This window comes from Achroia grisella, unplaced genomic scaffold (genome assembly GCF_030625045.1).
Source record: "Achroia grisella isolate CSIRO2021 unplaced genomic scaffold, CSIRO_AGI_Agris_v1 utg1062, whole genome shotgun sequence".
Classification (NCBI taxonomy): Eukaryota; Metazoa; Arthropoda; class Insecta; order Lepidoptera; family Pyralidae; genus Achroia; species Achroia grisella.
The window spans coordinates 4,448,004-4,520,092 of NW_026712566.1; the positions used below are offsets into that span (position 1 = coordinate 4,448,004).

The window sequence follows — 72,089 nt, forward strand, 5'->3', positions numbered from 1 at the left end:
AATAAATAGATATATCATTACATAGTATAAAACAAAGTTGCTGTCGCTGTCTGTCCGTCCCTATGAATGCATAAATCTTTGAAACAACGCAACAGATTATAAAGCGGTTTTTTTTAATATATAGTGTTTTTTTTTTATAACACAGGGTCAAACGAGCATGCGGCTCACCTGATGGTAAGTGATTACCGCCGCCCATGAGCACCCGCAACACCAGGGGAATTGCAAGTACGTTTCGGCCTTTTAAAAAGGAATAAGCTCTTTTCTTGAAGGTTTCAATATCGTATCGGTTCGGAAATACCCTTGCTGGAAGGTGATTCCACAATGTGGTTGTGCGTGGCAAAAAGAATCTAGAGGAACGTTTATATGTACATATAATACGTACGTGTTATAGTATAGAACAAGTCGAGAAATTCAAAGATTTGTAATGCATCCATGCGAAACTTGGGCCTTGACCAAGGCTCATAGAGCAAAATTAGCCACCTGCGAAAGGGCTATGGAGAGAAGTATGATCAGCGTACGAAGGCTGGACCAGATAAGGAATAGTGATCTTAGGTTGAGGACGAAAGTAACAGATATATTGTCAAAAAATCGACCAGCAGAAGTGGCGATAGACTGGCCACATGTTGCGTGATACTAGGGTAAAATGGAGTAGAAAAATAACAGAGTGGTATCCTAGAGACGGAAAGGAAAGAGGGGAAGGTAGATGATGAAATGGGAAGATGAGTTGAAGTCAACTGTGGGCACAAAATGGAGAAGAGTTGCACAGTCTATGCCAAAAGGTACACTGAAATTAGAGATATATTATAAAAAAAAAATTGTAGATTATAGTTAAAAAAAAAAAAAAAAAAATTTCAGAATAAAAATGGCTTTATTATTATTATTATTATTATTAATGCATCTGTGCGAAGCCGGGACCGATCGCTAGTACGAGTATATAAAGTTAAATGTTTAAACGTATCTATAAATAATAACTGTAGGTTATCTAGAATCGAAATCTTATTTATGTCTAGTAATAATAATGATTATCAAGTAAATTGGTCTGATAAAGGAATATCCGTATTTTGATAGAAATAAACTGTTCCCGCGGATATGCCTATGGTACATATACCTAATATATCTCTCTGTCTAGCTTCTTCCCATTTCATCTAGGTTCGACCGTCCTGAGGTAGTTATACTATATCCCTCTCTATCCAGCCTCTCTTTTCATCTATAGTCGGCTGTCCTTTTTTATTTTCGTACTACTCTAATGCTGTTGGCCGCAGCTGACCTTTACAGCTTTACTGGACGTTACGGGGCGAGTGCAGATGGCACTCCAAACCCGCCTTCCACCCTAAGGGGATAAATTAACGGCAAAAGCTAGTCAAACATAAAGCTGACTCGTAATCAAACTCCTCTGACCAGCCCGCTTCGCATTGTGATCGTGAGCATTTTATTTTATTTTTTGTATACAATATTAATTATATTTTATCTTTATATATAAAAAATACGTGTCACGTTGTTTGTCCGCGATGGACTTCTAAACCGATTGCAAATTTGATTTCCACATTTTTTTTTATAACACATAGGTGGCAACAGCCCATCTGATGGTAAACGGTTACCGTAGCCTATGGACGCCGGAAACACCAGGGGTGTCACATACGCGTTGCCGACCCTTAAGATACCTTAATATACCCTTCTTGAAAAACCCCATGCTGTAGTCTCGTGAGAAAACCTCGGCAGGTAGTTCATTCCACAATCTAAGTGTACGCGGGAGGTAGCTCCTCTGAAACCGCACTGTCCGATATCACTTAAATTAAACCAACTTGAAATATAGGATATCTTACATCTAAATTTATAGTCGCAATATTATTTTATTTAAGAACCTTAGCCACAGCAACGCGTGGCCGGGTCCGCTAGTCTTATATATAAAATTCTCGTGTCACTGTTTTCGTTCCCATACTCCTCCGAAACGGCTTTACCGATTCTCATGAAATTTTGTAAGCGTATTGAGTAGGTCTGAGAATCGGCCAACATCTATTTTTCATCCCCCTAAATGTTAGGGGTAGTCCACCCCTAATTTTTTTTTTATTTTAAGGCAAAACAACGTTTGCTGGGACAGCTAGCCTTATTTATAAAATTCTCGTGTCACAGTTTTCGTTCCCATACTCCTCCGAAACGGCTCGACCGATTCTCATGAAATTTTGTGAGCGTATTGAGTAGGTCTGAGAATCGACCAACATCTATTTTGCATTCCCTTAATATTAGGGGTAATCCACCCCTAAATTTTTTTTTTTATTTTAAGACAAAACAACGTTTGCCGGGACAGCTAGTATCTGTATAATATTTAGTTAATTACACTGCAGGTATCGCCGTGTACCTACGATAAAATATTAGGTTTATGAATGCTGTTCTATAAAGATAAACTTAGCATAAACCGTATTGAGGACAAGGTTTTATTTTCAGGTCATTCTGTTACTTTATTATCCTCATCATCATCATCATCATAGTGGTATTGCACCCACCTGTCGGGGTACTAATGTAAGATGACCAATTGAATCTGTATACTGAACTAGACAGTAGGGAAGCATATTACTATAAAAAAAATTACGTTCATAATCTGCAAAATGTCATAAATTAATAAATAGAAATTTTTGATTTGATCTGACTCAGGCCAGGCCAACCTTGTGAATTCACAAGAAATAGAAATAGAAATAATCTTTATTCAAATAAACTTAATATAAGCACTCTTGAATAGTCACATTTTTTTATCCTACCACTCATTCGGAACGCAAACTCATACAAGAAGAATGAGCAAGAAACTTGTGTGTTGCTCTTAAAGAGGATATTATCTTAAACAAAGGGGACCGCGTGGAGGCTGATCTGATACGGTTACATTACTAGTAATAGGCCCCACTAGACCTAGACCTAAACTAAGTAAAAATCCTTGTGTCAATCTAGAATTTGATATATTTGTATACAAAATTTCATTCGAATCTGACACATCGTCGGAAATACTGGTTAATTAATTAATTAATTAATTTAAAAATTGCTAAAATATGTATACATTTCTAAACAATATGTTATATAAAACGGGATAAGGCTGTATCTATATATAACTTATTTATTTTGTTACTCAACTATTTATTTACTAATGTCACTTTGATATTTATGTAAGAAGCACTAATTATGATGGACGACTGAGGTTTTGAAGCCGGCAACCGCAAGGGAAACCCCAAGTAGCGCCCGTGACTTGTGACACGGGTGTAGGTTTAAAAGGCCCTTTTAGAATGCATTAACACTCACCTTCACTACTTTCAGCTTCACCCCAGGCCCAACTAAGACCGGGATAAACCCATTGCTAATACAATTCACTTTAATATCCAAAACACAACTGGCACGCTCTGCGCTCGTCGACTGAATGCCGCGGTTCACGCAACGAAAGAGGATTATTCAACTACCGACCTCCGTATTTATAGACCAAAGTCAGTGTAGTAGGTTGGTCTATAAATACTAGATGGCGCTATTTACAATATTCGTAATTATCCTTACATTGGGTACTTCATTAGTACTAAAAACCTACCTTCTTTTAATATATTTTTAAAATATCAGATTTTTTCTACAATAATATTGTGAATTCGAACATTTAGGAGTTCGTGTTCACGCAAAATTCTTAAACGTGTAATTTATTTAGGTCAACTTTGTTTTTTGGTAGTTTATCACACAAATCTTAATTTTAAACAAAGTTTTATTCTAATTCTTCTTGTTATTATATAAGCGTTCCAAATGAGTGGTGGAATAAAAATACAAATATGCCTATTCAAAAGTGCTTGTATTAAGTTTATTTGAATAAAGATTGTGGTCACTCTATTCTCCCAAATTTGAATTTAAATGAATCTGTATTATTGTAAACATGTGCAACATTTATTTGAAAAGAATACGAGCTGAGTTCCTTGTCAGTTCTCATCTCGAAATCATTCCGAACTGACGGTAGATTTGACATATCATAAGAGTCTGTAATAGACCTACATGAATAAAGATATTTTGAATTTGAATTATTTCTATTGCTGAAAGAAAGAAAGAAAATATTTAAATATTACTGCTTGTACTATGAATCATAAAACGCTTGACTTTTTAATGAGTGGGGGTATCTAACTATATCTAGATTTAGATTAGTTTAAAGACAATTGACGCAATGAAACTGCGGTATACAATATCTAAATTATTCACTAATTACCTACACCTTATCGTATGTCAACATACAATACTATGTACATACTATCTTACGCGGAAATCGTTGTTTTGTCATATGTATATATCTATATATATATATATAATATCCATATACACATCAATCCTGGATATAAACTTCCAGGTTATCTTATTCTCTACAGACTACAGCATGGGGGACCTTTCCAAGAAGGGTATATTAAGGTTTCTTAAGGGTTGGCAACGCGCATGTGTCACCCCTGGTGTTTCAGGCGTCCATAGGCTACGGTAACCGTTTACCATCAGATGGGCCGTATGCTTGTTTGCCACCTAAATGGTATAAAAAAATTCACGTTTTATTTTATACTAGCTACTCACCCCGACTTCGCCCGGATGTACATGATTTATATTATATATAAACCTTCCTCTAGAATCACTTTGTCTATTAAAGATAACCGCTTCAAAATCCGTTGCGTAGTTTTAAAGTAGTTAGTGTAGTAGTAGTTAGAGTAAGTGAGATTTTACAAAAAAAATATTTGAAATACTATTATTTCGACTCCCCGGAACTACATTTATTAATAATAATAATAATAAATAATATATATTTAAAGAGGGTTGACATATGCTATCTTCTATGTAACCAAAACCAGACGAAGTCGCGGATAACACCTAGTGTTTATATAAAACAGAGAGTGGGCGGGGCGCTTTGGACTGGAAGGGCCGGAACATGCTCGCTAAAAGTATAATAAAAAAAAAGGAAAAGAAGGAAAAAAAAAATTGCCGAATTATGACAAAAAGTGAACTATGAAATTAAATAATCAATAATTAAACAAAACCTGGACTATAACAAATAGTGAACTTTGAAAATAATGTTAAAATAAGATTTCATATAATTGTATATGTAATGTAAGAATTCATAATGTAACATTACGACACAATGTAATGAAAACTGTGAAATTAGTAATAGTGTAAGATTTATATAATTGTATATGCATATTGGTAAATCTAATCCTCCTAATAAAGATGGGTGACACTGCATGTTGTCAACTCACCCGGCCGGCCAGCGGTGGTTCTGGGCCAGGATAAGGTCTGCCTCGGTGCCACTGTTAAGCATATTGTAACATCTCGGCTGGAGTTGTACAAAAGTGGAAGTTAAATAAATATAATAATATTAAAGTAAATTAAAAAAGGCACGGACGAATATGTCTGTGGAAAATTGTATTTAAAAATAAAAATAAAAAAACACAGAGTGGGGTCTATACACCTGTGATAATTATATAGTATTTAACTTGTATGACACAATAATTCGACTTAGTAGATTAGGTAGCATCGTGAAATGATTTGCACAACCATCACGTGGCTTCAGTAATTAAAACCTTGCCTCTTATATCAGTAGATTATATTTATATCCGGAATTAGGTTGTATTGCGTAACATGGAAATCACTGTATTTAATTGTAATACCAGGGTATGGTGATACGAAGACGGACAGACCGGAAGATGCAGCGTGGGAACGCCTCCAGCAAGGTGGACCGACGGTCTGGTCAAGATCGCTGGAAGGCATTGGATGCGAGCAGCGCAGGACCGATCGTCGTGGAGATCTTTGGGGAAGGCTTATAACTAGCAGTGGACGTCTTCCGGTCTGCGATGATGATGATGATGATAATGGTGACACGAAAGTAAATGGTACAAATCAAATCTTCGACGAACTACAAAATTCAGTTAAAATTGCTTATTTTTGTATGGATGTTTGTTACTCTTTCACGGACCTATCCGATCGATCCCCCGTCCAATTCAAACGGGGATCGATATTACGACGGCCTGAGCCGAGGTTCGAACCCTAGTGGTGCCCTCAGACTAAAGTCGTATCCGTCAGGCAGGAGTTGGCCTTCAGCCGCTCCATAAGTCCTTCCGCGGGTTTGGAGTGCCATCTGCACTCGTCCCCTAACGTCCGGTGAAGCTGTAAAGGCCAGCTGCGGCCAACAGCATTAGAGTAGTCCGAAAAAAAATACATAATTATCTTACTTAATTAAATATAGTCATACTTTTTTGATACTCTCTTTCCAAAGCCAGTCTGGAGAAAATATCGTTAGCGATAAGACTGCCATTTGGACTTAATTTGTTAAAAGAAAGAAACTTCACTTTCAAGAATGAAACACACTTTCCTAATTATAATATTAGTACCAAGATTATATTATATCTATACATGTATACATATAAATAAAATTGGAGTGTCTGTTTGTAATATTGAAATAACAATTTTTTACTGCATGCATATGAATATAAATACGGTACAGACAACAAAATAACATTGTTTACTATATTTGCCTGTCTCTACGTTTGTTCCGGCTAATCTCTGAAATGGCTGGACCGATTTTGATGGGACTTTTATTGGCAGATAGCTGATGTAATAAGGAGTAACTTGGGCTACGTTTATTTTAGAAAAATATTGTTAAATTCCACGTGGACAAAGTCGCATGTACAGCTAGTATCAAATAAAGTAATACAAAATGAGGTTGACATAAATGAATCATTATTCATTGGAACTGCGGTTATTTCCCTTGGACTTCTATCATTTATTATAATAGATGATTAAGTATAGATAAACATACAATGAACTGTTTATTTTGACTAGACATTGTTTATATTACTGAAGGACACAATGGATAATGAAATATCTAGGAATGTTTATTTATATTTATATATAAATTAATAACGCTATAAAAAAATAGGGGTTGATGATAGAAGGGTGAAAATTTAGGATTGTATGTATTTTTGTATGTTGTATCATAAAGAAATAGAAACTAAAAATTTTGTCTAAACAATAAAAAAATATATTTAGGGGTGGACTACCCCTAACATTTAGGGGGATGAAAAATAGATGTTGGCCGATTCTCAGACCTACTCAATACGCTCACAAAATTTCATGAGAATCGGTCGAGCCGTTTCGGAGGAGTATGGGAACGAAATATGTGACACGAGAATTTTATATATAAGATATATATGTATATAAGATATATATATAAGATACAAGGTACTAGCAGACCCGGCCACGCGTTGCTGTGACTAAGGTACTTGAATAATATTGCGACTATAAATTGAGATGTAAGCTATCCTATCTTTCAACTTAGATCAAATTGCACATAATGTGCGAATGAAATTTGCAATCGGTTCAGTAGTTTAGGAGTCCATCACGGACAAACATCGTGACACGTAATTTTTATATATAAAGATTTTACAGTTTGTGTGACGCTGAATATTTTTTATTTAAATGATGAGGACAGACAAACCAGAGAGAGCACAGGTAGTCTAAGTAGTAGTTCACATTATTTTATTATCCGTCATACTCGTGAACGGGTGCTGATTTGCTTTTGCAATAGCATATGCTGGTGGTCACTCTATTCACCCAAGTTTGAATTTAAAAATTCATTCTCTATAATTATAAACATGTACAACATTTATTTGAAAAGAATACGAGCTCAGTTTCTTGTCAGTTCTTCTCATCTCGAAATTATTCCGAACTGACGGTAGATTTGACATATCATAAGACCGACGACCTCGGTGGTCTAGCGGTCTAGCACACCGCTTTACATCCGATGGTCGCGGGTTCGATTCCTCGCACGGTACAAACATTTGTATTCATGAGTATTATTGTTTGTATCGGTCTGGATATTTTCTATATATAATATGTATGTATTTACAAAAAAAAATATCTATGTATTTGTATCAGTTATCTAGTACCCATAACACAAGCTTTAGCTAACTTAACTTGGGTCTAGATGGCGCTGTGTCAAATGTTCTGTGATTATTATTATTATTATTTTATCTTTTCTTTCTCTTTCTTTACAAGTTTAAAAGAAGGTAATACTCACTACACGGGCCTTAGCCAAGCGTGGGTGAGGTTGTGCTGGGTGAAGATATTGTTGAGGAGGTCAAGAATTTTCGAGTTATGCGACAGGCATTTAGTATTGTGGCTTTTTGTAGGAGATATGTTTTGGAAGGGTGAATATTTAATGTTTGCAGATTATTTTCAAATGTTTTATGTACAATACCTGTAGAAGAAAGTACAATTTGCACAGTTTCGACTCGTCATTATTATTGTTATGTTTTATTTTATGTAGCTATTTTTATTTATTTATTTATTTAATTCAGGCTACATGGCCCATATTATAAATACCTTATAGACTAACATACATAAGAAATGATAATAAAATATGAAAAATAAAATTGTCTCTATGGTCACGGCACTGACGACGGCAATCTGCCACGGTAGCGCCGATAGACCACCCCCTTCGGCCAGTAGTCCTCCTTCATGAAGGTGGGCAGCATATTGGTGGGGACCAGGGCCACGAACGCTTTGAAGCTCGCGTTGTGGCTCGATTCCAACTGCGTCACCCTCGATGTCAGGATGCTTTTAGCTATGACGTGGTCGAGTGGAATGAGTCATGCTCACTAAAATGTCCAGATATGTGGCGGCGTGGCGAGCCGGGTTATTGGGCTCCCTAAAGTATGGTCGAGTGCAATGATGGCTGGCTCATCCGTCATACTCCTGAACGAGTGCTGCTTGTAGGGACTGGTCTGCTCTTATCACTACGACTGATTTAATCTTATAGTGTTTTTATATTTGAGCCTAAATAAATTAGTGCTGGTTGGTAGTTTGTATTCACACGTTTCGACTTGTAAATGTTAACTTACAAGGATTGTTTAAGAGAGCAACACACAAGTTTCTTGCGTATTCTTCTTGTGATGAGACAGCTTTCCGAATACGCGGTAGATTAAAAAAAAAAATGTTAACTATTGAAAAGTGCTTAAATTAAGTTTATTTGAATAAATTCTCTTCTATTCTATTCTATTCTAAGCTTGTGCTGGGTTTTACGCTTTGCGGCGTATACCACAATTACGGGCCGAAACCAAGTAAGTGTAGTGTTATGTAAACATTGTGAGCCTTTTAATTTACGAGATAGGTGTTTTATCACTTACGTATATTTTTTTTTGGTTCGGTTTTTCCCTTTTTAGAGAAAGGCAAAAGGACTCAGCCCATACAGCCATCATTTACGTATATATCCAGAAATTTTCTGACAGTTAGACAGGTATTTAAAGTGGCCATTTTAAAAAAATTATAAGTTCAAAACCCTTTTGAAGGGTGATGTAATGTTTTTTGTATATTTGTTTCATAAGGTTCACCACACTTATAGGCCGGAACCAAGTAAGTGCAGTGTGTGTGTGTGATTATTATTTTTTCTCAGCTTTTGCTGGTTTTCTCCACACTTACGGGCCGAAACCAAGTAAGTGCAGTGTGTGTGTGTGATTATTTTTTTTTCTCGGCTTTTGCTGGTTTTCTCCACACTTACGGGCCGAAACCAAGTAAGTGCAGTGTGTGTGTGTGATTATTTTTTTTTCTCGGCTTTTGCTGGTTTTCTCCACACTTACGGGCCGAAACCAAGTAAGTGCAGTGTGTGTGTGTGATTATTTTTTTTTCTCAGCTTTTGCTGGTTTTCTCCACACTTACGGGCCGAAACCAAGTAAGTGCAGTGTGTGTGTGTGATTATTTTTTTTTCTCAGCTTTTGCTGGTTTTCTCCACACTTACGGGCCGAAACCAAGTAAGTGCAGTGTGTGTGTGTGATTATTTTTTTTTCTCAGCATTTGCTGGTTTTCTCCACACTTACGGGCCGAAACCAAGTAAGTGCAGTGTGTGTGCGTGATTATTTTTTTTCTCAGCTTTTGCTGGTTTTCTCCACACTTACGGGCCGAAACCAAGTTAGTGCAGTGTGTGTGTGTATGTGTGTGAGCACGTGTGTGTATTTGTGAGTGTGTGTGTACTTATTGTGTGCTTGGTGTGACTAGTGTTATATCCTTTTCATCTATTTCGAGAAATTTATTAATATTATTATTATTTATTTATTTACGGTGAAGGCATTACAATAAATGGTGATAATTTATTGTACTCATTTGGGTACAAGCGTGTAATCATGGAAATATTTTATTTAGATTATAATTATATAGATTAATATACTTAAGATTAATAATGTAATTAATTATACAAGTTATCAGTAGTAATTCTTTATAATTTTATATTCTGATAAAATGTGCACGTGCGCAATATTTATACATAAAAGTTAAGTATTACCTTATTAATATTATAGTGTTGAGAGACTATTTTGATATTAATATATTTAAAGTTCTTTTTTTGTATTCTTTAATCAAAATTATAAAAACAAAATTATATAATATGTCACTTCACTCTCTACCATTTTACCATTAAATACATTTTTCCAGTCAGTAAAACTATTTGTTTTACTGCATATTTCTACAACATATAGTCTCTTAATTTTTTCTTAAAATCGTACATAAATGCACATATAGCAGATGGCAGATTGCCGTGGTCAGTTCCGTGACCACACAGACAAGATAAATATATTAGTTTTAAAATATTATTTCCTATGTATGTTAGTGTATAAGGTATTTATAATATGGGCCTAATAGCCTGAAATAAGTAATCCCATCAAAAACATAAATGTGAAATGATAGCCGAGTTCAATATTATGATATATGCCTTGATTGTTGTCTTCGACGACAAAAGAGATGAGATCTAAATGGGTGCCAAGTTCAATGGTCTGTCCTGAAATGTATTTATAACAATATAAAATGTAATTTCTTCTTATAACTTAGGATAATATACTGTAGCCTAAGGGCTAACTTGGCTAGTTCTCATATTCCAATTATTACTTTCGATGGCTAGTTACTACTCACATTCCTAGGAGGGGAGGGGAGTGTTAATAATGTGGACTGTTGACCCCATTGCTAGCAATGAACCATGTCAGGTTGACCTCCACGCGGTTCCTCCTGCAAACCATCGTGTTAAATCCCTGGTGAACTTATTACGACGGGCTACCTGACCTGACCTCATGTTCATTTTATCATCCTCCACTGGTGCCCCGCCAGTGTAAACCGTTAGCGCAGGCGGGTGCACCATTATCATGCCTAAAAAAACAATCCCATTGCCCCACAAGGATATTATTATTATTATCATCATTAAAACTATCCAGCTAGGTAGATCCAATTTCGAGAAAGAGGTCAATCGTCGAATCCAACGCTGATGGGCAGCGTTCGGGAAGCTCCGATATATCTTTTCGTCCAAATTTCCGCAGTGTCTCAAGACGAAGGTTTACGACCAATGTGTGTTGCCAGTGATGACTTACGGAACAGAGACGTGGTCGCTAACTATGGGCCTCATGAACAAGCTCAGAGTCACTCAGAGGGCAATGGAGAGGGCTATGCTCGGAGTTATTCTGCGTGATCGGATCAGAAATGAGAAGATCCGCAGAAGAACCAGAGTGACGGACATAGCCCGCAGAATTGCGACTCTGAAGTGGCAATGGGCAGGACACATAGCTCGCAGGACAGATGGCCGTTGGGGCAGTAAAGTCCTCGAGTGGCGACCACGGACCGGAAGACGCAGCGTGGGAAGGCCTCCAGCAAGGTGGACCGACGATCTGGTCAAGATCGCTGGAAGGCATTGGATGCGAGCAGCGCAGGACCGATCGTCATGGAGATCTTTGGGGGAGGCCTATGTCCAGCAGTGGACGTCTTCCGGGCTGCGATGATGATGATGATGATCATCATTAAAAACAACGTTATACAAAGTGTACCACTGGTATTACTTATATAACTAATTAAATAAAGTTTTAGATAACATTTTAGGTATAGATTTCAAAACGCATTCGCTACAAATAACATATACACTTACCTATTAAAACAAAAACAATGACAAACAAAAATAGACCTTATCATTTTCAACGTACAGACGGTAGGTTCGCAAATTCCTGCTGGCGTAATCCAAAGTCTAACACCATAGGTAGGTATTTTTTTTGTGGATAATAATGGAATTGTGCTCCCGCCAGCGCTAACGGTTTACGCTGGCGGGGTACCAGTGGAGGGTGATAAGATGAACATGAGGTCAGGTCAGTCAGCCCATCGTGATAAATTCACCGGGTATTTATCACGATGGTTTCCAGGGGGAACCGCGTCGAGGTCAACCTGGGATCATCAGTCCACATTACTAACAATCCCCCCCCCCTCCAGTCCCCCCCCCCCCCGTCCAGATCACTATATAGATGCAATTGAGAGGAGCTGGCAAGAAACTTAATTAAATTTCTTATTGCAAAATTTACTATACTATTTCATTGTCAGATTATTGGTTATATTTATGTGTGTTTGGTATATTTTTGTATATGTATATATGTATTTTTGTGTATATTTGTATACATGTGAATTATGTGCGTCGCAGCCGCAGGAGTTAAAAAAAACCGAAATTATTTTAATATATTTAATTAAAAATAAAATATTACAAATTAAAATATGACTATAACTATCTTCGGACGAAGTTGGTACCGAATTAATTTAAATTCACAAATACTGAGCCGCGGAAACACTAATTAAGATGTCGAGTTAGCAGTTGCTCAGCACGGTGGCTCAACGAAGACTACAGCATGGGGTTTTTCAAGAAGGGTATATTAAGGTTTCTTAAGGGTCGGCAACGCGTATGTGACACCCCTGGTGTTTCAGGCGTCCAGAGGCTACGGTAACCGTTTACCATCAGATGGACCGTATGCTTGTTTGCCACCTAAGTGGTATAAAAAAAAAAAAGAAGATGTGGGGCGCTGATTTGTCATTTCGAAGTACGGGCACAAAGTACAAGGCCGTGCTCCTCATCAGCAATTTCCTTATTAGCAACAGCTATAACATGTGTATATATATATATTTATTCATGTATATTCTATAAAATATTATAATATTGTTTGTACCGCTAACAACTTATCTCTGCACAACTCATGGTTGACTGGTAGAAAATGCCATTAGGTGTTAAGTCCGCCATATGTACTTTTTACCTGTGTATGACGTGCATTAAAGTTATTTAAATAAAATAAATAAAAATTAATATTTTCTGGTCTGTTCAGGACACTACCTTCTTCTGCACTGTGTTACCTGTGACATTTTAACTAGTATGATATTTTTTTTTTCTGGTTTATATGTGTTATTTTTGATTATATATAATTATTTGATGTATACTATATTATTATATTATATTATTGTGTATTCATATGTATGTATATATATGTAAATTTGTGTATGTACTATATTTTATTTTGTTTACATAAGTGTATACAATTTTTATGTTTCCATTAATGCGCCACCTACTCTATTTTTTTTTTTGTAAATACCAAAGGTTGTCTGTAAGAGATTGCATTAGCGATAAGACCGCCTTTTGTAATTAGTTTTTTTTTTTATAATTTGTTCATGTCCTTTATATGTTTGTGCAATAAAGTCTTATAATAATAATAATACCTTTGATTATATGTTGGTGCAATAAAGTCTTATAATAATAATAATAATAATACCTTTGATTATTCATAATGACCTGAACAGACCAATCCCGACAAGCTACAGGACAAGACCTGTTCACAAAAATAACAGATATATGATATGTATAAGGTGACACGGTAGTAATAGAAACAACTGTTATGCACAAGTACTGGTTTATTACTGACTGTGTTTGAGTTACAGGCTCTCTAACATTATTAGGAGGTAGTCATAATAATAGTGGTAGGTAGGTAGCTACACATCATCTTTCCACCCTAATTTTGAAACCTGTTGACGAGAAAAAATTTACATTTATTAAGTACGGCTCATTTAGTACATCTTACATTACAATAATATTCTTACACTAGTCTTACCAACTTAACTAACTTACTTAAAATATACAGTATAGTCTACTTTCTTTCGGGGCCTTTTGGAGCGTCCGGGTGATGATTGCATAGACACCGGTTGAAAAGTAGATGTGGCATGCGGTAAGCCGCGGATTCTTGTTGCGTCGAATCCTCATCCACACGTTCCGTAACCCTACAGTCACTATCATCACAAAGAACCCTATTTTCTTCATTTGAGGGCAGTACCTCGATATTTTCCCCCCTCATCACTACAGAAGGTTTGGGATCAACCAACTGTTGTGTTTGTGACACAGTGAGGGGTGGTGAAAATGAAGAAACACCGTATCCGTACACGGAACGAGCTGTACTATTCTCCGGCTTTTTTTTACAATCCATATTTATTTTGCCTTTATACTGTAGTATTTGGTCCAAGTGTCTAATACATTTAGTATTTATATCGTGAATATATATCTTAAATAACCTATTCCCAATAATTTCTTCGACTACGCCTACTTTCCAATGTTCCTTCCTAGCGCTATACCAACGTACCAGTACCCTGTCACCCTTTTTAAAATGTCTGCAGTTTGTTTCAACTACGTCATTATTATTAAAAGATGTTTTTCTTACTTTAGGAAGTATTAAATCAAGTCTTGATCTTAAATTTCTACCAAACATTAATTTTGCGGGTGATTGACCTGTAGAGCAATGTATAGTATTTCTGTATTCGAACAAATAACCCAATAATTTTTCCTTTAGATAACAGTGGTTTAAATTTTCTTTTAAAATAATTTTTAACATTTTTTTGCAAGTTCGAACAGAGTTTTCCACTTGACCGTTACTACATGGGTGATAAATTGGTGACGTAATATATTCAATACCATTACTGGAACAAAAATCTTTAAATTCTTTACAGTTTATTTTAACATCATTATCCGAAACTAATGTGTTAGGTATACCGAACACTGAGAAAATCTGTTTTAATTTTATTATGAGTGCTTGAGTACTGACGCCGGCATTCATATGAATACACTCAAGCCATTTAGAAAATGCGTCGATTACTACTAGGTATACCCGTTGCCCTATAAACAGGTAGTCAATGTGAATGCGACACCAGGGCGCGGGCGGCCGCGGCCAGGGCGCGGGCGGGGCGCGAGGGGGTGAGGGGCGCACACTCATGCATTGTTCGCACGCGCCGCTCCAGTGTTCGATATCACTGTCTATACCTGGCCACCACATTCTACCGCGCGCATTACATTTCATTTTCACTATACCTAAATGTGTACTGTGTAACTCCTGCAACATTCTTTCACGCAATAATAAGGGAATAACCACCTTATGGCCTCGCAATAGCACACCATTTTCAAATTGTAAATCAGTTCTACATAGAAAATATGGAGTAATACTTTTACATTTAATTTTTCGCGGCCAACCGACGTTCATATATTTGATCACCGTTTGTAATGTTTTATCATTTTTAGTTGCCTGTTCCACATCGTTATACGACACCGCCGACGAGGTCGCGTCTAAAAAATTTATGGCACTGTATGCGTCGAATTCTTTGTCGCTTTTGCATACTACATCTGAAACCGGCGCCCTGGAAAAATAATCAGCCACCACATTTTTTTCACTGCTAATGTACTGAACGGTGTAATTATATGCCGATAGGATAATCGCGTATCTTTGTAGACGTAACGCTGTCGTGGTCGGAATACCTATTTTACTATTAAATATATGGTCCGTCTTAAGAATGAACGGGTCACTTCTACCATATAAGTATTGATGAAAATGTTTTACACCGAATATAATCGCAGTGGCCTCTTTCTGTATTTGGCTATAATTCCGTTCGTTTTTTGAGAGTGAACGGGAACCGAAAGCCAGAGGGCGCTCCCGACCCTCAGTGTCGAGTTGCGATAATACCGCCCCGAGACCGGTGGGCCCGGCGTCTAAAGTACAAGCCGCGCCTCGGGATCAAAGTGCGCCAGCACCCGTTCCGATGCAAGTTCAGCGCGTACGCGGCGCACGGCGCGCCACTGCCGCTCGCCCCACTCCCACCTAGCGCCATCTCTTAACAACTCGTGAAGTGGGCTCATTATACTCGACGCGTTCCGTATAAAATTTCTATAGTAATTAACTATACCTAAGAACCTTTTACTTCTGTGACATTAGTGGGTTCTGGGGCGTTCATTATAGCTTTTACTTTTTCAGGACTTGTACGTAAACCAGTTTTATCAATTACGTAACCTAGATATGTATATTTTTTTTTAAAATTCACATTTGTCCTTTTGTAACCTTAACCCTGCGTCGTTTAATATTCTCAATACTTGTTCTAACCTTTCTAAATGTTTTTCTCTGGTGGGAGCTGTTATACAGATGTCATCTAACCATATACTGATACCATCTATGCCTGACAGCAATATTTCCATTGATTTTTGGAATACAGCAGGTGCGTTAGCGAGACCGTAGACGAGACGCGTATATTTAAATAGCCCTTTCGGTGTATTTATGGTTGTTAATACTTGTGAGTCGTCGGACAAGATAAATTGATTATATGATATTTTTTTAAGTCAATTTTGGAGTATTGTTCACCCCCACCTAGTTTTGCAAACACCTCCTCAATCCTCGGTAAAGGATATTTATCAATTATTAAATCTTTATTGAGTGTAATAGAGTAATCACCGGCAATTTTCACTGTACCGTCGTTCTTCAACACCGGTACTATAGGCGTTGCATAATTAGAATTATTTACTGGAACTAATATATAATACAAGTCTATTTAATTCCGCTTCCACCTTATCTTTTAGGGCAAAGGGTATTGAGCTTTAAAATTTTAAAAATTTTGGCACGGCGTTTTCCTTCAATTGTAATTGAACCCTAAACTTATTAAAACTACCCATTTCATTTCGCCACAAATTAGGATATCGTTCCAGCAATGTGTTTACATTATCATCCTGACTCAACTTATTAATATTTGTAGTCAACATCAGACCAAAAGAGGACATAAAATCACGTCCCAGCAGGGGTGGGCCGTTTGAATCTACTACAAATATTTTTAACGGTTTTATTTCATTATTAAATGTAGCCTCACTCACGAAATGCCCTAATGGCGCAATTTTATGTCCATTATACAAACACATTTTAATATTACTATGAATTAGATTATGCATCAAAAACTTATCGTTGTACATATTTTTTGATATTACTGATACCCCCGACCCCGAGTCTAACTCCATAGTCACCATTTTATTACTTAATAATAAATCTATCTGGATCGGCTTATTATTAATTACATACCTTAAATTAAAGTTATGGCACTCGCCACATCCGGTATCACTATCCGTATCATTATTTTCGTTTTCGATTTGGTTTACATAAACACTTTTATTTTTTTTATTACACATTTTTTTTAAATGCCCTTTTTTACCGCACTTTTGGCACTTGTAGTTTTTATAACGGCACTTATCTTCGCTGTGGTTTTTTAAACCACACACTAAACAATGTAAATCGCGTAAATACTTATGTTGATCGCGGCCCGCTTGTGATGCACACGCCATTCGTGAATTCATCCCGCCGCCATATTTACTGCCGCCACTGTTTTCGCCGCCATTTTTTCTACCTGTTGAGCTGTGCGATAGTTTATACATGGCTTCTTCTTTTACAGCCACCGAGTCTGATACTAGGAACTTCGCATCTCTAGCACATTCTGCCTTTTCCGCTATTTCTATAGCACGAGCTAATCAACTCGGAAACATTTTGTTCAAACAACTTGTCACGCTCGGGGCCAGACCCCAGGCCTAGGACGAATCCGTAAGGTTTGTGTCCAGGGCAACACCGAAGTCGCAGTAACTTGCTAATCCTCTTAGTCGTGCTGCCCAGTCCCCCAGCGACTCGCCGCAATTTCTTGTGGCGCCGTAAAATTTTGCTCTGTCAGCAAATGAACATTGTTTCGGTTTAAAATGGCTGTCGAGTAACACCACCAGTTGTACAAAACTCAGTTCCTATACGATGATAAATGCGTAATCAGTATTGCAGATTTATTGTCCTCCTTTACATTATTCACTTTTAAAAACTGAGTCAATCTACCTTTAAAAATAGACCACTCACAGTTTTTATAGTCAAAGATAGGTAAATTTCCTATAAAAGACATTTTTAATTTTTATTGCAGGTAAGATCGTCCTCGTCGCCACTGATATGTATAAGGTGACACGGTAGTAATAGAAACAACTGTTATGCACAAGTACTGGTTTATTACTAACTGTGTTTGAGTTACAGGCTCTCTAACATTATTAGGAGGTAGTCATAATAGTAGTGGTAGGTAGGTAGCTACACATCATAAAACCTATTACTTCTATACTTAATATAATTTCAACACAATCAATATTGTTATGAAATAAATAATTTTGTTGTTTCACGGCAGAAAAGTTAATTACGATAACACTTCACTCACACCGCACAAATACCACTGCGAGCAAAATTATTTTATAATACAAAATTAGATTTTTTTTTTAATTACGGATTTTTGTACATTCTAAACAGTCAGTCATACATGCCAGTCCCATTGTGCCCAAAAACTAATTACTCCATTACATCACCAGTGAACAGATTGCCTTAGCCGCACTATCTAAAAAAAAAGATATTCGATCGTATTTTGACGACTAGCTGACCCACGCGACTCCGTCTGCATCACGCTTATCATTATATATCGCATAAAATTCAAAATTCAAAATATCTTTATTCATGTAGGTCTATTATTTAATAGATATAGTGATTCAGGAGGAAGGTTTATATATATGACGACCTCGGTGGTCTAGCGGTCAAGCACACCGCTTTACGACCGATGGTCGCGGGTTCGATTCCTCGCACGGCACAAACATTTGTATTCATGAGTATGATTGTTTGTATTGGTCTGGGTGTTTTCTATGTATAATATGTATGTATTTACTAAAAAAATATATGTATCAGTTATCTAGTATCCATAACACAAGCTTTAGCTAGCTTAACTTGGGACTAGATGGCGCTGTGTGAATTGTCCTGAGATTATTATTATTATTATTACTATTATTATATAATACATGTACAGCCGTGCGAAGCCGGGGAGAATAGCTAGTATTTTATAAATCATAAATTGTATAACACTTCTTTAATAAAAAAATCATTTAATTAGTGTTTAAATTAGTCTTTACATAATAAACTTTTTAAATATATAGGTAACTTATTATATAATTGTATGGACTGGTAATGCGAACTATGCTTCACCACCTCCAGGGTAGGTGACAGTCAGCGGACTCACAAAATGTGTCCCTGTTCAAAATTCAAATTCAAAATATCTTTATTCATGTAAGTCTATTACAGACTCTTATGATATGTCAAATATGCAATCAGTTCGGAATGATATCGAGATGAGAAGAAATGACAAGAAACTCAGCTCGTATTTTTTTAAAATGTACATATTTACAATAATACAGATTCATTTAAATTCGAATTTGAGAGAATAGAGTGACCTCCAGCATATGCTATTGAAAAAAAATTCAAAAAGTCTAATCAGTGTTTGCAACCTGAACAGACCAGTCCCCACATGCAGCACCCGTTCACGAGTATGACGGATGAGCCAGCCATCATTGCACTCAACCATATTAGAGGGAGCACATCGACCCGGCCCACCACGCCGCCACAAGTTTGAACTTTATAGCGAGCATGACTGTTTCAAGTTACTCCACTACGTCATTTATATTATTTACAGCATAAACTGTACCAATCACAGTTTTCACCCATTACAATATTTAATTTACATTATTTAAATTACAATTATGTCATTACTAAATTTACAATAAGTTTCTTTAGTTTTTATTACATTATCTTTGTCAATGGGACAATTATATACCTCATAACAAAAGTTAAAATTGTAATTAAGTCCACACATTGTAGTCATTGAATTTAAATAATATCTATTTAAATTACAGCCTATGTTTATTCTGATGTGTGAACTATGTTACTTTAAACTTTCATCAAAATCCGTTCAGTAGTTTTTGGGTCAAAAAGTTTACTCTAAACCTTTTGGCCGCAGCTGGCCTTTACAGCTTCACCGGACGATAAGCGGCGAGTGCAGATGGCACTCCAAACTCGCGGAAGGACTTATAGAGCGGCTGATGGCCAACTCCCGCCTGAAGGATACGCCTTTAGTGTGAGAGCACCACTAGGGGTTCGAACCTCGGCTCAGGCCGTCGTAATATCGATCCCCGTTTGAATTGTACAGGGGATCGATCGGATAGGCCCGTTAAAGAGTAACAAACATCCATACACACAAAGTTTATTAGTAAGATTTTATCAACAAATTCTATTGTATTGGTATATCTACCAATGTAATTAAGTACATTTGCTGTAAAGATATGACGACAGAATGGTACTGATCATCCTGTCATGATGACGATAATTATAGATAAATGTACAGATGATATTAGCATCATAATGGTGATATAAAACAGCCTCGCTGGTCGAGTTTTTTGCACACCGCCGTACTTACCGATTACACAACGGACTGTGTTCTGAGGAATTGGTCGACATGATGCTTACGGCCACCTTTCACCATCGCACCTCTCGCCATCGACAGGGAATTCATTCCCACACGCCGGAACCTAAGTGGTCTCGGACAGTGCGGTTTCAGAGGAGCTTCCTCCAGCGTACACTTAGATTGTGGAATGAACTACCTGCCGAGGTTTTCTCACGAGACTACAGCATGGGGTTTTTCAAGAAGGGTATATTAAAGTTTCTTAAGGGTCAGCAAAGCGCACGTGACACCCCTGGTGCTTCGGGCGTCCAGAGGCTACGGTAACCATTTACCATCAGATGGACCGTATGCTTGTTTGCCACCATAGTAGTATAAAAAAAAATATTTATTTCCCCCCCATAGCTAGGTGTTGCAATGACATACGTAAGATCGCGGGAATATAATAACTGGAAGAGAAGAGCTCGCACTAACCGTTTTGCATCATCTTTCCTTATGCGAGCAGCTAAGGAGTAGAACTCTCTACCAGCAACTATTTTTCCTGCCTCTTACAACATTGCGTCTTTCAAGTCAAGAGTGAATTGGCATTATTTGAGCTTGCGTGTAACAGCTTAGACCACATCATCACTTAACATCAGGTGAGATTGCGGTCAAACGCGCTGAAATCTTGATATAAAAAAAAAACGTGCTCAGTGGTGTGACTTGGGAGAGGCCTGTGTAAAAGCAGTGAACTGCAATGAGCTGATGAAAATGATGATGATGATGACAAACTGTGTACTCATGAGGTAAAATACAAATTCAAATTCACAAATCATTTATTCATGTAGGACATTTTATCCGCTTATGAACGTCAAATTTTTACATTCTACATAATTTTAATTTTTTCCCTACCGTCCAGTTCGGTATATTTGTTTGTATTATGTCTAGGTGTTTTATATGTATGTATTTATAAACAAATGGATTTCTACCAGTCATCTAGTACTCATAATATAAGCTTTATTTACTTGAAACTACATGATGCTGTCAACTGTCCTAAAATCTGAATTGACAAATTCAAAATTCAAAAATCATTTATTCATGTATGACATTTTAGCCGCTTATGAACGTAAAGTTTTTTTACATTAGGTATATTTTTTTCCCTACCGTCCAGTTCAGTATATAGATCCAATTGAGAAGAACTGGCATGAAACTCAATTGAATTACTTTTTTTTAAAAGGCAGTATATTTATGGTACAATGTATATTTATATAGATGTCTAATTGTCTATGTCTAACATTAAATGAAAATCCCGTACATGAACAACTACTGCCATGCACGCTCGTCATTCAAGTAATCGTTAGTGAGTAAAAGGCTTTGCTCAGTAAATATGATTTGAATTTATTTAAGGGTAATTCCAGTATATCCTTTGGTATCCTATTGCACATTTTTATACCTATTCCCATAAAAGACCTATTGACCTTTTCTAAACGATACTTGAGGACAACAAGTGTGTCTTTAAATCTAGTATTAATATTATGATTATTGCCTTTTTTTGGAAATAAGTACTACTTTTTAATGCGAAAGGTTTGTAAGAGGTCAATGCCGGAGTAAAGTGGTTCGCAACAGGACCCCAACCGTCACATCCCTAAGGGTTGATGAATAGTCAGTCAGTCTGTCACCTTTCACTTCAATTACAGAAATGTTTTTTAATCTGATTATACTACTATACAATGAAACTAGTATAGCTAATAATGCAATCTCGATTGATAAACTTAATCTGCGATGCGTACATTCCACTGAACATATAGACAGTACAATCTATTTTATAAATACTTGTGCTATTTCACAGTCTCGCATTCGTCTGTGGTCGTTCGAAATAAAAACATCCAAAATGACTGTCGGGACTCAAGAATCGAGTGGAAGTTACAAGTTGAAAATTTTTAATCTCACTGGTAACCTTGTAACTCACACACTCATCGGTGCAACGGTTGGAGTGAGCCTTTTATTTGCATTTAGAAATGGATTGCCGTTAAATCAAATAAATCTACACATCGTACTATGCGTTCTTGGGGTGAGTATTTATTATTTGTTTATTATATAATGAATTAATAACATATAGACTTAGTTTAGCAATTTCATAGATGACTCTTTCCATATTTTAGTCTGACAGTTTGTTAGGACGAAATCCAAGTCTGCATAGCTCCTACAGTACCTCTGCCAAAAATTCTTTTATATATATATATATATAATATAATATAGCCTTTGCAGTCAATAAATATTTGAGCGTATTTTTAAATAAATTATTTTCTTCTTTCATGTTTTCCGAGATTTTATTATAAATTGGGGTGGATCGGTAGTAGGTACCTGCCCTAAACATTTCTATTTTGAGTTTTGCGAGTGAAAGATTTTTTTTTGTCTTTTATTACTTTTAAAATTAAAATATGATAAATTCTTACGAACGAATATAGCTATCTCCAATGTATAAATCGATGGCAACTTCAATATTATTAACTAATCCGCGGGAATTCAAATCTACTATGTAAATCTCCCAATTTACATAGTATCTCTTTAAATTATAGCCTATATGTTATTCTGGTGTATAAGCTATGTTATTGTAAAGTTTCATCAAAATCCGTTTAGTAGTTTTTGCGTGAAAGAGTAACAAACATCCATCTATATTCACAAACTTTCTCATTTATAATATAAGTAAATATTTTATTTTTGTTCGTATTAGTATTCTACAATTCAAAATTTAAATTGATGATTCTTTTTTAAAAGACAAAGTTCATAATTGTTTTGCCACGTTAAAGTATATTAAATAAGTTGTATTTTTGTTCAGTTAGTTGTAGTTTGATATTTAATGTTTGATTTTGAACTTTGCCTTTTGACTCTCGTGTCACAGTGTTTGTAACAAAACTTCTCCGAAACTCCTGAATCGAAAATAGGATATAGACCACGTTTTCACGTCCCTAAGTGATAAAGGTGATCCAAACCGATATTTTTTTTTTGGATACACTCATTTATTTTATTTTTTTATAATTCAACATTAAAAATACATAGAACCCAAATTTTTCACCCTTCTACCATCAACCCCCAGAGCTCAGAGTTCAGAGTCAGCATTATTTAATTAAATATATAGTAGTTTAGTCATATTTTTTTTTATATGTCACCTCAGAACTTTTTGTACAACAAAATTTTTGTAAAACAAAATATCTTTATTCATATAGGTCTATTACAGACTCTTATGATATGTCAAATCTACCGTCAGTTCGGAATGATTTCGATATGAGAAGAACTGACAAGTAACTCAACTATTATTTTTTTCCAACAATAAAGAATAATTTTTAAATTCTAATTAGGGAGTATAGAAAGATGGTGTTTATCCCATATAAAACGACTTACTTCTTTGTATTAAAAATAGAAATAATCTTTATTCAAATAAACCTAATATAAGCACTTTTTAATAGTCACATTTTTTTATTCTACCACTCATCTATACATATAAATAAAATTGGAGTGTCTGTTTGTAATATTGCAATAACCGTTTTTTACTACGTGCAAATGAATATATATACGGTACATATACCAAAATAACATTTTTTATAATTTTTGTCTGTCTGTCTGTCGGTCTGTTTGTTCCGGCTAATCTCTGAAATGGGTGGATCGATTTTGACGGGACTTTTTTCGGCAGGTAGCCGATGTAATAAGGAGTAACTTAGGCTACTTTTATTTTAGAAAAATAAAGTTAAATTCCACGCGGGCGAAGTCGCGGAAACGGCTAGTATAAAATAAAATTAAAATTTGTTTGTTTATAACTTATAAATGTGAACTTTCAGTATCAATTGCTGATGGCCCAAGGCTTCCTGGCCCTGGTACCTGAGAACTCTTGGTCCTCCACTCTGCGACTGGTAGATAGAAGGCGAGCACACTGGGTCATGCAGCTCATGGGTTCTGGGCTGGCCATTGCTGGCAGCATCATCGCCATTCAAACCAAAACTGTACATTGGAATACAGAACATGGTCAATATGGTGAGTATTGTCTTCGGAATAGTTAAGAATTAAAATTAAAATCATAATTTCTTTATTTTCTTAAATATAATCGTTATATTAATGCGTGAAGCAAAAACTTTGTACCCCTTTTTATGAAATTTGCGTGCACGGACAAGTATCGCCTTTATGCTACTTACTATACATATATATACATACAATTATCATTATATTCCTCCAAAATTACATGTTTTTTTTTTAATTATAGACTATGTGTTAGTCTGATTTATAAGCTATATTACTGTAAAGTCTCATCAAAATCCGGTTATTAGTTTTTTCGTGAAATATTATCTAACACAAATCGATCTATCCATACTCACCAATTTTCACGTTTATAACATTATGATGTAATATACACTATAATAATATAGTAAGATATAAAAGGAGTATGATATTTGTTTTATTTATTTATTTACGTCACACTTAGTGAGCTTTACAGTTTCCCAATATACTCACTTAGGAAGATTGTATACAAATACAAACAATTATAAACACTAATTACTAATACACACACACTAATTACAAAAGGAAACAAAAGAATAATAATACCTAATCTTAATGTAACATACTACCTAAATAATCTACTGCTATCCTACAAAACTCCAGCAAATTACAAGTAAATATGTCTAGATCTGGAAAGCGACTAACTACACCATTGAGTAGACTCAATGCCAGAGAAATAGGAGCCTGTTTGGCCAGCTCTGTTCTTCTCCATGGAACACCAAACAAGTTTAGTCTTCTTGCTTGTACGTAATTATAGTTTTAAAATTATGCATAAAAATATATTGAACTAGCTGTTCCCGCGACTACGTCCGCGTGGAATTTGAATTTATTTTTCTAAAATAAAAGTAGCCTAAAGAACTAAAAATTATTTTGTTCGTCTTAATTTATTCGTTCCATTAGGTACTGATAGGTTCAAACTAATACATTTACATCCTGCATCATCCCTTATTTTATCCCCATGGGGGTTGAATTTATCAAAATCCTATTTAAGCGAACGTCTTCATCATAGTAGCTCCAAACTTTAATTTCAGTTCAATCAATGAAAATCTAAGATTTATAGAAACTTTCATCCCCTATTTTATCCCCTTAGTGATGGAATTTATCAAAATACTTTCTTAAGAGATGCCTACGTCATATTAGCTTTATGCATGCAAAGTCTCAGCCCGATCGGTTTAAAATTGACAAAGTTTCAAACAAACTTTCATCCCCTATTTTGTCCTCTTGGGGGTAGAATTAATCAAAATCCTTTCTTAGCGGATGCCTACGTCATAACATCTACTTGCATGCCAAATATCAGCCCGATCCGTCCAGTGGTTTGGGCTGTGCGTTGATAGATCACTATGTCAGTCATCTTTGAGTTATATATATTTAGATTGATAAAAAATATCACACATACCATTATGTATTTAACACACACACACATAGAAGTATTGGTCTTTGAAAATAGTAATTATTAAAACTTATAATTAAAAAAAACATCTATTAAAAAGAGCAACACACAAGTTTCTTGCTCATTCTTCTTGTGATGAATCTGCATTCTGAATGAGTGGTAGAATCAAAATATGACTATTCAAAAGTGCTTGTAATGAGTTTATTTTAATAAAGATTATTTCTATTTCTATTTCCATTTCTATAACAGTAGCTGAATGACGCAAAAATAAAAGTTTATAATTTATTGTTATATAAAAAAACTTTGATACAAAATCGCAGAAACAGGGAGTTTTAAATATGATTTATACATTATATTTTTTTATAAATATAATTTTTATACATAATGTGTCTATGTTTAACATAAAATAAATATGATATATATACATATCTTAATTATACAATAAAGAATTTTTACATATTATATATATTTTAAGACATATGTTACATATTAATGTGGATGGTTATAAGGGCAGAGGAAGGCCGAAAAAGAGATGGATGGACTGTGTGAAAGATGATATGGTAAGAAAGGAAGTAAATAACGAGATGACTGCGAACAGGGATGAATGGAAGCGAAAAACATATTACGACGACCACAAGTAAATGTGATAAGGTAGAAGCAGATGATAATATATATTTATTTACAGTATTACAGTATTTAGACACTTCTTTTAAAACCTGAAGCAGTAATATATATGTAATATCACTAAGATATTATTTAAGCCTATTTAGCGGCATCTTTCTAATTACTTCCAGTATTTTTATAAAAAACGTACATAAAACTAATAAATAATACAATTTTGTACATTGGTACTATGACAAAATAAAAAAAATATTCATTATATGTAGATATGTAATTAATACATACAATAATTATTAAATATTTGTATGGAAATTACGTAATAATAATAATCTCAGGACAATTCACACAGCGCTATCTAGACCCAAGTTAAGTTAGCTAAAGCTTGTGTTATGGATACTAGACAACTGATACAAATACATACATATTATACATAGAAAACACCCACACCAATACAAACAATCATACTCATGAATACAAATGTTAGTGCCGTGCGAGGAATCGAACCCGCGACCATCGGTCGTAAAGCGGTGTGCTAGACCGCTAGACCACCGAGGTCGTCAAACATAAAAGTTAGTTTTATGTAAGTTGGCACTACATGTTGATATTTAGTTATCGCCGTTGCTCGCGTCACTTTCCGAAGGTCGCGGGTTCGATCCGCAATAAATTTTCATACTTTTCATAAATCACTTGTTAATCGTTATCAATGAAAATGATGGTAATAATGACACTTCACATGTACACAGATAAAGCAATTCCACAGCTTATCACTCTCTCATCTGCACGCCTCGCGCTACGTTCACGATAACCTATCTACGGATAACAATTATAATCCCAAATCGATAAATTTAACTAGTTTTTTTTAGAATAGAACTCTGAATAATAATACCCAAACACAATCCCGTATATATCCGATGGAGATAAATTAAAAACAGCAGCGCTCACAACGCTGTGAGTTGCTCAATAAGCTTAAGCGCTGTGAGTTGCTCAACCAGCTTATTAAGCTTGTTGAGCAACTCGCAGCGCTGTTTAGTTTAAACTGTAAAAAAACAAGTTTTGGTTTTTCTTTTTATTTACTAGGCAACTACAATAGAATAGAAAATCATTTATTCAAATAAACTTAATTTAAACACTTTTGAATAGTCATAACAATTTTTTTTTATCTACCGAACGGATAGGAACGGTTATTTCAATAAAAAAAATATTATGAAACAACTGACATTTAATTTTCAATGGAACTGTCTTAAGTGGGCTGTGTTTTACGACAGTAGGAATTGAACCAGAGATTGATAATTTGTAAAGCACTCACCTTGTACTGCGAGGATTGCCAGTTCGGTTTCAGCAAGGCTCCCCAAAACTTGTCCGAACTTACCTTTTAAACAGATTACCTGTTTACCACCAAAACCGACAATAGGTGTTCTCGAGTATCAACTCTTACGTTCCTTTATTGTTTCGTAAATAAACTAATAATATTCACGACTTTACTAAACAAATTTGTATAAAATATCAACAATTACGACAACGATAATCAGAACACTTTTTCGAAAAAACTCCCACCCTTGTAACCTTTTTTTTTAAAATATTTTCTACGGCATTGGATACCGGGATAATTTTGCCGAGCGTAATATTGTGAATAGTGAATAATGTACCTGACAATAGTTGTTCATACACGGGATTTTCAAATATATGTACCTATATATGTAAACAAACTGGATTTTAAAAAAACAGAAACTCTCACAATACTTTTTGTTTATATGTACATATGTAGTCAGTTGAGTTTCTTATAAGTTCTTCTTAATTGAATGATTTTGATTTTAATACATATTAGTACCCTTTGTGTCTGTGTATTGCAAGTCATAACAAACGTAAAACAATCATTCATAATGTATATCTGACAAGCTACAAAGCAATGGATACGTAGACAGTAATTTATAATGTGATTATTAATAGTAATCTATATAATTAGAACAGATCAGATATTGCTGTAATTAAGCGATAAACGTATACTGCAATTAATTTCGAGGGTTCCGTAATAATCAATACATAGTATAAAAAAACAAAGTCGCGGTCGCTGTCTGTCCTTCTCTGCTTCAATCTTTAAAACTACGCAACGGATTTTGAAGCGGTTTTTTAATAGATAGAGTGATTCAAGAGGAAGGTTTATATGTATAATACATGAAGCTCGGGCGAAGCCGGGGCGAGTAGCTAGTAAACTAATATAAACTAGTCGTGACCGCAGTTTTACCCGGATGAATAAAATAGAATAGAATAGAAAATCATTTGTTCAAATTAACTTACATTGAAGCACTTTTGAATAGTCATCACATTTTTTTTCAATCTACCGCTCTTTCTGTCTCATCACAAGAAGAACGAGCAAGAAACTTGCGTGTAGCTCTTTTAAATAATTTTATTGTTACTTTACATTTTTAAGTTGAAGTGTGTGAATACAAATTACCGACTAGCACTAATTCAATAAATTAAATTTATAGCCTATATGTTATTCTGATATATAAACTATATGACTGTAAAGTACTATCAAAATCCGTTCAGTAGTTTTTATGTGAAAGAGCTACAAATATCCATCCATCCAACTATCCAGCCATACTTACAAACTTTCACGTTTATTATATTAATAGTATAAGATTTCAGCGACGACCCATACAACTCTATTTACATTCTTTTTATTTTAAAATTGTAATTTTACAACACCTTTTTGTATGTCATATTTTTTTATATCGAATTCATTTATTCACTAGCTGTTCCCACGACTTCGTCCGCAAGGAATTTAACTTTATTTTGTATAATAAAAGTAGCCTAAGTTAATCCTTATTACATCAGCTACCTGCCAAAAAATGTCCCGTCAAAATAGGTCCAGCCATTTCAGACATTAGCCGGAACAAGACAGAGAAAAATTGTAAAAAATGTTATTTTGGTGTTTGTACCGTATTTATATTCATATACACTCCAATTTTATTTATATGTATAGATTATTTACTGCGCCGACCACAAATAGTGGAATAAAGGCAAGGCAGTGATAATACTAGTTCTTACCCGTAACTATATCTACAATTTCGTATTTATAATATTAGAATATTAATAGACTGATCTTTCTTTGTCCAACTCATGCTCCCAGTTTATCTGGGGTCGGGTCTGCCTGTACATGCGCTAGAGAACTCTGTTTGGGGTATAGTAAGGTTGTCCTGGTCCATCTACTTTTTAATATTGTTCCACCAAGTGGCGCTAGAATATTAGCAGCCTGATATGTTATTAAAAAATACACGATTTTTGTAAGGGTTCTTTCCCAATAAAATTTCTTAAGTAACTTCTCACGGAATCCTAATTTCTTTATCTTTACTAACATCCGATTTTTATCTAAAGCGTATTAAAGTAATTATAAACGCGTGTCACATTGTATGGTCTTTGTATGGATTTGAGTCATACAATGTATAAACATTTATAAATAAAATTAGAAACTGAACCTGCGACCTCGTTCTATAGTATTTGAAATAACAATAGCTTGTAACTATTTTATTTAATGAACAAAAATGAACTTTAATGAAGATAATAATATTATCTTCATTAAAGTTCATTTTTGTTCATTTTATTTTATATTATAGTTCATTATATTTTCTATATTATAGAGGTTAAATAATATATGGCTGACTTAACACTGTGTAGCATTTTCTACCAGGCAACCATGAGTGGTGCAGAGTAAAGTTGTTGGCGTTTAATTTTTTTATAAAACACTTGTACATATATACCTAGTATTTGAAATAACAATAGGTTCTAATTTTTGTATTTAATGAAGAAAAATGAACTTTAATAAAGATATTATAGAGGTTAAATTATATATGGCTGACTTAACACCTTGTGGCATTTTCTACCAGATAACCATGAGTGGTGCAGAGTAAAGTTGTTGGCGTTTAATTTTTTTATAAAACATAGATACATATATACCTAGTATTTGAAATAACAATAGGTTCCAATTTTTGTATTTAATGAAGAAAAATGAACTTTAATAAAGATAATATAGAGATTAAATTATATATGGCTGACTTAACACCTTGTGGCATTTTCTGCCAGGCAACCATAAGTGGTGCAGAGTAAAGTTGTTGGCGTTTAATTTTTATTGTAAAACATACATATATACCTAGTATTTGAAATAACAATAGCTTGTAACCATTTCATTTAATGAACAAAAATGAACTTTAATGAAGATAATATAGAGATTAAATTATATATGGCTGACTTAACACCTTGTGGCAGTAAACAGGCGTTTATTTTTTTTTATAACAGACCCATATATATGTCTACAAATATAAATATTTACATACCTAATAGCTTTTTGTTGAAAATCAATTGCAATTTCAGATTAACTCTCCAATGATGAAAACACCAATTACAAACCAAATTAATCCGGTAACTTCGTTGCCACGTTGGGTTCCGGTTCCGGGCCTTGAAGTGCCCACATTTCGCTAGGAATATTTGAATCCAAAATGGCAGACCTACCGGCATCTTTCGGATATTTTTTTTTGTTTTGTTATGGGTGTATCATACTCCGGATAAACAATCAAAGATTTTTTGTTTTGACGGCTAGATTTGAACCTACGACCCATAAAACCGCTAACCCACGAATAAAATAAATACATAAAAAAAAAATTCTGACTACTCCAATGCTGTTGGCTACAGCTGGCCTTATAGCTTCATCATACGATAGGAGGCGAGTGCAGATGACACTGCTAACCCGCACACTTATGGACCGGTTGAAGGTCGCCCCCACCTGACGGATACGACTTTAATTGTCACCTTACCTCGAACCTCGTTTCAGCCCATCGTAATTTCTCGGTCATTAGAATGTTATGTATTTATATGTCGTTTTCTATTCCAGCACTTGTGGCAATGGTCTTCACAGCAGTCTCACTGGTGAACGGCCTGTCGTCTCTCTACGCTTACGAGTTGAGCAAATACATCCGTTTACCGCCCAACGTCTCCAAGGTCCCCCATATCCTGTTCGGGGTGATTGCCTTCGTCGCATCCGCCATCTCTCTCTGCTATGGATACGATAAGGGATCATTTAGAAATTGGTTCACACCAAAACTGGCGGTTACAGCGATCGTTTTCACTTCCATTTTCACGTTCCTCACTATAATCAATCCAATGATAGTGTTCTTCAGAAAGCTCAAAGATTCGTTTTCTAAGTAATATAGTTAGTTATAGGTAAATAATAATAATATCTGAGGACTATTCACACAGCGCCATCTAGTCCAAAGAAAAGTAGAGCTTGTTTTATGGGTACTAGACAACTGATATAAATATATACATACATTTCTTTTTGTAAATATATGTTAAAAAAACATCCAGAGCGATACAAACAATCATACACATTTTATTGTTCGAATACAAATGTCTGTACCGTCGAGAATCGAACCCGCGACCTTCGGACGTAAAGCGGTGTGCTAAACCGCTAAACCACCGAGGTCGTCAAAGACATGTCACAAAAATTGACCATTGTTAAATCAGTTAGTTTTAGCGAATAAAAAAAATGGCTATAGCTTGCTTCCAGCTTGACAGGTTATGACAGTAAATTTACAGGACACGTGATATCTTAGTCCTGGAATGGCAACGAATAGAGGAGTTATAATGTATTTTGTGACGATCACGATTCTATTTGTATATATATATGCATATGGAATACTGTTCTCATCTCTGGGCGGAAGCACCACAATACCAGTTACTTCCATTTGACCGCATTCAGAACCGAGCAGCCAGAAACATTGGTAATCAACGTCTATGTGACAGACTCGACCCATTGGCTCTGCGGCGAGATATTGCATCTCTGTGCATTTTCATATATCACGGGGAGTGTTCTGACAAATTGTTAAGTTTCACCAACGTATCACCCAGAAACTAAAATACCATCCTGATCATCTGGATGTATGGCGGTCCTCCACAGTGTGGTTTTCTAGAAACTTTTTGCTGTGCAACCACATTGTGGAATCACCTTCCAGCAATAGTATTTCCGAACCGATACTATATCGCTATATATCGCTTATAGAGTTGCCATTCCAAATATATAGGAAAAAAAGTTGTATATTTGTAAATTGTAGTGTAAATGTAAATTGTAGTATAGTAGTAGATATAGAAATCAAAATCTCTACCGCCAGCATTGGGGAAAGGGACAGCGTGATAGTACGTTTCATTTTACCAATATTAGGCAGTCTATAATATTGTATTTTATAAGTTAAGAATAATTTCACAATTGCATCCACTAAAATTACTTCAAATTTAATCAATTACGGGATGAATACAAGAATTTTAACTTGTATCTCTTAAAATAATGTATAAATATTTATGTTATAAACTAGTTACTTGCCCCGGCTTCGCCCGGGCTTCATATATCATACATATAAACCTTCTTTTATCTATTAAAAAAACCGCTTCAAAATCCGTTGCGTAGTTTCAAAGATTTAAAAGAGCTTACATAGGGACAGACAGACAGCGACAGCGATTTTGTTTTATACTATGTAATGATGACAAAAGCATTTCATCAAACTATAACAATCCTGAACACGTTAAGTTATATTTTTAATAAAGATAGCGTGAAATTAAAAAAATAATGTTATTTTTGCATTTCTTCTAAACGTTTGGAATCTATACTTAAAATACAGTTAAATACTCATGTAGATTATATAATTATTGTTCAAACAGTAGTAGCAAATCTACTGTGATCATCAACCAACACTGGTCGACGTCAAACCTAGCGTCGATGACGGCATCAGTCAATCGACCAGTGAGACGCACCGCTCATCACGCGACACATATGAGCACCAATAAAAACGGTGGATTCTCCACCCCTATGTAATTTTAAAATCTAAAGTTGTTGCAATAAATGCTTCATGAGAAGTGATCATAAGTTTCATTTTAAAACACTCTTTTTTATGAAATAACAAATTAACAATTATTGTTTCTTTATCAAATTTTCACAACACCAGAACTATTGGAAACATAATCATAATATCGTCGGTTAAATAGAAAAAGGGCAGTATTCAAAATGTACATGTTTGTCTTGTCCTGTAGAGAAGCATTTAAAGTTTTTAAATTCATTTAAATTATTTCTCCCTTTAAACTTTTAAAATTACACAGAAGTATTATATTATCGTTGATAAATCAAATCTGGTATCTGCTGTTTGTTGAGATTTCAAGATTTTATACACTGTTTCAAATTTGACGTGGTCATTATTTATACGTATAATTAGTCAAAATCACGGGATCTTACCACGTTTTATATTTATTTGACCACAGATTTTGATTGACATTCAAGATTTTGACCACAGCTTATAGATCACTATATTATATAGCACATTTTATTCTGAGGTCATAGTTCCACAACTACTGGTCATAAGCACATGGCAGTTCTTTTATATGAGAAATAAGGCTCATGACATGTTATGTCATTTTAAAAGTATTTAGATAATGATTAAGACGGCGCGGTTAATTTCATTGACTCATATAAAAGAGGCAATTCTAGCTTCTAATTTTGTTTTTTTTTCTATTTAATCGACGATATCTATTTAAAATAAAACTTACCTTTATTTTGAGACGAAATATAAAGTATATGATCCATATACCTATTATGTTGATAGTAGAATATTTAAAAAAATGTAATATATAGAATTAAAAAAATCAGACGACGGATATGTCTGCCCATAATTTTATTTATTTACCATCTACCATCAGATGGACCGTATGGTAGTTGACCACCTAAGTGGTATAAAAAAAAAATCTACAAGCTGCTTTTCAATTTACATCATTATCATGGCAGTTGAAACACTGCCAAAATATTGGAAATCATAGTGACAAATAAAACATGGTATAGTCCTTGATTTTCTTAATTTTACGTCTAAATAATTAACGTATCAAAATTAAAAAAGCTAATGTGAGAGTGTATCTTCACTCCAATAAAGTATCTATATAAATATCGATCGATCGGAATTTGTTTCCAGAGTAGACTGGCAAGTGTTGTGTTTAATGTAAACTATATGTAGTTACCAGCAGTTTAATTCAATTGTTAACTTTTGTAGTTGCTGTTTAGTTCAAGTTAATTATGTATATAGTATTTATTTATTGTAAGGAAATAAAACAATTTTAAAATTTAAAACTTGTTGTTAATACTAAAGTTCATTTGGTAAGGCATCTGCCTATACCCATCTGCCCATATTCCTGCAGAGTGATTACATCCTCAAAAAATAATGTTCTTCAATCCTCAAAAAACATATATGTATATATATATATGTTACAACAACATACAAGATAGTAGAGTCACGCTCCTCAGCAGTGAGGGAATGATTGAGAAAAAAAAAACCAATTTATTTATTGACATCCGTACTAGTATTTCAATAAATAGATGAATATCGACTTACTATCTGTTTGTGCAAATGCATATATAATAATTAATTTATACAACAATTAACACAGTCCCACGATAAGCTGAGTTTGTATTATGGGTACTAGATAACTGATATAAATACTTAGATACTTTGGTATTATAAATACATAAATAATATATGTAGAAAACACCCAGACCGATACGAAAAATCATATGAATACAAATGTTTGCACCGTGCGAATCGAACCCGCGACCATCTGAAGTAACGCTGTGCTATACCGCTAGACCACAGAGCAGGGGCAGATCTACCTATGGGCCTCTAGTCCCACTGAAATGATATCTAGAATATAAAAAGCTATTATAAGGTTAGCAATTCTGCGATCAACCAACAAGTGCGTCTATGTCTATTTTGAAGTTGAGATATAATTTACCTAAATCGGGGAATTTCAAGCGACCTGAAATTCGTTCCTTTCAATAGAGGCGTCTTGTTGGTGATCGCAGAATTGTATTTATAATAGCTTTTTATATTCTAGATATCATTTCAGTGGGACTAGAGGCCCATAAGTAGATTTAGCCCAGGGCCCCACAAATTCACGACCGCCCCTGCCACAGAGGCCGTCATATATTAATTTTATATAAAAAAAAATACATAATGTATATTAATTCACCCCAATCAATATTCGACGACGCAAATCTTATTTCATATCTATAATCTTAGATTTCAGATGAAACAGAATCAGTAGTGTAGACGCCTACGTATCAACCGGTCGTACATTAGATAATCGTTGTAGAAAAAGGCACGTAAAATATTGAATAGAATAGAATAGAAATAGAAATTCATTTATTCAAATAAACTTACAATGAAACACTTTTGAATAGACATCACATTTTTTAATCTACCACTCATTCGGAAATTTATCTCATCACAAAAAGAACGAGAAAGGCACTTGTGTGTTGCACGTTTAAATAATTTTATTGTTACTTTACATTTTTAAGTTGAAGTGTGTGATACAAATTACCAATTAGCACTAATTTTATTAACAATAATGACTTTTAACAATAAAATGGCTGTTTCTGTTGATGACAACAAATTGAGAATATTCAAGCTATCGTATAACCTTATCACTCATGTCTTAATTGGTATCATCATCACCATTACATCACTGTTTGTGTTCACTAATGGGATTCCACTACAGGGGATGAATCTGCACATTCTACTTTGCACTGTTGGGGCAAGTATTTTTTATCTTGTAATACTTTTTTAATATATTATCAATACTGCATCTGGGACGGATGCACCCAAAGATTTTTGGGGCTGCAGCCCAGGGCTCCGAGGATATAAAGGCCCCCAGTCCTTACTGTAACGATATGTCGAATATAAAAAAAAATTCTAGAATGTTAAAAAACTAAATACGGTTGGCAACCCTGAGGTCAACCAACCCATGCAAGTGCACGTCTATCGAAAGGATCGGGGAATTTCTGGTCGCTTGGTTTTGGTCGGTGTATTTTTTTAGTTGAGTTATATAATTAGGCCTACCCCTAAGTAGATTTAACCCAGGGCCCCACAAATTATTATTTTATTTATACCCTTTGATAATAGAACCTTAATAATAATAAATTATGGTCGAATTTCGATCACTAGTTCAGTTAATGTTTTCGATCGAAATTCAAATAAAAACGTACAAAAAAAATAACAATAAACTTTCAAAAAACGCGAAACACACAATAAATTTAAAAATATAACTTATCTTTCCTTTCAGTATCAACTTCTGATGGCCGAAGGTTTCCTCTGTCTAGTTCCAGAGAACTCTTGGACCCTGACAATCAGTCTGGTGAACAAAAGGCGCATACATTGGATCCTACAGGTTATGGGTTCGAGTCTGGCGATAGCAGGCAGTTATATAATTATGGAGCTTAAAGAAGCTCATTGGGAGACTTTACATGGAAGTTATGGTTGGTTTTTTAATAGCAAACTGTTTACCGTAACTTAATGTATTAATGCGTTAAGTAGTCTAGTTTCTGTTATAAGTTTTGGATGTCCTGGGTTCGATTCCTCGCATGCTACAAGCATTTGTAATTATTAGTCTAATTGTTATTTATTTTTATATTAATAATAATATAATCTCAGGACAATTCACACAGCGCCATCTAGACCAAGCTAAGCTAGCTAAAGCTTGTGTTACGGGTACTAGACAACTGATACAAACACATAGATATATTTTTTTCGTAAATACATGCATATTATACATAGAAAACATTTAGACCGATACAAACAATCATACTCATGAATACAAATGTTTGTGCCGTGCGAGGATCGAACCCGCGACGTTCCTACGACGTTAGAACTAAGGCTGTGCTAAACCGCTAGACCACTGAGGTCATTAATATTTACAATAAAAAGTATGTAAGTATTTATATCAGTTGTCTAGTATCCATAAAACAAGCTCTGCTTAGCTTGGGACTATATGGTGTGAATTGTCTATAGTTATTATTATTAACTATGAGGTTTTTAACCTTGAGTAATGTTTTATTCTCTCATACAAACTTTCATTATTAATTTCATACCATTTTTTTTAGGATTAAAGATAGTCTATACCCCTTTTTGTAATTAATTCAATCACATAAAACTTTAAGATCCATTCAACCTTAGTGTAAAGCTAACAGACAGACAGACAGAGAGACATATTTTCATTACTTAATAAATTTATATTATTGTGTCGCAATATGGTTGTAGATCAGATAAGGGTCGGAGTTTGATCACTACTGGGGAAGGTTATAACGCTTCCGGTAGCGGTGGTAGTTTCCACACTGAATATTTGTGGTCTCACACATGATAATGGTAGCGGAAAAAATCCATTAAGTACTTAAATAGATTTACGACGACTTAAATCGAGGTTCGAACCCCTAGGGGTGCTCTACTAAAGTCGTATCTTCCAGGCGGAAGTTAGCCTTCAGCCGCTCCATAAGTCCTTCCGCGGGTTTGGAGTGCCATCTGCACTCGCCCCGTATCGTCCAGTGAAGTTGTAAAGGTCTGCGGTCAAGAGCGTTAGAGTAGTCCGAAAAAAGAGAAATAGACTTCCGCAAAATAACACTTAATTCTTTAAAATATATACATTCTTTCACATTAATTCTAATATGAATAACTTGATTGACATACAAAATATTTTGATATTTTCTCATTTAATCTATTGCTAATCTATGCTAATAAATTTAACAGCCCAATACTTTGTTTTTGGACCCAAATTGTTACGGGGGCCCTTAAATGATAATATGTAATTTTAGATATACTAACATAGGCTAAGTACAATTGTTACTAACAAATTGGATCTCTGTTATCTGAATAAATAAATTTAAAATAAATAAAAATAAAAATCATTCTCCATTTCTTTTTAAAATTATTATAAGAACGAACTAGAAGGTTGAAATACAAATAAAAAAGATGAACAACTTAATATAAAACCCTACACTAAAGTATCTGGACAACATTGTAGAATAAGATCAGGGGCGGATCGTGAATTTGTGGGGCCCTGGACTAAATCTACTTAGGGCCCTGCCTAATTATATAACTAAAAAAATACACCGACCAGAAGCAAGCGACCAGAAATTCCCCGTTCCTTTCCATAGACGCGCACTTTCATGGGTTGATTGATCTCAGGGTTGCCAACCTTATCAGGTTTTTTACCATTCTAGATATTTTTTACATTCTAAATATCGTTTCAGTGGGGACTTGAGGCCCTTTGTATCCTCGGGGCTCTGGGCTGCAGTCCAAAAAGCACTTACGTAGATCCGTAAGATAAGAATGAGTAAGATGCTATGATAGTAATGATTATTCCTTATTATTAAAATAGTCATAATATCATCATCATCTGCTTCTTCCTTATCCCATTTATTTGGAGTCGGCGTAATATGTTATTCTCTTTCATTCATCTCTGTTCGCAGTCATCCCGTTATTTACTCCCTTTCTAACCATATCATCTTTTACACAGTCCATCCATCTCTTTTTCGGTCTTCCTCTACCCTTATAACCATCTAAAATAGTCATAATATATTTTGCATAAATTAATTATTGCTATAAAATCCAATCAGGCGTTTCTAAATTATAATTAACACAATCTAAATCGATAATTCTGTTAGCTTTGTTAATATCAGTCATTTTTCTTTTACAGATAATTTTGTTATCACCTTACAATTCAATTATGTTATTATAAATGGAATATAGAAGAGAAGATAGACTACCTTCTCTTCTTATATCTTTAGAAATAAGATTAAACTTATTATTAACTTCACTTTAAACATAATGTGATATATATACAGTTATTGTACGTCACAAATCTCCAATAATGTTACAGATTTTTGTATTTTCTTCGACATTATTAAATTATAAACATTTGTTTTCTATTTCAGGATTGGTAGCACTGATCTGTACGATAATCTCATTGGTAAACGGTCTAACATCTCTCTACGCATACGAGCTGAGTAAATATATCAGAATACCGCCGAATTTATCTAAAGTACCACACATTTTGATTGGAGTCATTGCATTTGTCACATCCTCTATATCGCTGTGCTACGGCTACGATATGTACTTCTTCAGAAACTGGTTGACTCCTCGTTTAGGGACTATATCCATTGTCTTCACTGCTACGTTCACTTCTATCATTATAATCAATCCTATGACCTTAGCTATTAATAAAATTATTAATATATTTAAAAAATAATACTCTGTTATCGAAATCTAGATTCCTGCATGTATTACGTCATCTACAAATGAGAATAGCATTCTCTATCTAAATATATATAACACAAAGGTTAACTCAAAGACTGACATAGTGATCTATCAACGCACAGTCCAAACCACTGGACGGATCGGGCTGAAATTTGGCATGCAGGTAGATGTTATGACGTAGGTATCCGCTAAGAAAGGATTTTGATTAATTCTATACCCAAGGGGATAATATCTGAGGGGATGAAAGTTTTTATGAAACTTTGTCAATTTTAAACCGATCGGGCTGAGGCTTTGCATGCATAAAGCTACTATAACGTAGGCATTCCCTAAGAAAGGATTTTGATAAATTCCACCCCTAAGGGGATAAATTAACGCGAGCGAAGCCGCGGGCAAAAGCTAGTGTTATAGTGCTTATATTAAGTTTATTTGAAGAAAGATTATTTGTATATATTTTAATTTCTATAAATACAATTCAGTGGTAATTTATACTCTTTGTTTTACTTGTCAGATTGAAATCGTAATTTTTTATCGTCTTTCGATCACTGAAATATGATCTAAAAGATAATCTGTAATAATTGGATGTTAATGTATTTCATACGTAGATAATCGTTTATTAGATAGTAATAACTTTAATAAAGTTAATATATTTAAGGCGAAAGACATTTATTTTATTTTTTATTTATTATGTATTCATACTATGTTAGCAAACAACTTACAAAGTACGTTAGTGAATTACAATTTTATTCATTCAATTCATATATTTATGTCTATCCACGTGCAGAAGCACTGGGTCCGCAGCAGTGCAGCGATGTCCAGTGTCTCTGGAGCGGACAGTCCGATATATTTGATATGATGTTTAGGAGGCTGTTTGCGCTCCCACGAATTCTACACATGTGATGCAGTTCTATTACGCATTATGGCTTCAAAACCATCTATACGCGCTGCTGCAAACATCTCTGATGCGCTACAGAACCGTATTATTACGTATCAAATGTAATCTGCCTATTATATAGGGTGATATCAAATTTTATTAAGAGGAAAGTAAAGGACGGTGACTGTACCAGTTTGAGAATCTTTCCACGATTTGAAAAGCACATTATTTTTGAGTAATAGACTACATATCTCTACAGTAATATACATAACTCATTAAAATATGAGCATGTATAATCTTTTAGTGAGTAAGTGGCTTTGTTTATTAAATATGATTTAACAGAAGTCTAAGTTTAAGAAAGTAAGAAAGATATATTTATTTATCGCATATAAAACAATCATACTACATATTACAAAAATTATAACTAATTAGTTATAATTTTTCTAATAAAATTTTAAAAATACATAATAGATAAATAGATTTGGTATAAGATCGATCAGACTAATATTTGGTCAAGAGCATTTATTTTCTCTATATACACAAATGGTTGAACTCTTTGAAAAGATCCCAGTGGATTTAAGTGCAATAGGCTAAATGTTAATGGATGATTTAAATCAGACACTGTACTACTGTACAATATACTTAGTTGACACACGTTTTGTTTTGCATTGTATAATAGAGAAAGTAAATAAAATGGATTTAATAATGTTAGTCCACCTTTTAAATGAATGAATTATAATGAAATGAAAAAAAATTAACTAAAACTAATTTGTTATAATTTTTGTAATAAAATTTTAAAAATACAGCTCCAACCAAATCGGTTTCCACTCAGCCTTGTGTCTGGGCTGTAATGGCCAAACGTTGATTTTCAGTAGAACCTTGTAGAAATTAATTTAAAATATATAAATTGTAATATATTATTATATGTAATGCTGCCTGCGTGAGCATGCGCTGTTGATGCTTTTGAGGTGTAAGTGTATGTTAATTAAGAGACTGATCTATATATTATATATATATAGACGTTTATTATAAACTAGAGATTGGGGCGTTTTCTATTTAACTGCCATGAAATTTTATATAATCCTTAGATAATAATAATATAATAATAATATTTCAGGACAATTCACACAGCGCCATCTAGTCCCAAGCTAAGCAGAGCTTGTGTTATAGGTACTAGACAACTGATATAAATACATAGATACTTTTTTTTTGTAAATAAATACATAATATACATAGAAAAACCCAGACCGATACAAACAATCATACTCATGAATACAAATGTTTGTACCGTGCGAGGAATCGAACCCACGACCATCGGATAGTAAAGCGGTGTGCTAAACCACTAGACCACCGAGGCTGTCAATAATAATCAATAATAATACTATATAAACCATTTACTACCTATTACATTACTTAACACCCTACAGATACAGGAAAGTAAATTTCTAAGTTTACTAGAATTAATTACATATAATCACATTATTTAAGACCTTTAAGATTTTATAAATTTACTAATCATACAAAGTAATCAATCATAAACTGTTTAAAAAACATAATAAACGATTTTTAAATTGAAATTCGTGGTTTAATTTTAACATATACATATATATATCCTATCTTCATTACATAGTATAAAACAAAGTCGCTATCGCTGTCTGTCCGTCCCTATGTATTAAATATTTAAAACTACGCAACGGATTTTGAAGCAGTTCCTTTAATACATAGAGTGATTCTCAAGGAAGGTTTATGTATATATGTACACCCGTGCGAATCCGGGGCGAGTAGCTAGTCTTTCATATAACTATGAATATAAGACAATTCAATAAGATTGGTCTAGATAAGAATGATAACATATTGTATCTGATACAGTGATATCTCCGTAAGATTTTATAACAAAAAAACCCATGGCATAGATTAGTAAAATGATGTTAAATATTATGATGTAACTCAGTGTTGGAAATATAGTGTATTATGTACAAGATCAAACTAATAAGTGAATAGATGAGCCTATTTGTGTAATCATGCAGTACAAAAACGATACGATAGCGCCCACGCCGTATCCGCGAAGAAAAAAAACAAAGATTAATGGAACTCATCAACTTAATGAACGAGGTAAATATTAATATTTATATGTGTAATGTTTACAAACATAGCTTATCATAAACCTTTCTATATAATTATGGCTTGGAGTAATCAGATGATTATTCCGTTCGGAACCAAGATGGAGATTAGTAATGTTGTATTTGCAGGTGATCTTACGCATGAGGAAAATGAAATCAAACAAGGTACGTGCAGTGATATATTTTATCAATTTAATAAAGAAAACTAACAAATTCATAATATTAATGTAGGTCTGTTACAGAGTCTTATGATATGTGAAATCTACCGTCAGTTCGGAATGATAAGAGATGAGAAGAACTGACAAGAAACTCAGCTCGGATTCTTTTCAAATAAATGTTGTTTAAAATAATATAGATTCATTTTTAAATTCAAATTTGGGTAAATAGAGTGACCACCAGCATATGCTATTGTAAAAGCAAATAGTCTAATCAGTGTTCGTAACCTGAACAGACCAGTCCAAGCAGCACCCGTTCACGAGTATGATGGATGATATATATATCTTATACATAGTTAACATAGCACCAATATCAATAGCAAAGGGATTAAAATTGGTGATATTTGACGACCTCGGTGGTCTAGCGGTCTGGCACACCGCTTTACGTCCGATGGTCGCGGGTTCGATTCCTCGCACGGCACAAACATTTGTATTCATTAGTATGATTGTTTGTATCGGTATGTTTTCTATATAAATCTATGTACTTTTATCAGTAATCTAGTACCCGTAACACAAGCTTTAGATAGCTTAACAAGGACAATTCACACAGCGCCATCTAGTCCCACTAGATGGCGCTGTGTGAATTGTCCTGAGATTATTATATTAATATTATTATAATTATATATTATATATTTGTTAGGGAAACTACTCTGCTACCAAAATGTTAGGGAATTTACTATGTATATATATAGGGAAAAATAGGTGGAAGCGTCAGTCACGTACCTGTATGGTTCTGCGGATTTCTTGGGCTTCAGGGTCTCGAAGATATCTTCGCTAGCTTTCCAGTTTCACAGTAGGTTTAACACAGTTCTAATTTATTTTAATTCACAACAAATGCGCGCGCGCGTCAAGGCCGCTGTACGGTCAGTTCAGTACTAGGTAAGGGAGGGGAAGGGAAACCGCGGGAACACAAACTAACGGACTCTAATATAATAATCTGTGCTTACGATGGTACAGGGTAGATTTTGAACAATATTATAATCTTAATAATATTATAAACGCGAAAGTTTGTATATGTAAATCACGAGAAGACTACTCAATGTATTTTATACTTCAGAATAACATGTAGGTTATAAATTTCCCGCGGATGAAACCGCAGGCACAGATACTAAAATAATCAAGAACTTACTCCCTTATGAAATCAGTTTCAATTATAATTAATTTTCTTGATAACTAAGCAGTGCAAGAATAGCTACCCGATCGCACTAATCAATTTATGAAGTCCTGATAATTTTTGGTATTTGATATTTATTTATTCAGTAACAATTTATATTATGTTTGAATGATTCGAGATAAAATTTTTTTTTTGTTGTATATATTTAAATTCATCAACAAATTTAAAATGAGCATATGCTATATAAAAAAAATCAAAAAAAAACAATCACAACCTGAACAGACCTCCACAAAAGCTTCCAATTAGCCAGCCATCATTTTCTTAAATTATATATAAATTTATACATGAGAGAACTAGTCATTTATATTATTTACAACATAAACTGTACCAATCAATTCATTACAATATTTAATTTACATTATTTAAATTACAATATCTTATCTTTAAGTTTATTTATTTATTCAGTAACAAATTAAAATTGTGTTTGAAATTATACAATTTTTGCTGCTAAGAAATTCATCAACACAATAAAATGATTGCTCCAACAGAAAATAATGCAACCTGCCCTTAAAAAGCTTCCAATTATGTATTTTCTTAAATTATATATAAATTTATACATGAGAGAACTAGTTAGACTGTTAGTCTGACTCAATTCAACTATTATCTTATCTTTACGTTTACATTCAGAGTCAACGTTATAGTTTATGCTTGCTTCTTCATTATCCAATATTTATATTTCAGTATATTTAAAAGGTAGACTAACATTTTTAAATTACTTATTATTTGCTTTCTAAGTATATCGTATTACAGTGTCTGATTTAAATCATCCACTAATATTTAGCTTATTGCACTTAAATCCACTGGGATCTTTTCAAAGAGTTCAACCATTTGTGTATATGGAGAAAATAAATGCTCTTGACCAAATATTAGTCTGATCGATCATGTACCAAATCTATTTATCTGCCAAATAGATTTACGTAACTGAAAAAGAAATTCTTATCAATTCGTTTATCTTATACGTGAGTCAATTCCCTTTCATTAAACGACAATACTTTGTAATATATAAAAAGCGAATCTATATTGATAACATTAATAATTACGAGCACTGTTTGATGGTTATCAATTACCTCACATTTGATATATGATTTGGTGTAACTGATTCATTAACACTATTAGATATTCGTTCAATCCGAGTAGGTACCTCGGAAGTGTCTTTAGTAATATTAGAAATGTCTAGTGATAGTGATGATGGAAGTGTACGATCGAATAGATCAACAACTGTGTTGGTTCCAGTTATTCCAGGAGTGGGTCCAGTTGGAGAACTGCCTGATGGGTATACGTTGAAGATTGTAAGATCTGTAACAAATTTGACAGCGCACATTCTCATTGGAGCTACAGTTGGGATTTGTTTATTATTTGGATTTAGAAATGGACTACCTTTAGACTCCACATCAATTCATATAGTTCTGTGTGTTATTGGAGTAAGTATTTCATGGTTGTGGTCCCTATTATGCTAAATTTATATTAGTTCTTTATATAGTGTTATCTGTGTATTTTTATGGCTTTCGACCTTCTTATTTCCTTTGTTTCGATATGGCGTAACAGTGTGTAATGTGAAAATGTGTTATCGCACGACAAAAGTTATTATATACCCTTTCATGGAAAAACTACTACAGATTCATCCAATGTCGTTGCGATCATCAGTAACTGGGATTTTAGCTTCCTCAAATCCAAAGTTCAATACATTTGGTATATTTTACTTTGTTTGATTGGGGTCATCTATACCAGTATAACAAATAGGTACAGGTTGGCAGGTTTCACGAACTTAGTTCAGTAGATCCAGAGATTATCCATCTATAGAACTACGGACCCAATTTAGATCATTCCTTGACCAATAGAAAGCTACGTGATTTGTTAGTGTCATAGGCTATATAATGTCACGTTATGACCAATAGGAGCGGGACTGTAACGAATAATGTTACAGAAACCGGGCAAATGTGGCGCAGACAAAGTTGCGCGGGTGAGCTAGTATGATAATATAGTCTAAGATAATTTATTTGTTACAAATTTTTGCCCACAACATGTGACTAAAATTAACTTATCCAAAAAGTTCTTCTCAGGTTCAAATACAACATGTGTAATACACAGTTATATATAAAATATAGACTACATTAGTCCAATTTATACAAATAATAGAGTTATATGTAAAATATTATGATTAAGCTTTGGCATTTATAATACTACCAACACTACTATATTATATACATACACATACATATACTAATAGTATCAATATACAATTTTGAAACTTATTGTTAACTATCGTTAATTGCAGTACCAGCTACTGATGGCGGAAGCAATATTGTGTTTATCTCCCGATAACTCCTGGACAGCATCCTACCGAGTCATAGACAAGCGACGCGCGCATTGGATATTGCAAATCGTAGGCTCTGTCCTTGCTATAACTGGAAGCTTCCTTAAATTTGCAGACAAAACCACCCATTGGAATAGCTTGCATGGCAAATTTGGTTAGTACAACTATCATAGACAAATCTGTTACCTTATCAACCTAGACTTTGTCGTCAGAGTTATGAGTTGTGTTACGTAAGTACCTATTTCATTGGTGACTGAAATTACTTCCTTGCTCACTTTGTAAGATATATTGCGATTGAAGCATGAGAGAAAGCAATGAAATTGCAGAAGAGGCATGACACCTAAATCTTTAGGAATGGCAATGGAAGAGTAGCATTACGGCCGCCTCATGATAAGACGATGCCCGTGGTACTCTTAATTTATGTAGGTGAAAGTTAATCATCAGGTGAGACGCAAACTCGTTTGTCGCCAATACTATTAAAAAATGTAAAATAGAATAAAATAGAAAATCTTTTATTCAAATAAACTTAATTTAAGCACATCTGAATAGTCACAGTTATCCTTTTCGTCTACCGGTCATTTGGAAAGCTTCTCAAGAAGAACTAGCAAGTATAGAATAGAATAGAAAATCATTTATTCAAATAAACTTACATTGAAGCACTTTTGAATAGTCATCACATTTTTTTTTCTTCTTGTGATGAGACAGCTTTCCGAATGAGCGGAAAGCTGTCTCATCACAAGAAGAACGAGCAAGAAACTTGTGTGTTGCTCTTTTAAATGTAACAGTTTTTTAGCATCCGTAACACAACCTATTCTTAGCTTGCTGCTAGATGGCGCTGTGTGAATTGTTGCAAATTATTATTATTATTCAGTAATTAAATTTCTTCTGCAACATTAGGTCATCATCATTGCCTTGCCTTTATCCCATTATTTGTGGTCGGCGCAGTATGTCATTCTCTTCCACTGCTCTCTATCGGTTGTCATATCTGAACATACTCTTCTTTTATTCATATCATCTTTCACACAATCCATCCATCTTTTCTTAGGGCGTCCCCATCCACATTCATATAAACTTTCCATAAGACATGATCCTCGTTCCTCCGCATAACATGCCCATACCAGCTCAATCTGCAACATTAAGTATAGGTACCTAATTGCAAAAGTTGTTAATTTTGAAATCTTCTCCTTCCAGGTCTCGTTGCTTTAGTGTTCACATGCGTGTCTCTAGTGAATGGGCTATCATCTCTCTACGCTTACGAGCTCCGTAACTTAATACCTGGTAATATCTCGAAATTGACTCATATTTGCTTCGGAACCGTTGCCTTCGTGGCCGCCAGCGTCAGCCTTTGTTTCGGGTTCAACAAGCAATTCTTTATCAACTGGGCCACTTTGCCATTAGCATACACCATAATGGCATTTACGGGTATTTTTACGTTAATTGCTATTGTGAGTCCATTTGTTACTTTTGTTAGAAAAGTTAGAAGGTAATGGTGAAATTGTATGGGATGTAGCACCGTGGTAGTTTTGCATCGTAATGTTAGAGTTATAAATTACTCACTACCCGCCCTGGCTTCGCTCGGGTGTACATGTATTATATATATAAACCTTCCTCTTGAATCACTTTATCTATTGAAAAAACCACTTCAAAATCCGTTGCGTAGTTTTAAAGATTTAAGCATACATAAGCACGGACAGGGAGTGACTTCGACTTTGTTTTATACTATGTAATGATGTATAAAAAATACCGTATACAGACATACGGTATTCTTTACTTCTTTTTCTCAGATCTACCAAAGTAATCATAAAAATCGGTCAATATGTTTCTGAGGAGTTCGATAACAATTTCATCACATAGAATCGTTCAACATTTCACTCTTAGACAGATTAGGGTAGAAACCGCTTCAAAATCCGTTGCGTAGTTTTAAAGATTTAAGCGTACATAGGGACGGACAGACAGCGACAGCGACTTTATTTTATACTATGTAATGATATAAACCTTCCTCTTAAATCACTCAATTGCTAAAAACTTCATTAAAATGAGATATAAACTAGTAGGTATCATACGGTAAATTAAAATAAATGAATAAACCAATAAAATAAAACATGAAATACGATTTAAAGAAACATTAAAGAATTTCTTCACTTCCATTGAGTTTACTGTAAAATGATATATATATGTATATATACACCTGTTATCAGGAGAATAAGAATACGATCTGAGAATGTACTAATAAACTTTATAATAAAATAATTTATTATTGTTTGAAGCGTTGATATATTTAATTAAAAACATAGCTTTAAGTATAATTAAATATAATAATAGCAAATATAATTAAAATTACTTTCCAAAATCTTATATATTGTTTTATTTTTAAATTAACCTACAGTATTCATATTATTCTGCATGGGACTTCGACTGCTTATATATCTGATGTAAATCCACATGAACAATGTCGCGGGGAATAGTTAGTCTATACATAATAATAAAATTGGAGTGTCTGTTTGTAATATTGAAATAACCATTTTTTACTACATGTATATGAATATAAATACGGCACATACACCAAAACAACATTTATTACACTTTTTATAGGTCTGTCTGTCTGTCTATTTCTTGCGGCTAATCTCTGAAATGGCTGGACCAATTTTGACGGAATTTTTTTTGGCAGGTAGCTTATAGGGAGTAATTTAGGCTACTTTTATTTTAGAAAAAATAAAGTTACATTCCAAGCGGACGTAATCGCGGGAAAGGCAGTATTATTAAATCTATAAAAGAAACTTCTGTTTCGTCACAAATGCTACATATATGGAGTGGTGACCGCGAATTAGCAAACGTAACGTAGGACGCCCTGCAGGTAGATGGAGCGATAAGTACGATTGCGTCTATAGTATGGACGAGAAGTGCTTACGATCGTGTCTAGTGGCATGCCTTGAGAAACATCATGTCCAGCAGTGGACTAATGACGATGCTACATATAAATGATATTCAAACCTTCAAGAAATGAACTTATTCCTTCTTAAAAGGCCGCCAACACACTTGCAATTCTCCTGTAGTTGCGGGTGCTCACGGGCAGCGGTAATCACTTACCATCAGGGGAGCCGCATGCTCATTTGTAGCCTATACTATAAAAAAAGTATGCCAGTAAACGTAATTGGTTTTGCCATTAAATGAAAACGTAACAAATATACTATTTTTTTCTAATATTATTAGATTTTACTTGCAATTCCGCTGGTGTTGCGGGTGCTCATTGAAAAATTGAAGTTCATATTATTTAGAAGGGTGAAAATTTAGGGTTGTATGTATTTTTCAATACTAAATAATAATAAAATTTAAATAAAATATTATGTCGAAAAAAAAAAAAAATTTAGGGGTGGATATCGATTACCACTTAGGGGTGTGAAAAATAGATATATAGCCGATTCTCATATGGATATAAAATTTCATAAAAATCTATCAAGTTTGAGAGGAGTATGGTAACTAACATTGTGACACGACAATTTTATATATAACATTAATATATTAATTTAATTTTATAATTTAATTTATTCAAAATAATATTATTTCTTAAAGGTATATTAACCTTCAGGTTATCTACCTACACTATACTCGATGTATTAAACCAGTGATTTTCAATCTTTATGATTGAAAGTTGCGAGGTAACAGATTGAGCTGGTATGGGCATGTTATGCGGAGGAATGAGGACCATGTCTTATGGAAAGTGTATAATATGAATGTGGATGGATGTAAAGGGAGGGGACACCCTAAGAAAAGATGGATGGATTGTGTGAAAGATGATATGAATAAAAGAAGAGTATGTTTAGATATGACGACCGATAGAGAGCAGTGGAAGAGAATGACATACTGCGCCGACCCCAAATAATGGGATAAAGGCAAGGCAATGATGATGATTTCGCGACCCCTTTACTGATTAAAATAAATTTAATTAAAAGCCTACATAGGTTGGTTAGGTAAAACTGGCAAGAGAAGCTCTTAAATTTATGCCATTCACCACTTCATACGTGTGTGAACAGATATTTTCTTCAGTAGGAGATATCTAAATATATATAACTCTAAGGTGACTGACTGACATAGTGATCTATCAACGTACAGCCCGAACCACTGGAAGGATCGGGCTGAAATTTGGCATGCAGGTAGATGTTATAACGTAGGTATCCGCTAAGAAAGGATTTTGATTAATTCTACCCCCGAGGGGATAAAATAGGGGATGATAGTTTGTATAAAACTTTGTCAATTTTAAACCGATCGGGCTGAGACTTTATATGCATAAAACTACTATGACGCAGGCATCCCCTAAGAAAGGATTTCACCCCCAAAGGGGATAAAATAGGGGATAAAAGTTTGCATAAATCTTCTAAAATTTTGTAGGCCCTAATTGTTTACACACGCTAAACAAAAGTAAAGCTGCAAAAACTACACCTAATTAATAATAAAACTACACCAAAATGTTAAAACTAAAAAGAGAAATAGATTGCAATTAGTAAATATTTTGATTATTAACGTTTCAAAAATATTACCAAAATTCTATAAACTTTTGAAAAATAAAAAAACACATCCTTCCCACTAAAATTGTGTTTTAATTGTATATGACTTTTTCTTTCAGCCGACGACCCCCCGAGTAAGGTTTCGCGACCCCCTAGTCGTGTCCATAAATTGAAAAACACTATTTTAAACTGTATCTCTATTTCGCAGTTATTTTAATAAACACAACGTTATTCAAATATATGAAAAAGTAAATTAAAATACACAGAGTGTAGAGATGTTAAATAAACGTAGTAATAAATTAAATCCAATGCACCGAGATTCCATTATTTTGATATATGCTGCAGAATTCTGAGAATTACTGCTATAATTTACTTAATAATATAATGGTAAAATATAATATTAAAATATGTTAATATTACCTAGTTATAAATTATATCACTCCCAATTCTTCTTCTTTCGTTTCAACGGCAACTAAATACATGTATCTAAATAAATATAACTCAAAGGTGACTGACGTAATGATCTAACAACGCACAGTCCAAACACTGGACGGATCGGGCTGAAATTTGGCATGCAGGCAGATGTTATGACGTAGGCATCCGCTAAGAAAGGATTTTGATTAAATTTACCCCTAAAGGGATAAAATAGGGGATGAAAGTTTGTATGAAACTTTGTCAATTTTAAACCGATCGGGCTGAGACTTTGCATGCATAAAGGTACCGCATAAGGAACCACGTGGAGCTCGTCCTGATATGGACATTGCTAACCTTTGTTATTTTTTTGGTTGTTAGTCCATGTTACTAACAATCCGAATTCTATATCTGTGTATGGCTTTGACCTTATTGACTCGTATCCGTCAGGCGGGAGTTAGCCTTCAGCCGGTCTATAAGTACTTCCTTTGGTTTGGAGTGCCATCTGCACACGCCCCCTATCGTCCGGTGAAGCTGTAAAGGCCAGCTGCGGACAGCATTAGAGTAGTTCGAAAAAAACCTTGGATGCATAGTCGACTGAGTGACAATTGTAAAGAACGCGTTTGAATATCTAATATAATAAAATTTAACACGACTTCATCCGGTCGTTGTAATCCTTGACCAAAAAAAAAATCAGTAATCTAACCCAAATAACCAAAGAAGAGACTTTCACCATTCTATCTTCAAATATGACGATTTTCTAGACAAACTTTCATCCCCTATTTTATTCTACGTCTTACAACCCTTTATTGCATTAAAAAGCTATAGTGTAGGTCCCTTGGATCACTCCTGTGGGTCCTCACAAATAATTATTAACGGATTATTTACGTACGAATAAAATAGAAAGCGCAAGATAGTATATTAAATATATAGTACAATATTAAATGTGTACCAAATTTCATTTTAATCGGTTCAGTAGTTTCCGCGTGAAAGCGAGTCAGACTGACAAACAGACAGAGTTACGTTCACGTTTTTAATATCATTAAGGAGTAAGGATTATTATCTATTACTTATTTAAAACCCGAAATCTCTTAAAGAGGGTCCTGCTGAGCCGCAAATCCACACCTCCCAAATCATGTATTAAAACAGTTTCTTCTTGTAACAAGATATACAATTATATGTACATATCAATAATTATGTCAACAAAGTTAGGTATATGATAATATGATAATATTATTTATATTATCATTGTTTAAAACGTGAGAGATAATCAGCTACGACACTCGGGGCACGTACAGATTATCATTTAAGTATGCTAATTCTGATGATAAAGTGTATAATTACGATTTAGGGTTCCATGGGTATTAAAAAATGGAGTAAAAACTGCAAAATGTCGTTTTTGACAACCAGTAGTGTCATATAAACATATTAATAATAAAAATAATAATAAAACCAGCAAAAGTTGAGAAAATGCGACAATAGCGTAAATTTAATAATAAGGCTGTTGTCTTAGATACATGTGCTATACTCCGTCGCTTCCTAAATGCCACAGAATAAACCATCAAGCAAAATAAAGTAACGGGAGACTTGGCATGTCCCGTCCTCGGTACTGATCACCAGCTTAAGCTGTGAAAAAGAGAATAATAAACTAATCTACATTCCACTATAAAAGGCTGTTATCTTAGATACATGTGCAATAGTCCATCGCTTCTTAAGTGCCACAGAATAAACCATCCTGCAAAATAAAGTAACGAGAGACTTGACATGTCCCGTCCTCGGTACTGATCACCAGTTTCAGCTGTGAAAAAGAGAATAATAAACTAATCTATATTCTACTATAAAAGGCTGTTATCTTAGATACATGTGCAATACTCCGTCGCTTCTTAAGTGCCACAGAATAAATCATCAAACAAAATAAAGTAACGGGAGACTTGGCATGTCCCATCCTCAGTACTAATCACCAGCTTAAGCTGTGAAAAAGAGATATTATAATAATAATAATAACTACATTCCACTACAAAAGGCTGTTATCTTAGATACATGTGCAATAGCCCGTCGCTTCCTAAACGCCACAGAATAAACCATCCTGCAAAATAAAGTAACGAGAGACTTGACATGTCCCGTCCTCGGTACTGATCACCAGTTTCAGCTGTGAAAAACAGATAATAATAACAGGAAGGAGTTTATACAATACTGATAGTCATCCACAGGTATCATAACAAACATCAATATATAAATTTAGAAAAATCACTCTACACTACCCTTCAAAAGGCCGCCATTTTGAACAGACTAAAATTCCTGGAAATGGACGTAAATGACAAATCACCTATGACCTGTAAAAAGCACTAATTAATTAATTCATGGTGAAGAGGTAGGCTTTGAAGCCGGCTACCGCAAGGGAAACCCCAAGTAGCGCCCGTGACTTGTGACACGGGTGTAGGTTTAAAAGGCCCTTTTAGAATGCATTTTACCTAAATGTCGTTTGGCTAAAGTTAGTAATTCATTTTATGGCAATTGCGTAAGGTTTTGCAATAAAATACCAGAGTCTGTTATAAATCTGCCAGAAAAAAGATTTAAATGTCAAATAAAACACTTCCTTTGCAAAAAAGCTTACTATAAAATTGAAGAATTCGTTAACGATAATAATGTTTTTGTAGAAAAATTTTAAATACATAGCACTGACAATATTATCTGATTACACTAATAATGAGTGCGTAGCGATTTCTATGTTGATTGTCGCATGCCTCTTACTTGTTACACTGTAATTATTTATATAAAAAAAAACATCTATTAAAAAGAGCAAAACAAGTTTCTTGCTCATTCTTCTTGTGATGAATCTGCATTCCGAATGAGTGGTAGAATCAAAATATGACTATTCAAAAGTGCTTGTAATGAGTTTATTTGAATAAAGATTATTTCTATTTCTATTTCATTAACACTCACCTTCACTACTTGCAGCTTCCCCCCAGGCCCAACTAAGACCGGGATAAACTCATCCCAAATACAATTCACTTTAGTATCCAAAACACAACCGGTACGCTGTTTAGCTTGGAACTATATGGCGCTGTGTCAATTGTCCAGGGATGTAAAAAACTCAGGAACCACTGCACGATTCCAGATTCTTTCTCTTATCAAAGGTCCGCATCGACGATTGATTATTAGACTTAATGTAAGTCTTTAATAGATAAATAAATAGCAAATATCAGATTTGATTTAATTTGACAGTAGGTAGATTCATACAGTCGCATTGGTTTGACGACCTCGGTGGTCTAGCGGTCTAGCCTATGGCTTTACGAGCGGTAGTCGCGGGTTTGATTCCTCGCACAAACATTTGAACACTCGATATTTAGGTGTTAAGTATGGATTTAGATAAGTGAATTTCGAGACACCACTGCTGTGCTATGTTTTGGTCTCTGTTGAGAATATTGTTTGTATTGTCGAGGTGTGGGTTCAATTCTTGACTGCCTCGGTGGTCTAGCGGTCTAGCACACCGCTTTACGACCGATAGTCGCGGGTTCGATTCCTCGCACAAACATTTGTATTCATGAGTATGATTGTTTTGTATCGGTCTAGGTGTTTTCTATATATAATATGTATGTATTTACGAAAAAAAGCATCAATGTATTTCTATCAGTTATCTAGTATCCATAACACAAGCTTTAGATAGCTTAAATTGGGTCTAGATGGTACTGTGTGAATTGTCCTGAGATTTTTTTTTTCTTCTCAGCTTTCGTTCTCAGCTTTCATTTTGGTATGTACGGGCCTAAGCCTACATACAGCGGTCTGTCCCTATGTATGCTTAAATCTTTAAAACTACGCAACAGATTTTAAAACAGTTTTTATTTATGGATAGAGTGATTCAAGAGGAAGGTTTATATAGATATATATAATACATGTACACCCGTGCGAAGCCGGGGCGAGTAGCTAGTTAATATTATCAACGCGCAAGTTTGTTAGTATGGATGGATGTTTGTTACTCTTTCACGCAAATACTACGGAACTAATTTTTATGAAACTTTACAGTAATATAGCCTATACATCAGAATAACATATAGCCAATATATTTCTCGAGAGTGAAACCGCGGGCACAGCTAGCAATTAATTACTCTGAACAATACATACAGTGCCTTCTAGTCAGGGTTTTAAAAAATTATTAAAAAAAATCCTTTTTGTGGAATAATGGAATGTGGTATTCTCTATGGTAACTGTTGATGATGGTGAGGTATCAGTGTAGGATGATAAGATGAACATCGTGACAAATTCACCAGGAATTTGTTGCGATGGTTACCAGAGGGAACCGCGTGGAAGTCAACCTGGCCATTCAACATTGCCATGCCAACCACCAGTCCACATTGACTCCATGCATGGAGTCAAAAATCCTTATTGCTAACAATGCCCATCCTCGCAGAACTTATAGCGAGTACTAAATAATTGATGGCAATACTGAAATACATTTCTTTTTGTAAATACATACATAATATAATATTTATAGAAAACACCCAACCCAATACAGACCAAACAGTAAATACTCATGAATACAAATGTTTTAACGGAACGAGGAATCGAACCTGCGACCATTGGAAGTAAGATTGTATGCTAAACTGCTACACCACCGCGGCTATCTCTTTACGACTACTTCCAATGCGCCACCTACAGGTTTCTTAATTAATTAAATAATAGATAACAAAGTAATGATGTTTTATTTATTGTTGTTGTTGCTGTTATCAATAGATGGCGTTTGAAAGTCACATACGGACAAAGCCGCAGGCACTACTAGTACGAATTCTAAATCTACGTATATTTACGAAGAGGAGAGAAATTATGAGGACGAAAATTTTTTTCTCTTGTATGGTAAGTTTTTATATCTTTTGTATGGTAAAATATCTCTTTTGTATGGTAAATTTTTATCTCTTTTGTATGGTAAATTTTTATATCTTTTGTATGGTAAATTATATCTCTTTTGTATGGTAATTTTGTTCTCTCTTTTGTATGGTCAATTTTTATCTCTTTCGTATGGTAATTTTTATCTCTTTTGTATGGCAAATTTTTATCTCTTTTGTATGGTAATTTTTTCTCTATTTTGTATGGTCAATTTTTAGCTCTTTTGTATGGTAAATTTTTATCTCTTTTGTATGGTAAATTTTTGTCTCTTCTGTATGGTAAATTTTTATCTCTTTAGTATGGCAAATTTTTATCTCTTTTGTATGGTAAATTTTTATCTCTTTTGTATGGTAAATTTTTAACTCTTTTGTATTTTCATCTCCACATAATTTTTATGTTGTTATATGACTATCAATAAAGTAACAAGCCAGTATGAGTACAAATGCACTGCAGTTATCTTTACGGCGTCTGTATATAAAGGACAGGAGGCAAGAGTAATGGGGTTCGATTCCGCTGCAATAGTGTATTGTGAACGTTAGTATAGGAGACGCACGGTCGTATATTTGATATATGCTACAAATCGAGCCGGGGGACCTTTCTGTCTGTCTGCTTTGTGATTTATAATCATTGTGTAAAGATATAAAGGAGCAAACATTTCGATTTATTATTTAAATTGAAATTCTGTTTGAATTAAATTAATTATTTTTGATTCATCGTAATGTTAATGTAGACAAGTGTTAAGGAGTGATCTGAGTAGCAATTGTGGAAGGTAATCAAATCAAATCAAAAATCATCTTCTCGTGTAGCACATTTTAGCCGCTTATTGACGTAATTTTTTTTATATTAAAGGACAACTCATACAGCGCCTTCTAGTCCCAAGTTAAGCAGAGCTTGTGTTAGTACTAGTCAACTGATATAAATACATAGACACTTTTTTGTATACATATATAATATACATAGAAAACACCCAGACCGATACAAACAATCATACTAATGAAATATTTGTGCCGTGCGAGGAATCGAACCCGCGACCATCGGATCTAAAGCGGTGTGCTAGACCGCTAGACCACCGAGGTCGTCAAATTATATAATTAACTAGCTTTTGCTCGCGGCTTCACTCCCATTAATTTATCCCTTAGAGGTGGAATTTATAAAAATCTTGTCTTAGGGAATGCCTACGTCATAGTAGCTTTATGCAAGCAAAGTCACAGCGATCGGTTTAAAATTGACGAAATTTCTTATAAACTTTCATCCCCTATTTTATTCCTTTGGGGGTAGAATTAATCAAAATCCTTTCTTGGCGGATGCCTACGTCATAACATCTACCTGCATGGCAAATGCTAATCCTTGGATTGGGCTGTGCGTTGATAGATCACTACGTCAGTCACCTTTGAGTTATATATATTTAGATATTTTAATTATCTATTATGTATTTGTTGACGTCATAAGATACAGTAGCATAACAACTTTAATAGCTATATACGTGACATATTAACAGACAATTTAACTGTCAAATGCGTATCGGGGTTATCAGCGACTGATCGTAGTCACGTATTATTCGATACTACACGATCTGATAACAATACATTAATATCATTACTTGCAGGTTAATTCTATTACTTCATAATCTATTGGAGATTACTGTCGCTAAGGGTTTTGGCCCAGATGGTATTTTTAAATGGATGGTATGACTGCAGCGGGAACACAACAGTAATTAAATAAAAATTAGTAAATGAAAGAAAAAAAAATGGGGAAAGGTGATTGTTAGTAATGTGGATTGATAACCCTATTGCTAGCAATGTACCATGTTAGGTTGACCTCCACGCGGCTCCCCCTGGAAACCAACGTGACAAATTCCTGGTTGTCACGATGGGCTAACTAATCTGACCTCATGCTCATCTCATCATGTTCCACTGCTAAACCACCAATGCTGTCAAATAACATTTGTGTAATTAATACTGTCTAATTAAAACTGATTACATTTTTGGCATCAGTATCGATCACTAATCACCCCCTGATCATTATTTTGGAAATATATTTTATGTACAGAATTGACCTCTCTACAGATTTATTATAAGTATATCTAAATACTGATGATGAAGTTGTCGGCAACAGATGGTAACGGTACACTTTTTTTTACCTGACGAAATTCCTCATGGAGACCTGTCCACCCCGTAGAAGTAATTGGGTGAGGACTGGCTGTTACTGGTTAAAATCCCTCGTGTTTCTTCCACTTGTTTTTGGTGGCAAGGTCTAGCAACGCGGTTCATAGAGCGTGCGAGGCTACCACGAACGAGCTTATTTCTATTTCTTATTTTGAATAAAGCTTATTTCTATTTCTTTTATCTGTTGCAATTGGTAACATATTCCACCTATTACTATTAATTTAGACTAGCTCTACGGACGACTTCGTCCGCGTGGAATTTAACTTATTTTTCTAAAATAAAAGTAGCCTAAGTTACTCCTTATTACATCAGCTACCTCCCAAAACAATCCCGTCAAAATCAGTCCAGCCATTTCAGAGATTACCCTGAACAAATAGACAGACAATCAGGTAGACAAAATGTGTATAACACCGTATTTATATTCATATGCATGTAGAAAAAACCGATTATTTCAATGTTACAAACAGACACTCCAATTTTGTTTATATGTGTAGATTAATAAATTAGTACAAGTACATACCTATTTCTGCCGTCCTTACGCTGCCGCAACGTCGTCCACTAACAGCTTCTCTGTATTTCGGTGGCTGGTTCTATTCGTAGAACTTGCCATGGTCTGGAGGACATGGCATGGCATGGCATAAAAGCCATAGATCCATGTGTCCATGGAAAGGCACCTAAATTTGTATCGATAGCTTTGGCTTGCCAATCCATATAAGTACAACATCTTCTCTATACATCTTTGATCCTTCTGTGCTTCTTTGAAAATGATGTGAAACACATTTGTTTCAAATTCTATTTCCAACTAAAATTATTTCACATTTATCACTAACACATACACCACAATAGTAATCCATATTTTCAAACCCTATTCACTGAACAACAAATCAAATTTGGTTGTAGACACTGCACTCCAACACATTCCAATAATTAACTGCAATCCAAATTTCCAATGTATAAATCAAAAGATATGAAAAGTCGTAGATGGAGTATCTATCTATGACTTTTGAGAAGCTTTTGATACTGTTACAGTACCGATGCTCCGTCTAGGGTCACTACACAAACTAAAAACGAAATAATATCTAAAACCTAAACAGAACCAAATAAACAGCTTTGATTTAGATTAATTGACAATTGTCACGTTTATAGATAAATAACGATACGATATTAATACGATAAATTGATTGTATTAACGATTAATAGAAAACCGGTAGCTGTAAATGTTAATGAAAAAACGGAATTACAATTTTAAGATACATTTTGTAAAAACGCCGATTACAATGATAATGGTGTACAAAATTATGAATGACACAATGATGTAAACAATGAAGAGGATGGTCCAGTCCTTGAAGACGGGTGTGTGAAACCAAAGCAAAAATATATGGAAGACATTACGAATGTAGGTATACCGATGCTCGTATGCAGCATCTTGAGATGTCGTGCGCCAAATAAAGCGCAAGGTCCGCTTGAGAAAGCATAACTGGAATTATAGGTACATGAAATATAAAAAAGACTTAGAAAACACTTAAGAGTATGTAAAAGTGCCTTATATTATAAGCACTCAGTAAACTTACTAAAAGCAGTATATAGGAGTGCCTGTATAGGATATTGATAAACTTAAAAGCTATTTAAGTACTATTTTTAAACTAATATATAATTGAAAAGGTTTTTGTATGGTCGTATATTCGAATAATTGATATATTAAAATATTCAAGTAAGTCAACCGAGCATCTAACATATCCTTTGAATCACACTATACAGATTTGCATGTCTAGTGTGTGGTTCGCCATAATATCAGAATCTAAAACTATTTTATTAGATAATAAAGATTATTATTATTTTAAAAATTTTCTCCTCTTCTATTGGTCTCTTTATTATAATTTTATCACTGATTATTCCTAGACATAGACTCCAAATATTAGCTATTTATTTTTAATTATATATTGACTATTGTACCAATAAGTATTAGTAATCCGGTGTGCGGTGCCTGAATATCCATTTACTACACCAACAAGCGTATTTCTGACTGTGACGCTCGTCACAGCACATATCTGATGGAGCACGTGCGTCAACCTCCGGTGTTTTATCTGTGCCGACCAACCGTTGGCATAATTCAGAGCCAGTATAACTTCAGCAGACAAGAAGTGGTACTAAAAAAATTACGTAGTATGTATTTATGTATAGTACATTCAGATTTTTTAACCCGCGCTAAAAATCATTCCTTTGCTCCTTGAGTAATTCTCCACACTCAGCTATGAGCCATTTTGTATCGGTATGGTATACACACGCAGGTTTACCCATATTCTACTAGTCTAAATATTCTGTAATGTATACTATTCCTAATTGAACCTATATGTGTTCTAAGATTCAAATAAAAATTCTTATCATCTTAAATGTATTGACTAGAGTTAAACTTTATAAGTTGTCTACATGGGTGCCTCTTTCTCACTTAAAGCGTTCTGTTAAGCGTCTTGCTTTGAAAACTGTAATGGTAAGGTTTATATACGGCAGTGAAATTACACCACAATTACCATAGTGGTTAGTCAAATCAATCATATCCAATATAATTCATGTACGTATAATGACAGACACCTATGATAGGCCAAAACTATCGTCAATTCCGAAAGTAGTTCGAACCAAGAAGAACTGACAAGAAACTCTGCCTTAACTACTCTCAAATGTACTCATTGTACATCATTATAAAAATACACAATTTTTAAAACTTAGTTTACATAATTCGATAATGATTTCGCCATCATAAGCTAACTAAGCTGGATTGATCCTCATCATTCTATCCTCCACTGGTACAACAATAGCATATGTAGTTAACGCAGGCACAAGCACTATTCTATTACCAGCTATTAAAAATGTGTATGCTAAATCTTCTTCTTATAATGAAAGACCCATACTCAATGAACCAATAGCCTATGATTGTGATGAAGATAACGTCCTTAGCATGAACAGAATGGCGACATATATTTTTAATAGAAAATAAACGGAGTCTGCAATGTCTAATAAATAACAATCCACACCCAACGCAGTGAATACTATAAAATCTATGCTCACCGAGATTTAGGACCGAGCTTTCTATTATGTGTTAATACATATTTCAATGGTGCAATAGTGTTTGTAGACGGTCAGAAAGCATACCTATCTACACACTGTATTACTATTTATTTGAATCTATTTACTTTGCAGAAACATACAACACTAGATACTTGATTAATATTGTTTTTGTAAGGGATTAAAGAAAATATAATTCATAGGAATCTGGCAGCTAAATTCTTAGAGGGCTCAATATACATCCCTGTGATACACCATGTTAAGGTTTATTATGAAAACCACAAATATTAACATTTCAGTCATATATGTCTGACGTTAAGAAGTTCTACATGAGCCATGTCAGACATATATGTCTGACGCTAAAAAGTTCTACATGAGCCATGTCAGACATATATGACTGACGTACGCGATTTGGTAGAAGGCCACGACAATTCCAGATGTCCGACGCAAACGATACATTTGCTTATGTTTCGAAAGCTTGGCCTATCAGGAACAAAACCTGAAAATTTCTTGGCTTACTACAAATAATAAAATGAAATAAATGAACGTCAGACATAAGATTGATACGGCTTGTCGAAAAAAAATTATATAGGGACATGATAGTCATATAAAATAGTGTTTTTTCCGGGAATATTGGCAACAAAAGTTCTGTGACACTTTAAGTTTTTTTGTTACATTTTTAACTAAATTATCTAATAAAGTTTACTATAATATGTATGTATGTATAATATGTATGTATTTACAAAAAAAAAATCTATGTATATGTATCAGCAAGCTTTCGCTAGTCCTAAGATTAGATTAGATTAGACAAATGTCACGGCTCTAGTTTTAAAAGCACACAAATATACGTTTTTAATTAAAACAAATGAAATAACTTTTTTCCTAATACTTTATTTGTTTCCTATCCAAATCAGGATATACGTTTTTTTTTGTCAAAAAAAGTTGGCAACTCCACACTGTCCTACACTTCATGGTCATTAATAAAGCATTATTAAAAAAAATCGGTCCTACAGTATTCTCTTTTAGACTCCAGTACCACAATCCTGATGAGTGAAAATTACAAAATGGTCCTTTTGTGATTTTTTCTGGTACTTTAGACTGCATTGTTATATCATATATTTCATCATAATATACATATTTCTAATCCATAATATAATATTTAAATAAACTATAAATATAACAATAAAAACAAGTAATTAATATCATAAAGCCTAATTTGATAAATTGACTAAATATTCTTTTCTTTCTTAGTTTTTATTCCTCATAAACATATATTTTTTTTTAATTTATGCAGTCTTATAGAAACATTATTTCTTTTAATTCATTCAGTAAGTAAAAGGAATGGGAATAGCAATACTGACATATAGAATCTCCTTTACATAGTATAAAACAAAGTCGCTCTCGCTGTCTGTTGACCTTAGATCTTTTAAACTACGCAACGGATTTTAATACAATTTTTAGCATTAGTTATCCAAGAGCAAGGTATATATATATACACCTGTAGGAAGCCGGGGTAAGTAGCTAGTTAATATATAAAATAAAAGATTGTAATATTTTTATTTATTTATTCGCTACTATTTAACAAGTATATCTATTTCTCACCTTTTTTTGAAAATAATGTCTGCAAGGGTTTCAAAATTATCACTAAAGTATAAAAAGCGCAAAATATAGTTAATAAATTGACCATATCCGGCAGTGGAACCCAATTAGCAAAGACTTCTTTACGGATCCCGAGAATGAAACAAACTGATGATGCCACGAATGCAGGTACGCCGAGGATTACGTGAATTCCTCGGATTATGCTGCTGCAAGAACTGTCTTCTGTACCAAGGTATGCCAGTGGACCGGTCAGAGCAGTAAGTGCAGCCAGACCGCCTGCTGCCAACCCTGAATGGAAAGTTATTATTCAAAATATCTATAGTAATTTTAGGGAAATCATGAGATCTTGCTCGATCCCATAATCACAGCTAAACTGAAGAGTGGTAGATGTGGTGATGGTGGTGATGGTGGTGATAAATAAAATGCTGGGCAGGCATGTATGGAAGATCATGGTTGTAACGCAGCTGATTATGGGGTACTCAATAAAAAAATAGTGGTACGATTGATACTTTTAAAAAAAGTGTCATAATTAAAAAAGTATATCTTAAGTCATGTAGATGTTTTTTTTTTATCTCACTATAATGACGAGGAGAAAAATTGTAAGGAGCTCTGTCGGCAAAGATCACAACGATACCATACCACAAGATATACCATCACAAAATCCACGACCACTCTGCCAAGAGTGAACGACAGAGAAGATAATGACGAAGAATCTAATGGTAAGTGGTATCTACCACCTATATACTTAGACAGCAACGAGTACATGATAGCGTGATGACGTCATGATGTTACGAATATATTCAGAAATCAAAACTACCGTCATGCATCAATTTGAAGTTTGCTTTGATGTGAAGTTTTTAACAGTGTTCGAGTAAGACGGGTTTTTTATATAACAGGGGACCAACAAGCGTGCGGCTCACCTGATGGTAAGTGATTACCGCCGCCCATGATCACCCGCAACACCAGGGGAACTGCAAGTCCGTTGTCGGCCTTTTAAAAAGGAGTAAGTTCTTTTCTGGTAGGTTTCAATATCGTATTGGTTAAAATATTATGTTATATTCCAGGATAGGGTACAGGGTAATCATCACAACTTGGTCGTCAAGAATGGAAGGTAAGGAATATACTGCCATAATGCAAATAACGGCCTCACCGGTCTAATGGTTTAAAACACCGTCTTTTTCGGATTGTCGCGAGTTCGATTCCTCGGACTGTAGAAATATTTGTATTCAGGAGTATAGTTGTTTGTGTGGTAGAAAATACCAACTAAGTAAAATATAGATTATATAAACATGGTACTAGACAACTGATATAAATAAATAGAATTTTTATTGTATTTAAAAATTCTATATATTTATATCAGTTGTCTAGTACCTTGTGTTACAAAATCTATATTTAACTTAGGTCTAGATAGTTCTTTGTAAATTATTCTGTGTTATTATTATTATTCTCTCTATCATCTCACTCTCTCAGCTTTTTCTGGTTTTTTCCATTTTATTATTATTATTATTACTTTTATTATTTTTCCTCTCGAGTTTCGCCGGTAATCTTGGTATGTACGGGCCTAAACCAAGTACAGAACAATGTTCTATTTCTAGGTGAATATACTATATATGTAATTTTATGTTATCTGTGCTATAATATGAATGTTGGCCTAATCTGTTTGTAGAAATTTTCTAACAATGCGGCATGAGTTTAGAACTACAGCCTTCTGCAGCTGGCGGTATATATTAGGGGGCAAGTTGAGGGTATTTATTGACTGGTGCATCTGTTTCGGTATGACACCTGTAGTTGAGAGGACGATTGGTACTATTGTTACTTTTTGTAAGTGCTAGAGTCGGTTTATTTCCGTTTGTAATTCTTTATATTTTGTTATTTTTTCGGCTATCGTATTATTATTATTATATTTTAACCGTTTTACGAATTTAATAGTAAATTGATGATAGTACATATTGCCTTGACATACTCATAAATTAGTTCATTTTCTAATTCGTATTCTAGATATATCATCATTGCCTTGCCTTTATCCCATTATTTGGGGTCGGCGCAGTATGTCATTCTCTTCCACTGCTCTCTATCGGCCGTCATATCTAACCATACTCTTCTTTTATTCATATCATCTTTCACACACTCCATCCATCTTTTTTTGGGCTTTTTTTTTCCTCTCCCTTTCCATCCATGCACTTTCTTTAAGACAATCCACTTCCATTCAGTCGTCATAACATGCCCATACTTGCAACTAATTAAAACAAGATTCAAAATTAAACTTTCCTTCTTTTATAAATAGGTTGATATTAGCTTACCAGCCATAGAATGTGTGGTGAAGTTAAATCCTGCCAATAAGACAACGATGGCTGTACCGGCTCCAGCACACGCCAGCCCGCAGAACTGTATGAACATGTGTTCACCCTTCCTACCAGATACTTTCTGGGGGACCGCTGCACCGTGTAGGTAGTTTAGGATCAATATTCCTGATGGAATCAACAGCTGGTACTGAAACGGAAGAAAAGGTCTTTCCAATCGCAAATTATATCATATATATCATATATGTATATTTGACGACCTCTGTGGTCTAGCGCTTTACGTCCGATGGTCGCGGGTTCGATTCCTCGCACGGCACAAACATTTGTATTCATGAGTATGATTGTTCATATTCATAATTATTCATCATTCATAAGTATGTGTTTCCTATGTGTAATATGTATGTATCAGTTATCTAGTACCCATAACACAAGCTTTAGCTGGCTTAACTTGGGTCTAGATGGCGCTGTGTGAATTGTCCTGAGATTATTATTATTATTATTATACATATCTTATTTTACAATAAAGTATTAAAAACAAACTCTGTGTCAATTTATATCGCTGGATGGTTCTTAACAGTGAAATTACAGATTAAATCTCCTTAACCCCTCAAACTTATCTACACTTATCTATTTACCACAAAATGCTTCGCAAGTAGTTTAGCCTGTTGGTTTTCTTGAGTTTCTTGTCAGTTCTTCTCATCTCGAAATCATTCCGAACTGACGGTAGATTCGACATTTCATAAGAGTCTAATAGACCTACATGAATAAAGATATTTTGATTTGATTTGGCGCCTTCTATTAGATCTACAGTCAGATTATCTATCATTACTTTTAAAGAAGATTAAAAAAAATTAAACATACCCCAATTGTACATAAAGCTATATGCAAAATATTGTGAATTTCTCCTTTAAAACACAAAGTGTAACAAAGAATGGTGAATGTGGTTGCTCCCATAAACATATTGGCCAAGGTGATACAGGCTGCGTACCAGAGCCTCTTCCTATATTCAGCTTTGGGTATATCTACCAGAACTATCTTCACGGGCCCCACAAACTCCTTAACGGGAACTGTATCTTTGATACATTCTAGATTGCATGAATCCTCTGCAGACATTAGAGCAATAATAAAGAATTTTAACAATATATTATTATATCAATAGTCATCAAAAACCTATGTTTTACGACATTTTTACTACTATTCTTATTGACAAATAAATATGTCAAAATATCAAATTACGTTTAGACTAAAAAGTAAACATAAAACTGAAAAAAATTGTGGCAGAATGGACTCTGGTCGTTGCATTACGGATAGGCAAAATAAAAAAAAAAAACAATAAATTCCTAATACAATGAAATAGCAAATACTAGAAGCTAAGCGAAATCTTTTAAGTAATTCTACAGTATAAATACTTATTTTATATCTTAAATATGTCAACAGGATGTCTAGCCCGTAGCTTAAGGCCGACAAAGATCCATAAATAGATAAGATAAATATTAAAATTGTCACTCTTAATGCTTGAAAATTAATACTTTCAGCCAACCAAATTAAAAAAATCAGAATAAACTCAATGTATCCATAAATTTCTACTACAATTTCTAGCATGAATGCGTTTTAAACAAATTAAAATAAACGAGAAGGCTATTCATCCAAAGCCGTCGCAAAGCCACTATACTCAATTCGTTATGGAATGGTGCGTGTCACAAGAATGCAAGTTACTAAAATTTAAATAATTAACGAAGATTTTTATATAAAACATATTATCTGTAGGAAATTCTCTATTTGTTATCTAGTTGTGATTGAATTTACATTCCAACCATAACTTTTGCTGAATATCTAGGAATAGTGGAATATCTAGGAAACTAAATACATTCAAATGTTGTCGACTGTCACCTGCACAATGCCACAGCGTACGCATTATAATTTCTGTCTATGGTTTCAATAGTAAACCTTTGTGTTCATACATTAATCATTCGAATTTCGAATTTCTTTTTTGAATTTCGAATCGAGTTTGCTTTCCACGCGACATCGTCGACAAGGGATCGCGCCATGTGTACGTTCTGGATCCGCTTTTTCACGCTTCTGTAACTGAATTACAAACACACTTTTTTTTTACGTCCATTATGCTCTTTGACTGTATAGATATAAAGTTTAAAGTCATGTAAATAGAGAGGGAATTAAATTTGGACTGAACGAGGGCCGTACCGGCCCTTGGCTCAACGGGAACATTGAATTCCCTTCAAATATTAATTGTTCGACAAGCGTATTCAAGACTTTTGCTTTTTAATATTTCAGCTAATGAATTATGAATACTGCAGTATTAATAGCACTCGGTATAATACTGGAATCATGTTGAATTTCCATTTACGTATTTGTACGGCCATTTTTTTATTTTTTTTTCATTTAAAGTGAATTAGAATGTACGTCATCTAATTTCGCCATTGTTTTCTACACGCGGATTCCGGATATTTTTGTTCTTTTTTTTTTATTGGAATTTAGAATTCTAGTGATCAATCAAACGGTGAATGAACCACTTGATGGTATGTGGTAACCGTCGCTATATATAGTCACAGTGCCACAGATAACACTAAATTATTAATTTGTAATAACTTTTTTTAATATATTCAAATATTTTTTAATTATTATAATAATACTAGGAATCCTGCAAACTTTGTTTTGACATGAAATCGCTATTAAAATTAGGGGCTGATGGTAGAACGGTGAAAATTTCGGGTTGTATGTATTTTTAATGTCATATTATAAAAAAATGTCGAATAAATAAAACAAATGTTAGGGGTGGACCACCTTTATCACTTAGGGGTATGAAAAATAGATAGTAGCCGATTCTCAGACCTACTGATGATTCATGCAAAATTTCATAAAAATCTGTTAAACCGTTTCGGAGGAATATGGTAACTAATGTTGTGACACGAGAATTTTATATATAAGATAGTATATGAACCTCAACGAGTAATGTTGTAAATAATTATAAAATATCAAATTTTATATTAAATCGTAATTATATACATTTATTGAAATGTCGATGTTGAAGAACAGAAAGACAAATGACTATCGTAATATAGAGAACACGGCGTTGTATATTTGAGCTAGCTTTTGCCCACGGCTTGGTCGCTCGTCGTTCTTAAGTGGTGGAATTTATCAAAATCCAAATAGAAAAAAAAATATTGAATATATTTCTTATCAGGGTATGCCTACGTCATAGTAGGTTTATGCGCTCGACCATAAGTCTCAGCCCGATCGGTTTAAAATTGACAAAGTTTCATATAAACTTTCATCCCCTATTTTATCCCCTTGGGGGTAGGATTAATCAAAATCCTTTCTTAGCGAATGCCTACGTCATAACATCTACCTGCATGCCAAATTTCAGCTCGATCCGTCCAGTGGTTTGGGCTGTGCGTTGATAGATCACTACGTCAGTCACCTTGAGTTATATATATTTAGATATTATGAAATGAATTATTGAAGATGTTTTAATTATTATTTTTGTTGGATTTTCCAACATATATTTCTACTACATATAAACTTTATATAATCTTTGCCATTTGACAGTTTGTGTTCAGATAAAATTCTTAAAAACATAATTCTGAACAACATCTATTTAAAAGAGCAACACACAAGTTTCTTGCTCGTTCTTCTTGTGATGAGTCTGCGATCCGAATGAGTGGTAGAATAAAAAAATATGACCATTCAAAAGTGTTTATAATAAGTTTATTTCAATAAAGATTATTTCTATTTTTAAAACATATCAAATTCAAAAATCATTTATTTATGTAGGACATTTTTTAATGACATTTTAGCCGCTTTTGAACGTCAAAAATCTTGTATTAATACTTTTTCCCTACCGTTCAATTCAGTGTACAGATTCAATTGAGAAGAATATGCAAGAAACAGATTATAAAATATGTAGTTTAAAAAAATATATAGCCAGTATTTTCTATTTAGTCAGTAAGTCAGTTAATTTCCGTAATTAAGGTCCAAAGTCTTTACTACATTAATATAGATTAGATACAGATGTATGTATGTACTAGAAAAATAACATGTTTATCAGTTATCTACTGCTCATATTACAAGCTTCACTTTATTTTTTAAATATATGATAATAGAATAGAATAGAATAAAAACTCATTTATTCAAATAAACTCAATTTAAGCACTTTTGAACAGTCATAGTAGTTTTTTTTAATCTACCGCTCATTCGGTAAGCTGTCTCATCACAAGAAGAACGACCGACAAACTTGTGTGTTGCTCTTTTAAACAATCCTTCTAAGTTTACATTTACAAGTCGAAACGTGTGAATACAAACTACCAACCAGCACTAATTTATTTAGGTTAAATATAAGTACACAATAAGATTAAATCAGTCGTAGTCATGTAATGGTGCACCCGCCTGCGCTAACGGTTTCCGCTTTCGAGACGGGGCACCAATGGAGGATGATAAGATGAGCTTGAAGTTAGTTTGCCTACCTACAAATGCATCAGGAATTTATCATGATGGTTTCCAGGGACCACATGGAGGTGAACTTGACATAGTACATTACTAATAATCCCTAACACCTACCCACCCTGTCTTAGCCCGGGTGTACATGTATTATACATATAAACCTTCCTCTTGAATCACTCTATCTATTAAAAGAACCGCTTCAAAATCCGTTGCGTAGTTTTAAAGGTTTAATACATAGGGACGGACAGACAGCGACAGCGACTTAGTTTCATACTATGTAATGTAGTCTATGGTCAAATTGAGAATAGATTAATATTGTCTTTAATATTTGTTTATAGTCTTATTGAATGTTAAATAAATTATGGTAATTTTTTTTTTATAACACAGAGGACAAACGAGCATGCGGCTCACCTGATGGTAAGTGATTACCGCCGCCCATGAGCACCCGCAACACCAGGGGAATTGCAAGTACGTTGTCGGCCTTTTAAAAAGGAATAAGCTCTTTTCGACCACTAGTTAATAAATGAATCAACAATGATAAAACAAACAACTTTAATAATTTGTTAATTCAGTTCATTATTTAATACAGCCACAGCGAACATTTAACGACGACAAAAACCACCCTGGACACAGCCCCGAGCTTTGTTTTAATGTTCATTCACAAAAGTCATAAGCCCGCCAAAATTACTTCCCCTCTAAGATTCGGCTGCTTCTATATTACCTTTTATTACCCCAAAGGTACAAGAGTTTGCTTTTTTGACGTATAAATACAAGTAATCGTAAAAGGAGGTCGTTGTGGAGGGGATAATGTGGATAGCCTTGCTTATAAAAGCTCCAAGAAAGCTCTTTTAACTTAAACAAAGTTTATGGAAACGTGTCGTCGTACTTTATGCAATCCCTCGTGAAAGGTTGGGGATAAATCAGTTATGAGATTGGGTTTTTAAATATTAATTGTAAGATTGCCAATTTATTTTTTTAATTCTCAGTTACATTAATAATTTATTTATTTAAACTTTTATGCACAAATATAGATGCATATAGCGGACTTAACACCATGAGGTATTTTCTCCCAGTCAACCATTAGGCAAACAGAGATCTATGTGGGCAGTGCATTAAAAATAATAATAATAAAAAAAAATGTAGGTGTACCATTCAAAATAACAATTTAAAAAAATAATAGAATAGAATAGAATAGAATAGAAAATCATTTATTCAAATAAACTTAATTTAAGCACTTTGAATAGTCATAACAATTTTTTTTTATCTACCACTCGTTCGGAAAGCTGTCTCATCACAAGAAGAACGAGCAAGAAACTTGTGTGTTGCTCTTTTAAATAATCCTTGTAAGTTTACATTTACAAGTCGAAACGTGTGAATACAAACTACCAACAAGCACTAATTTTTGGGTCAAATATAAATACACAATAAGATTAAATCAGTGGTAGTGATAAGAGCAGAGCAGTCCCTACAAGTAGCACTCGTTCACGAGTATGATGGATAAATATTAAGCCAGCCATCACTGCGCATTAATAATTCGACCATACTTTTTTTAGAGCCCATTGACCTGGTATTTTCCCACCACGCCGCCACATGTCTGGATTATATAATAATAATAATAATAATTTCTCGAAAGCGATGAAAATGATATAACACCAGTCACACCAGGCACACAATAAGTACACACACACTCACACATACACACACGCGCACACACACATACACACACTGCACTTACTTGGTTTCGGCCCGTAAGTGTGGAGAAAACCAGCAAAAGCTGAGAAAAAATAAAGAATGATAATAATAATAATAACAAAGTAATATCTCAGGACAACTCACACAACTCCATCTAGTCTAGGGTTGCCAAAAAAAAACTAGGATTTGAAGATGGAGAAACCAAGATAATTTAGTTTAAAACCAGGACTCAGTAATATACTTGTTATTATATTATTATACTAGCTGTTCCCGCGACTTCGTACGGGTGGAATTTAACTTTATTTTCCTAACAAAAAGGATTTTTTCTAAAACAAAAGTAGCCTAAGTTACTCCTTATTACATCAGCTACCTGTCAAAAAATCCCGTCGAAATTGGTACAGCTATTAAAAAGATTAGCCGGAACAAACAGACCGACAGACAGACAGACAAAAATCATAAAAGAGCTTATTTTGGTATATGTACCGTATATATATTCATATGCATGTAGTAAAAAACGGTTATTTCAATATTACAAACAGACACTCCAATTTTATTTATATGTATAGATGTATAGATAATGTCAATAGGCTAAATTAATAAAATTCAAGTGATGGTAATAATCAGTCCTTAATACTTAAAAATGTTTTAAAAACTCTACAATTCGAGCCGGCCATTGTAAAAATGGCGCGCGAATTGTGTAAATACATGATCTTATCAGGGCGTTTTACAAACCCAGGATGCTGCTTAGAAACTATCCAGGACACCCCAGGACACTACAAACTAGGAC

General features: G+C 34.2%; 4 protein-coding genes and 1 pseudogene across 4 annotated transcripts; 3 read left to right on the top strand and 2 right to left on the bottom strand.

Moving 5' to 3' along the window:
• Positions 1-13,792: 13,792 nt before the first annotated feature.
• Positions 13,793-18,036, bottom strand: LOC131855706 (uncharacterized; annotated as a pseudogene).
• Positions 18,037-22,254: 4,218 nt separating this feature from the next.
• LOC131855637 (uncharacterized) lies at positions 22,255-31,630 on the top strand. Its single transcript, XM_059206935.1, has 3 exons — positions 22,255-22,441; positions 24,207-24,399; positions 31,317-31,630. The coding sequence occupies exons 1-3, from the start codon at positions 22,262-22,264 to the stop codon at positions 31,628-31,630; spliced, it is 687 nt and encodes a 228-aa protein (XP_059062918.1). The 5' UTR covers positions 22,255-22,261.
• A 4,248-nt stretch (positions 31,631-35,878) lies between these two features.
• On the top strand, positions 35,879-39,532 carry LOC131854725 (uncharacterized). The gene is made up of 3 exons (XM_059205861.1): positions 35,879-36,046; positions 36,575-36,767; positions 39,219-39,532. Exons 1-3 carry the CDS (start codon positions 35,879-35,881, stop codon positions 39,530-39,532), a joined length of 675 nt encoding a protein of 224 aa, XP_059061844.1.
• Positions 39,533-45,089: 5,557 nt separating this feature from the next.
• Positions 45,090-47,721, top strand: LOC131854732 (uncharacterized). The gene is made up of 3 exons (XM_059205874.1): positions 45,090-45,341; positions 46,196-46,388; positions 47,426-47,721. The coding sequence occupies exons 1-3, from the start codon at positions 45,090-45,092 to the stop codon at positions 47,719-47,721; spliced, it is 741 nt and encodes a 246-aa protein (XP_059061857.1).
• Positions 47,722-58,728: 11,007 nt separating this feature from the next.
• On the bottom strand, positions 58,729-66,308 carry LOC131854739 (uncharacterized). The gene is made up of 6 exons (XM_059205884.1): positions 66,014-66,308; positions 65,153-65,342; positions 62,856-63,140; positions 60,203-60,277; positions 59,600-59,670; positions 58,729-58,995 (listed from the first exon to the last, which is right to left on the bottom strand). Exons 1-6 carry the CDS (start codon positions 66,263-66,265, stop codon positions 58,729-58,731), a joined length of 1,140 nt encoding a protein of 379 aa, XP_059061867.1. The 5' UTR covers positions 66,266-66,308.
• Positions 66,309-72,089: the final 5,781 nt, after the last annotated feature.

What these genes read in the sequence shown, in the direction of transcription:
- LOC131855637 (XM_059206935.1), top strand. Translation starts at nt 22,262, where the DNA reads ATGACTGTCGGGACTCAAGAATCGAGTGGAAGTTACAAGTTGAAAATT. An exon ending in TCGTACTATGCGTTCTTGGG is followed by an intron (nt 22,442 to 24,206) that starts GTGAGTATTTAT and finishes GTGAACTTTCAG; the next exon opens with TATCAATTGCTGATGGCCCA. An exon ending in TACAGAACATGGTCAATATG is followed by an intron (nt 24,400 to 31,316) that starts GTGAGTATTGTC and finishes TTTCTATTCCAG; the next exon opens with CACTTGTGGCAATGGTCTTC.
- LOC131854725 (XM_059205861.1), top strand. Translation starts at nt 35,879, where the DNA reads ATGGCTGTTTCTGTTGATGACAACAAATTGAGAATATTCAAGCTATCG. An exon ending in TTCTACTTTGCACTGTTGGG is followed by an intron (nt 36,047 to 36,574) that starts GCAAGTATTTTT and finishes CTTTCCTTTCAG; the next exon opens with TATCAACTTCTGATGGCCGA. An exon ending in GACTTTACATGGAAGTTATG is followed by an intron (nt 36,768 to 39,218) that starts GTTGGTTTTTTA and finishes TTTCTATTTCAG; the next exon opens with GATTGGTAGCACTGATCTGT.
- LOC131854732 (XM_059205874.1), top strand. Translation starts at nt 45,090, where the DNA reads ATGTCTAGTGATAGTGATGATGGAAGTGTACGATCGAATAGATCAACA. An exon ending in TAGTTCTGTGTGTTATTGGA is followed by an intron (nt 45,342 to 46,195) that starts GTAAGTATTTCA and finishes CGTTAATTGCAG; the next exon opens with TACCAGCTACTGATGGCGGA. An exon ending in TAGCTTGCATGGCAAATTTG is followed by an intron (nt 46,389 to 47,425) that starts GTTAGTACAACT and finishes TTCTCCTTCCAG; the next exon opens with GTCTCGTTGCTTTAGTGTTC.
- LOC131854739 (XM_059205884.1), bottom strand. Translation starts at nt 66,265, where the DNA reads ATGTCTGCAGAGGATTCATGCAATCTAGAATGTATCAAAGATACAGTT. An exon ending in TAGCTTTATGTACAATTGGG is followed by an intron (nt 65,343 to 66,013) that starts GTATGTTTAATT and finishes CTTCCGTTTCAG; the next exon opens with TACCAGCTGTTGATTCCATC. An exon ending in TCACAGTCAGAAATACGCTT is followed by an intron (nt 59,671 to 60,202) that starts GTTGGTGTAGTA and finishes CTATAATTCCAG; the next exon opens with TTATGCTTTCTCAAGCGGAC.